At 49.2% G+C, this 70,838-nt stretch overlaps 1 protein-coding gene and 1 long non-coding RNA gene across 8 annotated transcripts; both read left to right on the top strand.

Annotated features, from left to right (window-relative positions):
- The first annotated feature begins 27,251 nt into the window (after positions 1 to 27,251).
- Positions 27,252 to 37,700, top strand: SNRPN (small nuclear ribonucleoprotein polypeptide N). 7 transcript variants are annotated; one of them, XM_080651489.1, is made up of 10 exons: positions 27,252 to 27,285; positions 31,112 to 31,204; positions 31,517 to 31,668; positions 34,631 to 34,695; positions 35,133 to 35,284; positions 36,053 to 36,164; positions 36,496 to 36,648; positions 36,952 to 37,090; positions 37,345 to 37,470; positions 37,547 to 37,700. In XM_080651489.1, exons 4-10 carry the CDS (start codon positions 34,693 to 34,695, stop codon positions 37,582 to 37,584), a joined length of 723 nt encoding a protein of 240 aa, XP_080507615.1. In that variant the 5' UTR covers positions 27,252 to 27,285; positions 31,112 to 31,204; positions 31,517 to 31,668; positions 34,631 to 34,692; the 3' UTR covers positions 37,585 to 37,700. The 7 variants fall into 7 exon arrangements, with proteins under 7 accessions (XP_080507615.1, XP_080507613.1, XP_080507618.1 ...); XM_080651487.1 differs by having other exon boundaries at positions 27,253 to 27,285; positions 34,559 to 34,695; XM_080651488.1 differs by lacking the exons at positions 27,252 to 27,285; positions 31,112 to 31,204 and having other exon boundaries at positions 31,645 to 31,687; positions 34,559 to 34,695.
- Positions 37,701 to 50,871: 13,171 nt separating this feature from the next.
- On the top strand, positions 50,872 to 60,247 carry LOC308239129. The gene is made up of 8 exons (XR_013959696.1): positions 50,872 to 52,481; positions 52,651 to 52,763; positions 52,927 to 53,021; positions 53,110 to 53,278; positions 54,602 to 54,757; positions 57,517 to 57,635; positions 58,438 to 58,477; positions 60,025 to 60,247. It is a non-coding gene; the product is annotated as an uncharacterized lncRNA (long non-coding RNA).
- The last annotated feature ends 10,591 nt before the right edge of the window (positions 60,248 to 70,838 follow it).

Here is a 70,838-nt window from a genome sequence, read left to right as displayed (position 1 = left end):
GCCCTCCGGTCCATTTTAAGAACCCACGGTGGCCCTCGAGTCAAAAAGTTTGCCCACCCCTGCCTAGGAGGACCACGGACAAAGAATGCGTGTAGGCGCCTGGGGTCTCGAGTGACCTTGGCTCCAGGGCAGCGGCAGAGTCCCCGTTGGGTGGTAACGGGACAACCCAGGGGTCCGGGCCGCCTGCCACCACTTGAGCCCCTTCAGCAGAGACAGGGCCGGATCCTAGATGAGCGTTGGTTCCAGTAATGCGGGCAGGATGGGGAGAGCCGCAGGGCATCCACAGACATCTGCTCTGCACCCCTACCATCCATCGTGCAGAAGGACAGGGAGTACGTGCGAAAGTCAGGATGACAGGCTCGGGAGAGTACGTGCAGAAGTCAGGATGACAGGCCTGGGAGGGTACGTGCAAAAGTCAGGGTTACAGGCTCAGGAAAGTACGTGCAGAAGTCAGGAGGACAGGCCTGGGAGGGTACGTGCAAGAGTCAGGGTTACAGGCTCAGGAAAGTACGTGCAGAAGTCAGGAGGACAGGCCTGGGAGGGTACGTGCAAAAGTCAGGGTTACAGGCTCAGGAAAGTACGTGCAGAAGTCAGGAGGACAGGCCTGGGAGGGTACGTGCAAAAAGTCAGCATGACAGGCACCGGGAAGTATGCAAGGGATAAAGGTTACAGGTTGCAGGCAATGCGGGCTGGGGGCGGGCGGGGGGACGGGTGCAGAGGGCGGGCGCCTCCAGGCCCAGATCACAGGCAGGAGGGGCTGGGGGTCGGGGGGTCAGGGTCGCAGGGGGCAGGAGCCTCTGGGATCCGGAGGCTGTAAACCTTTCCACGATGATGGCAGTTCTGGGGACAGGAGGGCGGGCCGCATTCCGACTGGGCCCCCGTGTCCCCGGGCGTGCCTCGTACAGCCAGGCTAGAACATGCTTTATCTAATCAGAACAGAGCCATCACCGTCTACAGAGCCGGATTCATGTTTCCCATCGTTGTAGCAGGTCCCCACTGCCTCTGTTTTCTGCTCCTAACAGTTGGGTGTCCCTTCACGGGGTGGGGGGGCAGCCTGCCTGCGGGGGTCCTGGGTGGGCCCGGCCCCCCCCTCCGTGGGGCCGCCACGCAGATCCTAGGAGAGGCCTCTGTCCATTTCCTTCAGAGCCAGGCCCCCTAAGTACCTTCCCGTTCGATCGTGGTGAGAGGTCAGGGTCAGGTGCTGCTCTCTCTGTCTACCCCCCGTCTCTGCCACCAGGGGAAAGTCCATATTTTTCTGTTTTTTTTTTTAAATGTTTATGAATTGATCTCAGAGAGGGAGCAAGACGTCCCTTTGTTCCACTTATTATTTTTTTAAATATGTATCTATTTTTATTTCAAAGAGGAAGAGACGGGGGAGATAAGAGAAACATCCATGATGAGAGAGAATCATGGATGGGCCGCCTCCTGCACGCCCCACACTGGGGATCGAGCCCGCGTGCAACCCGGCCATGTGCCCTGACCGGGAATCCAACCGTGACCTCTGGGTTCATAGGTTGATGTTCAGCCACTGAGCCACACCACTGGGATCCATGTTTTTCTTTCTTTTTTTAATCTTTGTTCATTGATTTGAGAAGGAGGGAGAGACATCAATCTGTCCCACTTACGATGCATTCACCGGTTGACTCTTGTGTGTGTCCTGACCGGGAACCAGACCCCCAGCCTTGGGGTCTCAGGACGATGCCCCGACCAGCTGAGCTCCCCGGCCAGGGACTTACGTATTTTCCCAAGTTGAAACGGAAGGAAGGGAGGCGGCGAGGCTGCCTGAAGATGCAAACATGTTTGTTCGGGGTTGGACTTTCACTGTGGCCGGGTCTCTGAGTCAACACCGAATGGGTGATCTATTAGGTGTTTCTTAGGTATTTGTTTTATAAATCTATATTCTCAGTGTTGACAGTGTGACGGAGGCCCTCCATCTTCTCCCCCTCAGCTCCCTCCCCTTCACCCAGCCCCTTACCCAGCTTCTTCTCCACAACCCAGGCCTTCACCAGCCTATGACCCACCAGTGGGGTGTGTGTGTGTGTGTGTGTGTGTGTGTGTGTGTGTGTGAATGATATTTTTAAAAAATATTTTTATTGATTTCAGAAAGGAAGAGAGAGATAGAAACATCAGTGATGAGAGAGAATCATTGATCGGTTGCCTCCTGCATGACCCCTACTGGGGGATCAAGCCCGCAACCCAGGCATATGCCCTGACCGGGAATCAAACTCGGGACCCTTCAGTCCATAGGCCGACGCTCTATCCACTGAGCCACACCAGCCAGGGCAATGATATATTTTTTTAATATTTTATTGATTTTTTTACAAAGAAGAAGGGAGATGGATAGAGAGTTAGAAACATCGATGAGAGAGAAACATCCATCAGCTGCCTCCTGCACACCCCCCACCGGGGATGTGCCCGCAACCAAGGTCCATGCCCTTGACCGGAATCGAACCTGGGACCCTTGAGTCCGCAGGCCGACGCTCTGTCCACTGAGCCACACCGGTTTCGGCCATATTTTTCTTTTTAAAAAAACAAAACAAAAAAACAACCTTTATTAATTGATTTTAGAGGGCAGGACGCTGCTACCAGCTCATTTCTTTTCTTTCTCTTTGTTGTGAGTCTAAGAAAAAGAAACCCTATGGCTTAGCCTCACGGGAAGGAAACGTCCGGACCCCACCAAGGATTGTAAAGGCCCCGAAGGGGCGGTTCATTCCTCACATTCCTTCTTGTTTGCTGGCCGGCCGGCCCGGCCTTTGTCTGAGGCCTCCACCGACAAGACTCCAGGCCTGCAAAGTCGGGGTAATCCCGTGTCAGGTTTCCCTGCAAATTCCTCCCTTCTCGCAGGCCTGCCTGTCCTGCTCCCCCTAAGAGGCCCCACACCCTCCTTCCTCCCCCTACGGGCGCCTCCCGAGTTCTCCGCCGGCCTTGGAAACTGCCTGCTCAGCTCTGGGGGTGGGGGTGGGGGTGGGGGTGCGGGTGGAGGGGGATCACTTATGTGGCTTCTGCTCTCACTGGGCAGAGTTCCCATCAGTCCTGGCTGGCTGGACCCGCCATTTCCAAGCAGCCCTCTGCTCTCCTCCATCTCTCTCTCTCTCTCTCTCTCTCTCTCTCTCTCTCTCTCTCTCTCTCTCGAGTCTGTCGGCACCGCTCTGCGCTATCAGGGGCTTCTCGGTCCCTTCTGCTGCTGCTGCTGCTGCTGCGTGGCTTTGTTGGTGAGAGGATGTAATGGATGGAAAAGTCACCGAGGATTCGTGAAATGCTCTGAACACCCACCCTTTTGTGGGTGGTATTGAGCAGAATCGATGGCAGCTTCATGTCCAGTATCGGGTTCATGGGTACAGAGAACACGCAGATGGCCCCGGAGGGGATGGGTTGGAGAGGGCTGCGGGGAGCAGGGGAAGGGACTGAGAAGTGCAGGTCGGTGGTTACAGAAGCATGCCGGGGCCGGGAAGGACAGTGCAGGGGGTGTTAGTCAACAGTGCCGTCCTAACTGTGCATGGTGTCGGGCGGGCGCTGGAAATATCGGGGTGGGGGGGGCCACTCGGGAAGGTGCAGGATTGTCTACCAGGGGTCCTCAAACTACGGCCCGCGGGCCACATGCGGCCCGCCGAGGACATGGATCCGGCCCGCCGGGTGCCGCTGCCTGTTCTGCTTAGCAGCCGACGCGTCCCGGCCACGCAGTGCGCATAGGAATTTGTTCATAGTTTTTTTTTTTTTAAACTATAGTCCAGCCCTCCAACGGTCTGAGGGACAGTGAACTGGCCCCCTGTTTAAAAAGTTTGAGGACCCCTGGTTAGGCCGCACACCTGGAACCAACACAAAACAATATTAAAAGTGAACTGTAACTGAGGAAAACATATGGAAAATAAAAATGCGTGTAGCCCTTGGCCTGGTAGTAGCTCAGCTGGGTAGAGGGTTGTCCCCATAGGCCAGCCGTGGGCAAACTACGGCCCGCGGGCCGGATCCGGCCCGTTCGGCTGTTCTATCCGGCCCACGGAGCCGAAAGAGCGGAGGGTTCTCTTGCTCTTCCCTCCGCTCCTTTACTTTGAATTTATATTAGTTCACACAAACACTCCATCCATGCTTTTGTTCCGGCCCTCCGGTCCAGTTTAAGAACCCATTGTGGCCCTCGAGTCAAACAGTTTGCCCACCCCTGCCATAGGCCAAGCTTGTGGGTTCGATCCCTGGTCAGGGCACAGACAAGCATCAACCAATGGATGCTCTCTCTCAAATCAATAAATAAAAAAAGAGTTTAATGTATGACACCACGTGGTCACCTAGTGTATAGTGCACTATAAAATACAGTCTTCATGCTCTTTTTAGCCATTCATCTTTTATGTTTAATTTTAAGACAAATCTAGTAAAGGCAATCTATGAGGAATAGATGTGCTAAATGTTTACAGATGCCTCTGCGTTTTTTTAAAAATATATTTTTATTGATTTTTTACAGAGAGGAAGGGAGAGGGATAGAGTCAGAAACATCGATGAGAGAGAAACATCAATCAGCCGCCTCCTGCACACCTCCCACTGGGGATGTGCCCGCAACCAAGGTACATGCCCTTGACCAGAATCGAACCCGGGACCTTTCAGTCCGCAGGCCGACGCTCTATTCACTGAGCCACACCGGTCAGGGCCGCCTCTGCCTTCTGCCTCAGATGCTGCCTCCATTTAGAACCATCTGCAAAGTCGATGCCGCTTCCATGATAATCCCCATGTATCAAGGGGTTGAGCACCCAGGGGAAGTCAGAATCCACGAAAGACACGGCCATACAATTTACGGGGGAAGTATTGTACGAGCAGTGTCATCAGTTAACAGAGAACCTCGCAAAGAACGTAGCAGAAAGGAAGGTGCGTCCCGTATTTTCACAATGTTAAATCCAGAATATATTTAAATACCTTTTTATAGATTTCAAAGAAGGAGAGAGAGAGAGAGGATGAGACGCCAGACACTGGGGGATCGAGCCCGCCACCCGGGCATGTGCCCTGACCAGGAAGGGAACTGCGGCCTCCCGGTCCATAGGTTAACGCTCTACCACTGAGCAACGCCGGCCGGGCAGGCCAGAATGTTTTTTGTTTTTTTTTAATATATTTTATTGATTTTTCAAAGAATGGAAGGGAGAGGGATAGAGAGTTAGAAACATCGATGAGAGAGAAACATCAATCAGCTGCCTCCCACACACCTCCTACTGGGGATGTACCCGCAACCAAGGTACATGCCCTTGACCGGAATCGAACCTGGGACCCTTCAGTCTGCAGGCCGACGCTCTATCCACTGAGCCAAACCAGTCAGGGCAGGCCAGAATGTTTTTGACTTGCCTTCTCATCGGTCACATTTCAAACGCTGAAGCACTGGGTGGGTGAGAGAGAACATTTGAAAATGAATTCTAGCCTGCAGCGTGTACCATCATACGGAGAGAATTAAGATGGACTAGGGCAGTGGTCGGCAAACTCATTAGTCAACAGAGCCAAATACCAACAGTACAACAATTGAAATTTCTTTGGAGAGCCCAATTTTTTAAACTTCTTCTAACGCCACTTCTTCAAAATAGACTCGCCCAGGCCGTGGTATTTTGTGGAAGAGCCACACTCAAGGGGCCAAAGAGCCACATGTGGCTCGCGAGCCGCGGTTTGCCGACCACTGGACTAGGGGCCCTAGCCATGTTGCTCAAGCGGCTAAAGTGTCAGCCCACGGACCGAAGGGTCCCGGGTTTGATACCTGTCGAGGGTACGGACCTGGGTTGCAGGCTCGATCCCGGGCCCTAGTCGGGGCATGTGTGGGAGGCAACCAGTTGAGATGTCTCTCTCTCATCGACGTCTCTCTTTCTCCCTCTTCTCTCCCTTTTATTCTCTCTAAAAATCAATGGATCATAGGTGGACGCTCAAAGCTGGAGGCAACCAACCCATGATTCTCTGTCATCATGGATGTTTTTCTCTTTTTAAAACTCTTTATTGTTTAAAGTATTACATATGTCTCCTTCCCCGCCGCATTGATCTCTCCCCAGCTGTTCCCCCACCGCCCCCCCATCATTGATGTTTCTATCTCACTCTCTCTCTCCCTCTCCCTTCCTCTCTGAAATCAATAAAAATTTTTACATCAATGGAAAAAAATACCTTTGAGTGAGGACTAAAGAGAAAAAAACGAGCGGGTCAGTGCTCACAACATCCATTGGGAGTAAGGAAAGGGTTATCGATCCAGAAGGTGCCAGCACCCACCCAGGAGATGGGAGAGACTGAGTAATGCCTCTGACCCAGGGGTGGGCAAACTTTCTGACTCGAGGGCCACCATGGGTTCTTCAACTGGTCCGGAGGGTCGGAACAAAAGCATGGATGGAGTGTTTGTGTGAACTAATATCAATTCAAAGTAAAGGAGCGGAGGGGAGAGCAAGAGAACCGGATAGAACAGCCGGATCCGGCCTGCGGGCCGTAGTTTGCCCAAGGCTGGGTTAGAGAATCAAGAAGCTTAGTTAGGTGAGCCCGGCCGGTGTGGCTCAGTGGTTGAGCATCGACCTAGGAACCAGGAGGTCACGGTTCGAGTCCCGGTCAGGGCACCTGCCCTGGTTGCGGGCTTGATCCCCAGTGGGGGGGGCTGTGCAGGAGGCAGCCGATCCATGATTCTCTCTCAGCATGGATGTTTCTCTCCCTCTCCGCTCTCCCCTCTCCCTTCCTCTCTCTGAAATCAATAAAAATATATTTTTTTAAAATACAAAGAACATAATCTCTGGCGAGGAAAAAAAAAAAATCATTGACCATTGAAGACCGATTCTGCCTGGAGCCCCTCTCCCTTCCCCCCAAGGACAGGGGGTGGGATCCAAAGTTCCATTCACAGCCACCTCATTAACGTAGCAAAGGACACCTCACCCACTCTGATCCCGGGAAGTCCCAGGGTACAGGAGTTCTGTGCCTGAAAGGGCCATGGTAACCAGCTAGCTATTGATTTTTGTGGGTTTTTTTTAAAATATATTTTTATTGACTTCGGAGAGGAAGGGAGAGGTAGAGATAGAAACACTCATGATGAGAGAGAATCATGCCTCGGCTGCCTCCTGCACGCCCCACGCTGGGCATGCGCCCTGATCGGGAATCGAACCATGACCCCCTGGTTCGTGGGTGGACACTCCACCACTGAGCCAGACCGGCCGGGCCCACTGTCTATGTTTTGTTATAAATGTCAGCACCCCAGGCGAGGGGGTTCCCAGCAGGGAAGTGTCTAGGCCTTGGGTCTGGAGCTCCATATCCCGGCCCATTTCAATCACGGTGGTGCCTCCCCAGCCCCAGCCCCAGCCCGTCTCTTACAGATACAGAACTGTTGATTCTTCCCTTTTTTTAAAAAAAAAAATATTTTAGAGAGAAAGAAACATTGTTTTCTTGTTCTGCTTATTGATGCATCATTGGTTGCTTCTTTTTTTTACTATATTTTATTGATTTTTTACAGAGAGGAAGGGAGAGGGATAGAGAGTTAGAAACATCGATGAGAGAGAAACATCCATCAGCTGCCTCCTGCACACCTTCTACTGGGGATGTGCCCGCAACCAAGGTACATGCCCTTGACCGGAATCGAACCCGGGACCCTTCAGTCCGCAGGCTGACGCTGCCGTGGGCAAACTACGGCCCGCGGGCCGGATCCGGCTGTTCTATCCGGTTCTCTTGCTCTCCCCTCCGCTCCTTTACTTTGAATTTATATTAGTTCACACAAACACTCCATCCATGCTTTTGTTCCGGCCCTCCGGTCCAGTTTAAGAACCCATTGTGGCCCTCGAGTCAAAAAGTTTGCCCACCCCTTCTATCCACTGAGCCAAACTGGTTAGGGCTCATTGGTTGCTTCTTGTGGGTGTGCCTTGACGGGGGATGGAACCCATAACCTTGGCCTATGGGGACGACACTCTAACCACTGAGTTACCCGGCCAGGGATATTGATTTTTCTTTCTTTCTTTCTTTCTTTTTTTTTTTAAGTTTCACCTGGTGGCATTCCTCTCCTACACCCGACTCTACCAGCAAAGGGTGCCGGGTCCACGCAGTGAGTTTCTGCGTCTCCACCCTCTTCTTTCTTCACTAGAATGTTTCCCCCCCACCCTGAGCCGCGCGCCATTGATTCGATGGCATGGACTGGCGGTTGGATTTTTGCTGGCCCGTGGATGGGTCTGACGGACCCGTCGGCCACACAGCTCTGGCGCGCTCGCTTGCGGGGTAGCAGACCCCTTGGTGTCAGGGAGGAGGTGATGAGCTAACTACGTAGAGTGTGTTGAGGAGTGTAGGGCAGGGGGGGCCTGGTGTAGGGATCCTTCGGGGAGATAAAACGATTGGATCGGGGCTCGAGGGGTGACCCCAGGGGAGGGCAGTGGAGGTGTAAGTGCCTGTCAGTGCTTGAGCCAATGCAGCAAGAGAGACAGGGTTGAATCCTAGGTGAGCGCCGATTCCCGTCGTGCCCGCAGGATGGGAGAGCAGCAGGTCACACACGAACATCTGCTCTGCGCCCCCCATCCCCTCCCACCCCCGTCAGCATCTGGGTAGAAGGACAAAGAGGACGTGGACAAGGAAGAAGTGGGAAGGCAGGCCCGGGGTGATGGTTAGGTTACAGGCAGCGCGGACTGGGGTAGGGGGCAGGCGGGCGGGCAGACGCCTCCAGGCACCTCCTGGACCAGGTTGTTTGGACAACAAGGTTCATCTTTTCCCTGACGACAGGCGTTTTCTCGGAAAAGGAGGATGGGCCGCATTCCGAGCTCCCGTGTCCCGGGGGCTCAGCCGCCCTCAGCCGGGTCAGAATGCGCTTCTCTGAGCAGAACGGACCCAGCGAGGTCAGCAGAGCACGATTCCTGTTCCCCATCTTCGTCGCGGCCCCCACGCTCCTCTCGCTGGCCCCTCGCAGCGGGGTTGGGTGGGGAGGTTCACAGACAAGGGACCCGAGTCCACGGGGTCCTTCCAAACGAGGGGACAGGTCGGCCTCACAAACCGGCGGGAGGCAGAGGGGGAGGCGAGGCCCGGGTCTTAGGGATGGGCGGGCGCCTCGGGGTGCAGGGCGCCTGGCGGGCACGCGGGGAAGGGCCTTCGTCGGGGTGGCCCTCTGGTAGGTACGGAGGAGAGCGCAGGTCGGCGGAAACCAGAGGACGGGCTCACAGCCCTGGCTCGTTGCTCAGTGGTTAGAGCAGCCGTGGGCAAACTACGCGGGCCCGTTCGGCTGTTCTATCCGGCCCGCGGAGCCGAAAGAGCGGAGGGTTCTCTTGCTCTCCCCTCCGCTCCTTTACTTTGAATTTATATTAGTTCACACAAACACTCCATCCATGCCTTTGTTCCGGCCCTCCGGTCCAGTTTAAGAACCCATGGTGGCCCACGAGTCAAAAAGTTTGCCCACCCCTGGGTTAGAGCGTCGGCTGGAGCCGCCCGCCCCCCGCCCCTTGCCACCCGGGTCTCGGTGTGATTTCCTGTCAAGGGCACGTTACTCCGTCTACATGTGCCTGGACCACCTGGGGATCCCACCGTGACCTCCTGGCTCATAGGTCAGCGTTCAACCACGGACCCCTGCCGGCCGGGCCAACGTCTTTTTCCTAATCGGGTTTCTTGTTGAGCTGTAACCGGTTCTCTGTGGACAGGGGTGGGCAAAGGGGGTTTCTAGTTATGGGACGCCAAGCACCCTTCATCCTTGTCTTACGATTTATGCGTCATTGCGTTGTCTGTCTCCCAACGGTAAACCGGCTCCGGCCACCTGCTCCACGTGGGGTGTTAACTGCTCACCAGACGTGTAATTGGCAGATATTTTCTCTCTGGTCGGGGGTTGGATTCGCAGACGTTTTTGATGGCGACGAGCCCCCAGAATCTTCTCTGCTTGGTCCCCTGGACTTCCGTTGTCGTAGCCAAGATGTCACCGCGAGGTGTCATGTTACGGCGTGCTCCCCATGGTTTCCTAAGACGTTTGTGATTTTATCCTAAGTTTAGGATTTTTTTTTAAATATATATTTTTTTAAATATATTTTATTGATATTTTACAGAGAGGAAGGGAGAGGAATAGAGAGTTAGAAACATCGATGAGAGAGAAACATCGATCAGCTGCCTCCTGCACACCTCCCACTGGGGATGTGCCCGCAACCAAGGTACATGCCCTTGACCAGAATCGAACCTGGGACCCTTCAGTCCGCAGGCCGACGCTCTATCCACTGAGCCACACTGGCTAGGCCTTCGGGAGAGGGAGAGAGATAGAAACATCAATGATGAGAGAGAATCACTGGGGATCGAGCCTGCAACCCAGGGTTGAGCCTGCAACCCAAGGGCATGTGCCCTTGACCAGGAATCGAACCTGGGACCCTTCAGTCCGCAGGCCGACGCTCTATCCCCTGAGCCAAACTGGCCAGGGCAGGGTCTACTGATTTCAGCTGTTCATGTCATCCAAAAAAAAAACACACACACACACAAAAACTGACACAGCCATATCCAGGTTGGTGTTTGACCACGTCGATGGGCCCTGAGGTCCAAACAAGTTGACCTCCCCCCCAAAAAGAAATTACCACCACTCGTCCACCCCTTGTCCACGTGGCCCCTGTAGGGAGCGGTTATAGGGTAAAGCCTCGGACTGACCTTCTGGCAAAGGTCACAAACAAGTCCCAGCTTGGAGGGCACAGTCCTCTAAGCATAATTACGCTTGATCTTGTGACTGCTCCCTAGATCTCTCCTGGGTAGCTAATGGGCTGTGGGAGGTGCAGCTAGTGTTGCCAAAACAAGTGAAACTCACAAGAACATTGTAAATTACGTTGTTTACCTCTGACTGTAAAATAAAGCATCAGCCTGCAGTCTGGATCTGTTCTGTGGTCTCAGTCACTCACAGAAGATCCACCTAGAACCAGGGGTGGGCAAACTTTTTGACTCGAGGGCCACAATGGGTTCTTAAACTGGACCGGAGGGCCGGAACAAAAGCATGGATGGAGTGTTTGTGTGAACTAATATAAATTCAAAGTAAACATCATTACATAAAATGGTACAGTCTTTTTTTTTATTTCAATAGTTTTATTCATTTCAAACATTTTAACAAGAATGTAAACACTAATTATTAGAATTTGAAACTTCAAAAAATGGAGGAATCATAGCACAATAACATACCTTCTATGGAAGATGGCAAAGGCAAAATAAAATTGCCTAACAAAGGAAAGGTACAAAAGCCTTTCAAATTAAACTTAAATATAATAAAATAATTTAAAACTAAAACAAATAGAAAAGAACAAAATGTGTAAACAGTAAATTAAACATTTTCTTTAGTGCAACTTCCAAATGATGCCCAGGACGTCGATGTAGATGGCAATGTAGACTCGACTGAAAGGTTTTTGGTCTTTAAAACATCCACTTCAGTGGGAACAGTGTTGTTGGTCTCCTTTTCAGCTAATGCTCTGATCCTGTGCTCTCCAGGGGCGTGTCTCCCTACATCACCACGATAACGTGACTACGCATTCCCAGGGTGATGTCGGGGGACCCGTCCTCGGGCATTCCAAGGAGCCTCTGGAAGATGGAGAGGTTGTTCCTTCTACTGAATGGGGGATATAAATCCGCCCCCTCAGAAGAAGGAGCTGCGGCCGTGTTTCCTGACGTTGCCATGTTAACACTGCTGCTGGGGAAGGAGCAGAGGGGAGAGCAAGAGAACCCTCCGCTCTTTCGGCTCCGCAGGCCGGATAGAACAGCCGAACGGGCCGGATAGAACAGCCGAACGGGCCGGATAGAACAGCCGAACGGGCTGGATCTGGCCCGCGGGCTGTAGTTTGCCCACGGCTGACCTAGACCCAGCTTATTCTCTTTGTCTGTCTTTTCTTCATCCTTGGCCGGCCCCGCCTCAGGCTCGCCGAACCCTTGGCTGTGCTGGCGCGGCACAGGCCCCCACCTGATGCGTCTCCTCAAACCATGCTTATTTCCAAGAGCTCTTCCACTCGGGGCCTCCCGACCTCACCCCAATTCCCGTCGTCCTGGCTGGCCACTGGCACCCTTGATGACCCCATCACGAGCGGGTGCAGGTCAGTCAGGATTTCCCAGACGCCTGTGAGCCGCTCTAGCAAATCCATCCAACCCAGCGCGGTAGGCGGTCCTGGGGGACCTCCCGTTAGTAGCCACGCCGGACCGAAGCTGGGGACAGCCTTGGGGCCCTCGGGCTTGGGATTGGCGTCTGAAGCGAAAGCCATCTGTCTGTTGGGACTGAGCCCTTCACCGGTGGGAGCGGACATTCCACCACGGTGGATGACAGGGTTGAGTTAAATTGTAGGTCACCTCGCTAGTGGCATGGCCAATTGTGTAGTGTAAAACACACACACACACACACGCACACGCACACACATGCACACGGTAACAGCAGTCTCAGGAGTGAATTATTTGGTTAGAGCAGCCTTGGGCAAACTATGGCCCGCGGGCCGGATCCGGCTGTTCTATCCGGTTCTCTTGCTCTCCCCTCCGCTCCTTTACTTTGAATTTATATGAGTTCACACAAACACTCCATCCATGCTTTTGTTCCGGCCCTCCGGTCCAGTTTAAGAACCCATGGTGGCCCTCGAGTCAGAAAGTTTGCCCACGCCAGGGTGAGAGGGTGGGGGTAGCTTGATAGTACACAGGAAGTGGAGATGTGGGGGTTTCTACTCAGCAAATCACACTGTCACTGTGGGACTGAAATTTACCCTTGGCGGGTCATTCTCAGGTGTCCCAAACTCGTCTTTCTTTGTGTTCCCCTCAAAACCATGTAACAGGTGTCTGGCCTGGCCGGTGTTGCTCAGTGGTTGAGCATCAACCCATGAACCAGGAGGTCACGGTTCGATGATTCCATCAGGGCACTTGCCCGGGTTGCGGGCTTGATCCCCAGTTAGGGGGGCGTGCAGGAGGCAGCGGTCCATGATTCTCTCTCATCATGGATGCTTCTCTCTCTCTCTCTCTCTCTCTCTCTCTCTCTCTCTCTTTCTCTCTCTCCCTTCTTCTCTAATTTCAATAAAAATATATTTAAGCCGAAACCGGTTTGGCTCAGTGGATAGAGCGTCGGCCTGCGGACTGAAGGGTCCCGGGTTCGATTCCGGTCAAGGGCATGTACCTTGGTGGCGGGCACATCCCCGGTGGGAGGTGTGCAGGAGGCAGCTGATCGATGTTTCTAACTCATCGATGTTTCTAACTCTCTCTCCCTCTCCCTTCCTCTCTGTAAAAATATCAATAAAATATATATTTAAAAAAATAAAAAACAAATATTTTAAAAAAACAAAACAAATAAAAGTAAAAGATGTCTAGACGGCCGGTGGAATGTGGCGTCGTTTGCTGTCCATCCTGGGTGTTCTTGCCCCAAGTCTGGACGTGGCGAGAAGACGTTGAAAAGCCAGAAAGAGAAGAATGTCTTTTGTGTTTTTTTTTCTTCTTCTCTCTCTCTCTCTTTTTTTTTTTTTTCCCTGAGGCCTGGGCTGCCTTTGAGCCTTCCTTTCTCCCCGCGCAGGGCCTCTTCCGGAGCTGGCCCAGGATTTTCGGAGCAGAGCCCCCCTCCCGCTGCTCCCAGATGGGGGAGGGAGCCCTCAGCAGAGACGTCTCTCCCCACTGGTCAGCTTTCCCGGGGATCCACTGTGGGTGCAGGGGACGGCTGCCCCCCAGCACCCCGGGAAAGGCTTTTGTGCTGAAAGCTTGCAACCCGTGTTGTCTTTTCACCGGTCTCTCTCCTGGAACTTGAGTTTTTTCCTTTCTTTTTTTTTTTTTAAATATATTTTATTGATTTTCTACAGAGAGGAAGGGAGAGAAATAGAGGGTTAGAAACATCGATGAGAGAGAAACATCGATCAGCTGCCTCCTGCACACCGCCCACTGGGGATGTGCCCGCAACCAAGGTACATGCCCTTGACTGGAATCGAACCCGGGACCCTTCAGTCTGCAGGCTGACACTCTGTCCACTGAGCCAAACCGGCCAGGGCTCTTTCTTTTTTTTAAAAAAAAAATATATTTTATTGATGTCAGAGAGGAAGAGAGAGAGAGAATCATTGAACGGCTGCCTCCTGCACATTGGACGGAGCTGGGTACGTGCCCTTGACAGGAACCGAACCCGGGACCCTTCGGTCCGTAGGCCGACGCTCTGTCCACTGAGCCAAACTGGCTAAGGGCTTGAATTTCATATACAAGGATGTGTCTCCCCCAAAATGTATACACACTTCGAATGATGATCCAGTCCCTGTGTGTAGTTACATACAGTCAATTCTCCACACTGAAGAGAAATCACAGAAATGAATAATTTGGGGCCGGGGGCGGGGGAAGTGTTCAAGGCCTGGCCCAGGCCCTGCTGATCAAGCAACCGGATCCCAAACACCAAGAACCCTTTCCTCCGGTATCCGTGGCCCCTCTGTGTACCCGCTCTTGCCGGTTTTGTGCGGTAAACGCTTATCTTGGATGCATCCCCATAAGAGAAAAAAAAAAATAAAGTCTGCTGGGTACATTGTCTTTGTTCCAAGCCGAGTCTGCCTTCCCCCATTCCTTCAAATCCGTGAAACCCGAGAAGGAGCGCACGTGAAGCGAGAGAGTTATCCGCCGTTCAAGTGCCTGTACGTGTTTTGGGATACCGGCTCCCCCCAACATGTGTCCCCCCACACATGTACACCCCTTTGGACTATAATGATAAGGACGGTGTTTGCACTTGGACTGCACGCGGTTGTATCTCTCCCACCGCCAGGAGCCTGTGGGGGTGGGTTTCCTTTGTTCAAAGCGTAGTCTGGATGCAAAGAAAGGGACCTCAGCTGCGTGATGGGCCAGTGTGTCGAAGTGCGTACGCGGGTTTGCACAAGCCCCTCGTGGGGTAGAGCTTGACGACGAAGAGCGTCCTCCCCGGTAGCAGACAGTCACGATGGCCCCAACGGCGAGGCCACGGGACCCAGGTGGCTGAGCTCAACCGTTGGGGGGCCCGTGTGACCTTGAGTGTGGTTACTGACCTCTCTGGACCTCCCTGTCCTCTCTGTGAAAATATAAACGGACAACCCAGGGGTCCAGGCCGCCTGTCACTGCTGGAGCCCATTCAGCAGAGACAGGGTCCAATCCTAGGTGAGCGTTGATTCCAATCCTGCCGGCAGGCTGGGGAGAGCCGCAGGGCATCCACGGAAATCTGTCCACCACCCCCCCCCCCCCCCGCCACCGCCTCCCATAAACTAGCTGCTTTATCCGGGTAGAAGGACAAAGAGTCCGTGCGTACGTGCAGCAGTCCGAGTGACAGGCCCGGGAAAGTATGCAAGGGATGAAGGTTACAGGTTGCAGGCAATGCGGGCTGGGGGAGGGGGGGGAGGTTTGCAGAGGGCGGTTGCCTCCGGGGCCAGATCACAGGCCATAGGGGCTGGGGTAGTAAAGGGCAGGGCGCCTCCGGGACCAGGAGGCTGTAAATCTCTCTGTGATGATGGCAGTTCTCGGGGGACAGGAGGGCGGGCCGCATTCCGACGTGGGCGCCCACGCCCCGGGGCCCACCTGGTCCGGGCCAGGCCAGAATGTGTGTGGTTAACAGGGCCAGGGCCACCTCTCTCAGCATTGTCGCCGGTCCCCACTAATTCTCTTTCTGCCCCTGACAAGAGGGGTGGGGGGCGGGAGATAACTCCAAGGGACGTGCCGAGGCGGGGGGTGGGGGCTCACGTTCACCTGCCCGGGAGGTTACCTGGTCGCCCAGGACGGAGAGGGGGTGTGTGTGTGACCTAAGCGAACGCACAGGAACACGAGGGGCTCCCACAACACGCAGGCGCCCAACCTCGCCGTCCCCGCAGCTGCACGGCCTTCCGTTTCCGCTTCTGACCTTTTCATTTTGTCCCAAAAAGGCCTGTGTGTCTCCGGGGTGTCATCTCCAATAGGGTTACCCACGTAGCACCGCGTCACAGAATTACCTGCTACATAACCTCCATACAAAATGGATGCTGCCCGTGACCCAAATCGTTGGCCATCTTGTTTTATATAATTTTTGATTCTCCTCTATGTGTTTGACTTCGGGTCCGTTGGAATGAGATGTTCAAAGGTATTGTCTTACAGAAACATTGCGTTGATTTTCGTATTAGCCTGGAATGCTTTTTTGTTGAAGACAAATACATTTTATTGTGTTTTTTTTTTCTTCTTACCTTTCTTTTTCATTTTTTAGTGTTTGTTTTTTTTTTTTTAGGACAAATATACTTCAAAGACGTGCACAAATGTCCTCCCAGTGGCATGTCGGGGGGCGGACCGAGGATTCCTGAGGGTTCGTTCTCCTGGCGTCACCAACACAAAACGCCACACCATCTTGGTTTGGGCGAACGTTAGCCGGATGTGCTTTGTGCCGTAAGAGAGTTGTGTTGCTTTTGTTTTTAAGGATTTCTCGCCCCCTCCAAAAGTCCTATCTTCCAAGAGCAGCACCTACACATATATATATATATATGTATGTGTATATATATATATATATATATATAATTTATTTATTTATTTATTTTTTTCACGATGGGGCAGGACTTTTTATATCTGCCATTTCCCAGTGCAAACGCCACACAGTTCATCGCTCGCCTTCCACCGAGGGTTTATGAACGCGGCCTCGGGTGTTTTCACGGTTTAAGAAAAAGCCTCAGGACAGAAGTCTGCCCTCGAAACCAAAGGGAAGGAAGACTTCCTCCTTCCTCCTTTCTTCCCCCGCCCCCAACCTTTCCCCCTAAGACCAACCCAGGTGTCTGGGCACACAGCACGCCGTCCCCGTGGCTTGGCATTGTTTCAGAAAAGCAGAAAAGGATTCGGCATCGCGGCCGATGTGGGGTCACCCTAGGCAGATGTTCCTGGGGGGTCTGGCGTGTGGGCTGAGACTCCGCAGAGCTGGTGGTCGGAATGTGACTGCTTTCTTCTCGTCTCCCGTCCTCCCCCGTCTGGCCCCACACTTCCGGTGGGGGGCTGGGGTGGGTCAGGGCGGTGGGGGGATGGGTTTGCTCTGCAGGGTCTGAGCCTGGGTTTCTTTGTTCTTTGCAGCCAGAGGAATGCGAGCCGTGAGTCCCCAGGCTGGGCCGGCTTCAGGGAGGTAGCAGCCGACGGTGGGAAGGCCCCACCGAGGGGCAGGGAGGGCAGGGTTCGGGGCAGGATGGAGAGAAGGGGGAGAGCAAACCCTCCTGCAGTACTGGGCACGCTTTTCTTTGAAACACCCTTCCTTTTTTTAAAAAACACATATATTTTTTTATTGATGTCAGAGAGGAAGGGAGGGAGAGAGAGAAACATCCATGATGAGAGAGAATCCTGGATCGGCTGCCTCCTGCTCACCCTGTTGCAGAAAACCGGAATAATCAAACAATGCAGCAGAGTTTGGAGTCACACACTTCATTCACTGCGGCGGGCTTAGAGAAAACGGATTCCAATTCTAAGCAAAGCTACAAGCAGGACTTCCCTTTGTATTAAGGAGCCAGCGCTCTGTGCAATTAGTGGTTCTCTCACTGCTGTCTTTGAAAACAAACACAGTTCTAAAAGGTATGGGCACATCTAAGTCTCTGGCCTACAAGGTCAGGCAGCTAAAATTATGGGCATATCTAGTTTCTGGCCTACCAGGTCAGACAGCTAAGCTTATGGTCCTCATTAGGCTCAAGCAGGCTAGAAAGCAAAGTTACCTTTTTAGAATAAGAAGAGGCCGTCTAAGAAAAACAGCAGAGAATTCCAAACAGCAGTTTTTACAAAATAGGGGTTTTCCTTCTCAACCCCACGCTGGGGATCCAGCCTGCAACCCCGGCGTGTGCCCTGACCGGGAATCGAACTGTGACCTCCTAGTTCCTAGGTCGAGGCTCAAGCACGGAGCCACGCCGGCCGGGCTGAAATACCCTTTTTTTTAGCAAAGACATCCTTCCTGGTTTCTATGAGCTTCTTGATGTCGTAGGTTCGTCATTCGTTAACGAAGAAAACCGCGAGTGGAGTCCCTTGTCCCCTTTCCTTGAACCTTCCACAGTGTGGCGTGGGGACGGGCGGAGTCTCTCCAGCCGCCTTTTCTTGAGCCACGTGCTCGTCCGCTTTTTCTTTGTTACAGGCTCTAAATTCAGAGGACTGGAAACGTCCTTTACAAAGAAGAATTGCAGGGATTCCTCAGTAGGATGTTGTATTCCTGCCATCCCTGTCCGCTCATCTTCCTTTCCTTTGGATGGTGACCTTAGGACATTTTTAAAAATCCTATTCTCATCATTTTGTCCCCCTTAATTAACTTTTTTATTTTAGGACAGTTTTATATTTACATAATTATTTCAGAGAGTTTCCCCCGTAACACACACACACACACACACACACACACACACACACACACACACTGAGTGGCCAGATGATGATGGTCTCTGAACGCATAATCATCTGGCCACTCCGTGTACTTACGTAGAAGGGAAAGCTTGCAACTCTTGATATGTCAAGGGACCAGGAGCTAGTGGCCCCCAGCCTGTGGCTAGAAAGTCCTCTGCTTCTTTCTAACTACCCACCATGCAGTTCTTATACATGGAAAAACCTTATTTTTAAAAAATATTTTTTATTGATTTTTTACAGAGAGGAAGGGAGAGGGAGAGAGAGTTAGAAACATCATCAATGAGAGAGCAACATCGATCAGCTGCCTCCTGCACACCTCCTACTGGGGATGTGCCCCCAACCAAGGTCCATGCCCTTGACCGGAATCGAACCTGGGACCCTTCAGTCTGCAGGCCGACGCTCTATCCACTGAGCCACACCGGTTTCGGCGGAAAAACCTTATTTTAAAATCCCAGCTCTGTGGTCAGTCTACACTGAGTCGCCAGACTATTACACATTCAGAGATCATCATAATCCGGCCACTCCGTGTATATATCTCAAACATCTTTTTTTTAAAATATATTTTATTGATTTTTTACAGAGAGGAAGGGAGAGGGAGAGAGAGTTAGAAACATCGATGAGAGAGAAACATAGATTAGCTGCCTCCTGCACACCTCCCACTGGGGATGTGCCCGCAACCAAGGTCCATGCCCTTGACCGGAATCGAACCCGGGACCCTTCAGTCCGCAGGCCGACGCTCTATCCACTGAACCACACCGGTTTCGGCGGAAAAACCTTATTTTAAAATCCCAGCTCTGTGGTCAGTCTACACTGAGTGGCCAGACTATTACGCGTTCAGAGATCATCATAATCCGGCCACTCCATGTATATATCTCCAACATGTTAACATTACTATGGTACCTTCGTTACAGTTACTAAACCGATATATCGGAACCTCATTATTAGCTGAACTTCCTCCTTCATCCCGACGTCCTTGGTTCTCCATCATGTCCTTTCCTTGTTCCAGAGTAACACGTTACCTTCAGCGCAGCTGCCTCTCGGGTCCCTCCTTGCTTGTGAGAAGACTCGGCGAGTTCCTCGGATCCCGTCTTTATGTTCTGTGGTCTTAATTTCACCTTTTTTTTCCCCCATGACCGTCTACCCTCAGTATTACCAGGTGTTGTTGTTGCCTTGACGGCTTTGGTAGTTACCAGGCAGGGATTTTTTTTTTATATATATATTTTATTGATTTTCTTTTTTTTTTTTTTAAATATATTTTATTGATTTTTTTTTTTTTTTTTACAGAGAGGAAGGGAGAGGGATAGAGAGTTAGAAACATTGATGAGAGAGAAACATCGATCAGCTGCCTCCTGCACACCTCCTACTGGGGATGTGCCCGCAACCAAGGTCCATGCCCTTGACCGGAATCGAACCTGGGACCTTTCAGTCCGCAGGCCGATGCTCTATCCACTGAGCCAAACCAGTTAGGGCTATTTTATTGATTTTCTACAGAGAGAAAGGAATAGGGAGAGAGAGTCAGAAACATCGATGAGAGAGAAACATCGATCAGCCGCCTCCTGCACACCCCCCACTGGGGATGTGCCCCCAACCAAGGTCCATGCCCTTGACCGGAATCGAACCCGGGACCCTTCAGTCCGCAGGCCGACGCTCTAGCCACTGAGCCACACCGGTTCTGGCAAGGCAGGGGTTTTTTGTAGAATGTCCCTCAAGTGGAATTTTGAAACTATGGCGTTTAGAATGCACATCTCAGAAAATCTGCTTCCTTAGGAATCGCGCCCTTCAGGGTGTTTAGGGTACTCACGGCGTCTTACAGCCACCCCTCCGTGCTTACCATCCCATAAAGAAAACCCATAGAGCCCTGAGCTGTCTGTGGTCCCCCACCCGTCCCTCCCCCCAGGACCCAGCGATCACGAATCCGCTCTCTGTCTCCAGGGGCTGGCCCATCGTGAACATCTCCTGTACGTGGATTCAATGCAAAGGTGGTCTTCTGTGTTTCTGGCCACTTAGCATGAACGTTCTTGGCGCTCCTTCATTCTGTAGCACGAATGTACGTCCGCTGTTCCTTTTTATAGCCCAACGAGACTTCATTTTACACGTAGGCACACACACCCCATCATTTGTTTCCCCACTCACCAATGGATATCTACTTGGGGTGTCTCGACTTGGTTGAGCATTGCGATAAGGCTGCTGTTAAGAAATCATAGGTATCTTTTTACTTGGGAAGGGGAAGGGGGTGGGTTATATACATAAAAATAGAATGGTGCCTCCTACGTCAAGTGTACGGTCCCATGATCCCGCTCTCCCAAACTCTTTTCCCAAGTGGCGGCACCGTCTCACACCCCTGTCAGCAGTGGAGGAGAGTTCCAGTTTGTCCACGTCCCTCACCACACTCGTCCCCATCTTTTCCGTGATCGATCCCCTAGGCAGCCGTGGGCAAACGACGGCCCGCGGGCCGGATCCGGCTGTTCTATCCAGTTCTCTTGCTCTCCCCTCCGCTCCTTTACTTTGAATTTATATTCGTTCACACAAACACTCCATCCATGCTTTTGTTCCGGCCCTCCGGTCCCGTTTAAGAACCCATGGTGGCCCTCGAGTCAAAAAGTTTGCCCACCCCTGCAGTGAGTGTCAACTGGCATCTCATCCATCTATTCACTGGCGCTTCCCTGAGGACTGATGATGGGGGCATCTTTTCTGTGTGCTGATCGGCCACCTGCTTCTCCGTGTGTGTGTGTGTGTGTGTGTGTGTGTGTGTGTGTGTGTGTGTGTGTGTGTGAATTGTCTATGCAAATCCTTTGCCCATTTTTAAAATTTATTCTGGATCTTTTTAAAAATATATTTTATTGATTTTTTACAGAGAGGAAGAGAGAGGGATAGAGAGTTAGAAACATCGATGAGAGAGAAACATTGATCAGCTGCCTCCTGCACACCTGCCACCAGGGATGTGCCCGCAACCAAGGTCCATGCCCTTGACCGGAATCGAACCTGGGACCCTTCAGTCCGCAGGCCAACGCTCCATCCACTGAGCCAAACCGGTCAGGGCTATTCTGGATTTTTAAAAAATATGTTTTATTGATTTTTTACAGAGAGAAAGAGAGAGGGTTAGAGTTAGAAACATCGATGAGAGAGAAACATCGATCAGCTGCCTCCTGCACACCTCCCACTGGGGATGTGCCCGCAACCAAGGTCCATGCCCTTCAGTCCGCAGGCCGACGCTCTATCCACTGAGCCAAACCGGCCAGGGCTATTCTGGATTTTTTTTTTGCGTGGTAAGATGCCTTTGACTTGCAAATAACCTCCTGCCACGTGGTGGGTGGTCTTCGCACTTTCTCAGTCGTGTGCTTCGCGGCAAATCTCTCCTGTAACTCTGACGGAGCCCGATCGATCCCTTGGGTTGGCTGGCTTTGTTTGGTTTGTGCTTTGGGTGTCGGTGTCTAAGAGACTCGACCTCAAGGCAGGGTCCCACAGACCCGCACCTGTGTTTCCTTCTAAGACACGGACATTGGAATCTCTCCCATTTAGGCCTCTCCTCCATTTTGAGTTCATTTTTTGCCTGTGATGGGAGGTAGGCGTTCCGATGGGTTTTGGTGTTGGCAGACTCTCCAACTTCGGTTGCGTCAAGAGTATACTTTTCTGCCCTGACCGTTTGGCTCAGTGGAGAGAGCGTCGGCCTGCGGACTCAAGGGTCCCGGGTTCGATTCCGGTCAGGGGCATGGACCTTGGTTGCGGGCACATCCCCAGTAGAAGTTGTGCAGGAGGCAGCTGATCGATGTTTCTCTCTCATCGATGTTTCTAATGCTCTATCCCTCTCCCTTTCTCTCTGTAAAAAATCAATAAAATATATTTAAAATATATATATATATATATACTTTTCTTCCAGATTCGAGGTGCTGTACACCCACATCCTTGAGGGTTGGACTCGGAGATGAATCTACACCAGGGGTGGGCAAACTTTTTGACTCGAGGGCCACCATGGGTTCTTAAACTGGACCGGAGGGCCGGAACCAAAGCATGGATGGAGTGTTTGTGTGAACGAATATAAATTCAAAGTAAAGGAGCGGAGGAGAGAGCAAGAGAACCGGATAGAACAGCCGGATCCGGCCCGCAGGGGCCGTCGTCTGCCCAAGGCTGATACACGGTGGGGCGAGGGGGGGTGGGATGGTTAGGAGACACCTGAGCGTCTAAGAGCCTCATCCTCATGGCAGCGTTTCCTAAGGAAGTCTCCTTTTCTGTATATTCGCCTCCTCGGTGTAGGACATGCCCCATCTGGCTCATAAAACGGACCCACATCTTCCTACTCGAGCACGTGAATGGGCCGTCGCGGCAGGCAGCGATGGTCCGAGGCTCCAAAGCCCGCGGCTCGCTGCTGCAGAGCAGCCGGGGAGGCAGGGGCAGAGGGTCAGAGTGACCCAAAGCAGCCGGCTGGAACGGGTGGGAGGTGACGGGGCGAGGAACTAGACGGCCAGGCGCCTCGGAGTGGACAGGAAGTGTGGTTTCGTCTCATCTTCATGGTCCTTGATGTTTCATTCTAAGAGCATGTCCTGGGCACTGCCCACAAAGGACACACATGGTGAAAAGTGAAAGAGAAGTCCCCCCTTCCTCCTCCCTCCCTCCCTCCCTCCCCCCAAAATATCCACATTGCCTCCACCAAGAGGAGCCTAAAGAGACCTGAGGACTGCCCTGGCTGGTGTGGCTCAGTGGATAGAGCATCCGCCTGTGGACTGAGGGGTCCTGGGTTCGGTTCCTGGCCAAGGGCACGTGCCTGGGTTGCGGGCTCCATCCCCAGTGGGGGGGGGGCGTGCAGGAGGCAGCCGATCAATGATTCTCTCTCATCACGGATGTTTCTTTCTTTTTTTTAAAATATATTTTATTGATTTTTTACAGAGAGGAAGGGAGAGGGATAGAGAGAAACATCGAATGAGAGAGAAACATCGATCAGCTGCCTCCTGCACACCTCCCACTGGGGATGTGCCCGCAACCCAAGGTACGTGCCCTTGACCGGAATCGAACCCGGGACCCTTCAGTCCACAGGCCGACGCTCTGTCCACTGAGCCACACCGGTTTCGGCTCATCATGGATGTTTCTATCTCTCTGTCCCTCTCTCTTCCTTTCTGAAGTCAATAAAAAAAAACATATTTTAAAAACAATAATAATAATAATAAAAAAGAAAGAGACCTGAGGACTGCCCTGGCTGGTGTGGCTCAGTGGATAGAGCATCCGCCTGCGGACTGAGGGGTCCTGGGTTCGGTTCCTGGCCAAGGGCACATGCCTGGGTTGCGGGCTCAATCCCCAGTGTGGTGGGGGGGGGGGTGTGCAGGAGGCAGCCGATCAATGATTCTCTCTCATCATGGATGTTTCTATCTCTCTGTCCCTCTCCCTCCCTTTCAGAAGTCAAAAAAATATATATATTTAAAAAAAAAAAAGAAACCTGAGGACTGACCGCGGTATTTGAGTCATTTCGCAACAGGGAGGGGACATTCGAGTGAAACGGAGGGGATCTAGGAAGGGATGGACTTCCGTTAATCACGAAAAATATACAGACACGATTTCCCCTCTCTGGGAAACCGCCATGTTCAGGGGGGAGACCACTGTCAGACCAGGTACAGTCCTCAGAGCCAGCCCTTCCGTGGAGTGTGTTTTTTTGTCTTAAATATAGTAATAGATGATAATATTACATGCAGTAAACATTAATATTTCAAGGAAAAAAAGGATTTTAAGTATAATGATGTCACCACAACTGTACTGACATCATAGCACAAAAGTTGTAGGAAATAATTAAGAATCTGCCAATAACGGGATTACTTCTATTATATTCTCAAATATTCCCCCCCCCCCCACACTCTGGCTCTATTTTTGTCCATCAGTTTACGTTGTTCATTATATCCCACAAATGAGGGAGATCGTGTGATATTTATCTTTCTCCGACTGGCTTATTTCGCTCAGCATAATGCTCTCCAGGTCCATCCATGCTGTTGCAAATGGTAAAATTCCTTCTTTTTTACATCAGCGTGGTATTCCACTGTGTAGATGGACCACAGTTTTTTCACCCCCTCCTCTGCTGATGGGCACTTGGGCTGTTTCCAAATCTTAGCTATGGTGAATGGTGCCGCTATGAACATAGGGGGGTGCATAGGTCCTCTCTGATGGGTGTTTCTGAGTTCTTGGGATATATTCCTAGACGTGGGACCCCTGGGTCAAATGGGAGTCCCATTTTTAGTTTTTTGAGGAGACTCCATACTGTTTTTCCCGGGGAGTGTGTTTAGTCTGTATCTAGACCAGCCTTGGGCAAACTACGGCCCCGCGGGCCGGATCCGGCTGTTCTATCCGGTTCTCTTGCTCTCCCCTCCGCTCCTTTACTTTGAATTTATATTCGTTCACACAAACACTCCATCCGTGCTTTTGTTCCGGCCCCCCGGTCCAGTTGAAGAACCCATGGTGGCCCTCGAGTCAAAAAGTTTGCCCACCCCTGATCTAGACCCTGCTCTGAATACGTGGTGTGTTAACTCAGTTAGTCGTCAGCCGTCACTGACCACCAGACATACACTTCTGTCCCGTTCATGTTACTTCCCATGAAATGTGAGAACGACTAGAAACGGCTTTTTTGTTGTTGTTGTCAAAAACTGTTCAGCATTGACCATTCCCGCGGTTCAGCCTAAACCTTCCTTCTTTACGTCGCCGGCTGTATGGTATTTTACGGTCTGTGTATCCATGAGGGGAGATGACCATTGGGTTGGGGCTCAGGGGTGAGCCCAGGGGATGGAAGCGGAGGTGTAAGCGGGCAAACCCAGGGGTCTAGGCTGCGGTCACTGCTTGAGGCCGTTGAGCAGAGACGGGGTTGAATCCTACCTAGGTGGGCGCCGGCTCACAAAGGCCTGCTCGGCACCCCCCCACCTCCCCCCCCCCACACACACCACCACCCGCCAGCTACTTATTTTGGGTAGAAGGACAAAGATTACGTGCGACCCGTAGGAATTGCAGGTATGGAAAAGCAGGCAAAAGATAAAGGTGACAGGTTACAGCATATGCGGGATGGGTGGAGGCGTTGTACAGGGGTTGGTGCGCCTCGGGGCGTCCCAGGACCAGATCACAGGGCACAGGGGCTGGGGGTTGCTAAGGGCGGGTGCCTCTGGCCCTGGTTTCAGCCACCAGGCTGTAAATTTTTCCCTGATGATAAGCAGTTCTCGGAACAGGAGGACGGGCTGCATTCCAACCTGAGCTCCCCACCCCATCCCCTGTCCAGGGTTAGAACGTGCTTCCTCTAACCAGGACAGAAGCACCCCAGTTCACAGAGCAGGGTTAATAATATTCCTTATGCTGGTAGCCTGGTCCCCCCCTCTCCCACTCCTGCCCCTCTCTCACAGCACCATCTCCCCTGAGGCCCAGAAGCCCCAACATCTCCCTGTGACTGGCCCCCTCTGCCAGGATCTCTCCAGTGTGCCATGCTTGGCAACGAGCTTTAGGGGGATGGGGAAGGGGCTCCAGCCACTGCATCACCAGTCATCAGGGGACCGTGGAGAAAGGGAAGGGTTTGCAAACACGATGCAGAGGCGCTGTGGCATCCGGTGCTTCCTTCCCCCCTGGGGCTTGGGGAAGGACTCCATGCCGTGCAAATGCAGAAGTTCTGGGGTTACCCCGGGCCCATGTCACCCGCAGAGGGCACAGGGGTTGGGGGGGGGCGGGGGTAATTCCTTGTTCATTAGTGCTGTAGCAAAGTGCTGTGTTCCCCCAGTCCAGGCATCAGGGGTTGCTGGTAGACATTCAAATGGATCCAAGCAAAGGCTGTTTGATAAGAGGAATCCAAGCGCCTTGTGTGTGCGCGCGCGCGCGCGTGGTGGTGGTTTTACAAGAAATGACTATCCCGATACCCATGCAATCATCCATTTATTCGTTGCTGGAGAGTTTGATCGAATTGGAGGGTCTTGGCATTCGTTTTCACCATTTAAAGTAGCAACTAGGGAAAGGGGGGGGGGACCTCACGGAATGCGAACAACGCAGGCTCTTGGGGTTCTGCCTGCTACGGGATAGGGGTTCGAAACAGCTCGCGTGTTTGCATCGATTAGCTGATCTGCCCGCCCCCCCCCCCCAAATGGGACTTGTTTTCAAAGCCGCAGCTCTCTGGGGGGGTCTCTGGGCGGACAGGGTGGGGGCGATGGCGCCTCAGGATCGATGGGCCGGTGGTGCCCGCAAGATGTTTTGTTTGTTGGGAAGCAAGAATGATGATTTCCTGAACGTTTGACAACGCATTTCAAAACAGGGAGCCATTGTCTTTCACCCCGGGGGGTGCCCCGCGGGCGGGTGGACCCCAGCCCCCCAGCCCCCCGTTATCGCAGGCGGGCACGGCGCAGGCGCCCCACACTGCGGCAAGAACGCGGCACTGCGGCGAGTTGCCGCGCATGCGTGGGGCTCGGGGGGGGAGTTCGGGGGTGCGGAGGGGGGCGCATGCGCAGACCGGACCGGCTGGCGCGTTCTGGGGGCGCTGCGGCGGCGAACCCCGCGCAGAGCGGAGCGGCCGCCGGAGATGCCTGACGTCTCCGTGTGAGCTGCGGCCAGCGGCGCGATGGACCGGGCCAGGTCAGCCTCGGATGCCCGGGGAACAGGCCCTTTCTAGGCCCCATCCTCCCAGGTTGCAGGACCCGGGGTGTGTTTGGTCTAAATGGGGGCGGCGGGGGGTGGAAATCCCGGACCGAAAAGGCCTTTGTTTTGGGGAGTCGCGGGGGTCCCCTTTGGACCAGAGGCGCGCGCCTCGGCCGTTCTGCGGCAAAGCGCGGCTTCGAGCGGGTCCTCTGCAGGGTGTCCCTTTGTCCTTGAGAGCGCAGGCCGGGGCGGGGGCGGGGGTAGGGGTGGGGGTGGGGGCGGGGGACCCTGCCACGGCTGCAAAGGGCGGGGTGGGGATGGGGGTAGGGGTGGGAGTGGGGGTGGGGGTAGGGGTGGGCGGGCGCGGGGAGGGGGATGCGGGTGGGCTGACCGCGGTGGCGTGAGGGGGCGGAGCGTGGGTGGTAATAATGGCCTCGGTGGCGAGGGGCGGCCACAGCAGCGGTTGGAGGGTCTGCGTGCCCCACGCCAGCTGCGGCCAAGGTGCGAGCAGGCGGCGGGGGAGCGCCCCGGGAGCGGATGCTTTGGGAGTGGTGGCGTGATGGTGGTGGACAGGGGGCTGGCGACGGGGCTCGGGGCTGCGGCGGAGAATGCGATGTGGTGGCGGCGGGGCTGGTGCAGCGGCGCCATGGCGGAGGCGCTCGCTCGGGGCCGGGGCCGCGATGGCGGAGGTGGAATTGCGGTGCCAGGGCCGTGATGGCGGTGGCGGAGGTGGAATTGCGGTGCAGGGGCCGCGGTGGCGGAGGTGGAATTGCGGTGCAGGGGCCGCGGTGGCGGTGGCGGTGGCGGAGGTGGAATTGCGGTGCAGGGGCCGCGGTGGCGGTGGCGGAGGTGGAATTGCGGTGCAGGGGCCGCGGTGGCGGAGGTGGAATTGCGGTGCAGCGGTTGCCAAGGCGGTGGCTGCGGCGCATGGATGGCCGCCCGCCTGGCGCTGACGTCACTTTGGAGAGAAGGTCCGATTGTGGGGGACCCCAGCGGGACATTCTGTTTTGTGTGGCGTGATGATCTATCTGGTGCCCCCACCTTGTGCAGAAGGGGTGGCCCGCGAACGTGGGAAAGGGTTCCCGTGCTTCTGTTTGGCTCCTGGGTCCTCCCGTCGCGTGGTACCCGCGGCCGGAAGGATAGCCAAGAGGGACTCGGTGTGCGATTGGGGGCTCGGTGTGCGGAGCTGACTTCTGGCATCGCCAGAACGTGCCAAGCGGCTCGGGGATGCGATGCGCTGGTTAGTCTTTGGCCGCTTCGGGGATACAGGCTTTTGGTATAAGTTGTCCGAAGGCGGCGGGGCCGGGTGCGCGGATTTGGGGTGGCGCATCTCAGCCTTTGTGCAGCGCCTCAAAGATGGCCGCCGCCGCAGTGGCGCGGGGCGTGCAGGGCGCAGGCGCCAAAGGCAGGGGGGGACCTCCGCCCACCCGTCCCTGTGCCGCAGTGGGGGAGGTGCGGTGCCCTGCGCCTGCGCAGAGCAGAGGGGGGTGGGCCCTCGGGGGCGGACGGATACCCCCCTCCCTCGCCAAAGTGCCGCAGTGGCAGAGGGTGGGGTCCTGCGCAGGCGCAGCGAGCTGCAGTGGGCGGGCTTCGGGGGGAGGGGTTCTGCGCAGGCTCCGCCCGGCGCGGCACGCAGCCACCCCCCTTCGCCGGTTTAAAGTCGCTGCCTCCGCCCCGCAGCGGCGCAGTGGCGGGAGGGAGGCGGAGGGTGGACGCGGGCCGCCGGCGCGGCCTGTGCCACGCGGCAGCCCCCCCCTCCCCGCAGGACAATGCGGAGGGCGAGGAGGCGGGCGCTTTGTGCTGCGGCGACGCCTGCGATGGCGGTCCGCCTGCTGCAAGAGCACCCAGAAGAGCGAGGGGAGGCCCGCAGGGCGAGAGAGAAAGGTAAGGCAGCCCCCCGCGTCGGGGGCGGACGGCTTTTTAAGACGGTGTTCTGACGCCACGAAGTTTTCTTTCTCTTTTTGCAGGTTTGCCCTTGGAGTGCATGCCGAGCAACCTAACTTTCACGTTCTCTCCTCAGGGCGGATCCGGCTACCTTTTCCCGCAGCGGCCCCTTCCTATAAGACCTCCCCCCTTCCCAGGTTCTGGAATGCCGCACGGTGTCACCCATAGGCGTCGGGAGCGGTCCTCAGCCTTCGGATCGTCCGTGCATGACGTCACCTTTATAGATGGGTGTATGAGGCGGGGTGGGGGGGGTCGGGGACGCAGGAGAATAGGCGAGGAGAGGATCGGAAAAGCGGGGAGCCGGGTCCAGGTCGCTGGGGGATTGGAAGTGGGTTTTTGTTGCTTCCATGGTTCCGCGGCACCGTTCTGGAAGTGGAGGGGCCGGGAGAGCGCGTGGTGAGAGGACCTTGGTGGGGGGCCTTTACGAAAGGGTTTTGTTTGTTTTTTACAGGATTTCGAAGTGTTTGTTCCCCCCTTCCCCCCCCCCATCGCTCGCACCCAGTACAGCTGGTTGTGCGGGTTGGGAAGTAATTGACCTTGGGAAAGGCGTCAGCCCGCACCCGGGCTTTGTTCTGGGCGCTCTGTCCCCGGGGAGGCCACGGCAGGGCCCGGTCTGCGCCCGGATCTCACTCGCGGCCGATCCCGCCGCCTCATTGGCTGGTGGCTTCGCGGCGGGAGACGTGGCGGTGCGCGTGGCGGCCCCCGGGGAGGACCCCGAGGACGGGGCTGGGCCGGTGGGAGGGGCCCCGGGGTGGCTGTGGGGCGAGGCTTATGGTTCTGTGCGGTTTTCTCATTATTTTGGCCGCCGTGGCGAGTCCCTTTTGTCCCCGCCGCGAGGGCCGAGCCGCGGGCCGTTCTTTGTCCTCGGGCCGGGCCCCCAGAAGCCCCCGCGCGCGTTCGTTCTGCGCGAACCGGTTTTCTCACGTTTGTGGGAAAAGCTGCAGGCGGGCGCGCTCCCGGGCCCTGGGGTTTCCGCTGTTAGGTTTCATTGAGATTTCAGTTGTGGGTTTTTTTTTGGGGGGGGGTGTGGATATAAAGGGAAAACGTTTCGTTAAATATTAAATTAGGAAAACCATTGTGGGATCTTAATCTGCTATTCTGTGTATCCGCATAGGTTTTTAAAGTTTATTTGGAAACAAAATTTGCATTGTGTATGTAGAACATTTCCCCCCTTAAATGCTTATGTGAAATGTTGGTGTCTGGGGGTGCGATGCAGTAAAGGAAGGTTCCAGAAGGCATTTCAGCATTTCCCAACGGGTGTTCCCACGGGCGGGGGCGAGGGTTGGCCGCTGCGAGCGCGGAGGGGCCATTCCATCCGTTTTCCTGTGCCAGGGCCGGGCTCGGTCCGCCGGGGAGCGCGTGTCCGCCCGGGGAGGACATTTTCAGGGTGTGCCCGAGGCCCCCCACATCTGCGCCCCAGGTGTGAGGGGCGGGAGGCTCTGCAGTTTCAGTGGGCGCTTTTCCAGTGACGGTGCTGCGCACCTTTATTTTTCGCGCTGACGGAAATTTGCATTTTTGGGAGAATAGCTTTCCACTGGGTTTGGTCCTTTCATTGCGGCGCAGGAAGTTCTGGACAATAGGTGGTCCCTGCAGGTTCCCGCAACGTGGTGGGTGAGGCAGAGGCCTTTACGGTGACGCGTTAAAAATTAATAAACCTGAGGGGAAGCGCCCCTAGTTTGTGAAAGGGCCTTGGTCAGAACACGGCTTTGAAGCCATAGGACGATGTGAGGGGTGGCTGGCGCCCCCTTTGTCCGCTTAGGCTGGGGCTAACGGGTGTGAACCAGCCGAGGGCGGGAGATGGGGCGCTGTCTTCCAGGCTCCGGCAGGGCCGTCCGTCCGTCCGTCCTTTGGGAAGGAGCGTTTTTGAAGTTCCATGGTGAGGAGGGGCTCCTGTGCCTTCCAACAGGAAGGGCCACGTGGCGGATTTGGCGCCTGTGGCGGCCATTTTGTGAGGCGGCCATTTTCCGAGGCGGCCATTTTGTGTGTCGGCCATTTTGTGGAGCTGCTCGGGCGGCCATTTTGGGAGCAGCGCTGCAGTCGAGGCCCTAAGATGGCGGCCGCTGCTCCCGCCTCCCTTTGTCCCGCCTCCGCCCTGCAGCTCTAGGAGCCCTGCGAGGGGGCGCCCCCGGGGACGTGTCACGGGAGCTGGCCGCCTGTTGTACCCGAAGAAGCGCCCCCTCTGACAGGGTCTCGGGGCGCTTTCCCGGCCCTGCCTGCGGGGAAGGGCTGTGTCTACACGGCGGCTCCCACGCGGCGATGAGGGTGTCCGTCCGCTTGGGCTTCGTTTCTGGCCCCCAGGGTCTCCGACGTGCGGCCTCCTGCGGGAGGAGGGTCCTCGGGGCGGACGGAGACCGGCCCGCAGCTAACGCCCTCCTGTCTGCAGGGACCGCCTGCCCCAGCGACGGCCCGAGCAGCAGGCGCCCGAGGCGGCGGTGCAGGTGAAGCGGCGCAGGACGGCCTCGCTGGGCGCGCGCGTGTGAGTCTCCCGCCCCCCTGCGCCCCTCCTTCCTCCCACTCCAACCCTCGGTCGCAGGGAGCCCAGGGCGTCGTCCCGGCCCGTGGGCCTCGCCCCAGACCTGCCCCAGACCCGATCGTGCGCCCTGCGCAGCTGGGCCGCCATTGCTGCGGGCCTGTGCCCCCCACCCCCCGCAGGCTGCCCGGCAGGAGGGAGGGTCCCCGGTGTCCTGTGGCCACATCTGGGTGGGACGGCAGAGCTGTCCAGGCATCAGCCCGGGGGGGGGGTGCGCTCCAGGGGGGTGCGGCCTCCTGACCCTGCTCTGCTCCCCAGGTGCCCGCTGAACCCGCGGCCTTCCCCGCGGCAGCCCGCGCCCCTCGTGGACTTCCTGGACTTCCAGGCCGAGCTGCGCCAGGCCTTCCTGGCCGAGACGCCCCGGGGCGGCTAGAGCCCTCGTCCCCGAGCCGACGCGGAGCGGAGACCAGGTTTGAAGCGCGAGGCACGGTCAGCAGCGAGCTGCAGGGCGGGGCGCGGGTGTCGGCCTCAGGAGCACTGGGGAGGGGTTCGCAGGAGGAGGACCCCGTCCCTCCGGCCGCCTGCACGCAGGTCGGGGCTCCACGCTCCACGGGACCATGACGCGAAAGCACACAGACGCCCGCTGAGTGTCTGGCTAAGGAATGTTCTAGAATCCTCCGCCGGTGAGATTGGAGCCTTGTGCTGGCAGTTTGCATAGAGCAGTGCTTTGCTTTGCGTTAAACGGTCACTGCGGGGGTGCGGGGGTGCACAGGGACCGGAAGCTGCGCAGTTGCTAAGGCACCTGCCCAGGGTACCCAGCCTCCTGGCCAGGCAGGCGCCGCCCCGCTTAGCGTAGCTCCGCCTCCGGGGGGCGCCCCGCCCCTTCGCAGTGGGGCCCCGCCTCCTGCCTTTTGATTTGCCCTTTCTTCCTTTCTGTTCGCACCCATGTATTTCCGTCAGGTGACGACGTAATAAAGACATTATCTATGATTTCCATGTGCTGTCCATTTATTTGCAGTTTGTCTGTTTATGTTGACTGCTTGCATTTTTAGGAAAAACCCATTCCATGTTTTAATTCTGATTTAATGCTTTGTTTTTCCTTTGTGACTTTTAAGATTGGAATGACCTCAGTGCAAAGGGTTTAATGTGCTTTTTAGAAACTGAGACAGATGAAGGGGGTTACAGGTGAGTTTCCTGCTAGAATTTCATTTTCTGTTTCTACATTTTATCCCTCCACCCCAGTTACGAAGCCTGTTTGTGGCTGTCTTTCCAGTGGTAAGGCAAAGGAGACAACATAGATGCCCACCCGCATGCTGCAGTGGTGCCCACACGCACTGCGACCACAGAACCCACCAGACAGTGGGCAGGTCCTGGCCTGCCGTCCCGGAGCACGGGGTCCGCCCACGGCAGGTACCAGGGGCTTCCTGCCTCCTGGTCAGGCAGACAGGGCAGAGCCCACGTAGATCATGGCAGTCAGACCCTGATGTCTGCAGGTGGCCATCACTCTGTGACTGCAGTGCTGGCTGCACCTACACTAGTTGTGGATGGAGCAGGTCCCAGACCAGCAGCTTGCCTGCCTGGCGATGCGCGCTCCTGACGGCCACACCCACAGGCTTGCTGCTGTCTGGTGGCCATGCAGGAGGAGGGGTGGCCAGGAGGCAAGGCTGGCGAGAAGCCTGCAGGGCCTGAATCCGCAGGGGGTGGGGTCAGCGTCAGGCCCAGGATCACCTTCCCGTCAGTTCTGCATGTGAATAGCGGTCCTACTTGCTTTTGCGTGATTAAAGCATGTGAGTGGCAGCCAGAAAATGGAAGTAAATCCCCAGCTTTATGCCCATCATCAGCCACAGCATGAGGCTGGGATTTGTTTTCCCCACTTTTGTGTGGAAGATGTAGGTAGGGGTGGGATCTTGCCCTTAAAACTAATTTATTTCCTATTTCACTGATGTGTATGTCATGAATGCTCATTTTCTTACACAGCCCTCATGATTATCATTCATAGAGTGAATGACAGTCCACTCTGATTTATGCTTTGTCTATTTTTTTCTAGTTTGCCCTGGTGAGAGCATTAGTTGTGTGTTGTTCAGATTCATTGGCCTCTTAAACGAGGGTGGGGTCTGTCAGGCACTGCAGGGTGAGTGAGGAGGTGCCATCAGAAGGAAAGGTGCTGATAGCAGGACCACGTCGGGGTCTTACTGTTCCTGATCAGTAAGTTTTGTAGTTGGACCTGGCATTTCATGGGAAAAGTTTGCGGTTCATTGTTAGCTTTTTTTGCACGTGCATGGTGAGTCTTTTTCTAGGTTCCAGTGAGTACTGAGGGGTGTGTCTTGGCAAACAGACCATGTTTGACGTGCAGAAGCTTTCGTTTTTCATGCAGTTCAGTCATTTGAAAGCCCGCACTTTTCCAAAAGGCCGAGAACTTGTTTCTGTGAGGATCCCCGGGGGTTAGTTAGCATCAGGGACCTGGGGGCATGGTGGGCGAGGTGCCTGGGACGGAAAGACAGCTGCCGCCGGCTGGTGCATCGCGAGGTGACGCCATGACCTCTGTCTGCTTGTTCCACAGACGTTTGTTCCCCTTCACCATTGGCATAAGTCCATCCTTGTGCAGTGATGTCTCCTCGTGAGGGTGTTAGGATTGGGGGACCTAAATTTAGGGTCGAGGGAACTAGGCTGAAAGTTCAAGGCCCTCCCATTAAGGAAGAGCGGGCCTAGCTGAGGATTCCCACAGAGAATCCTGTCACGAGCTGCCTAATTCACACGTGGGTTTGGCTCAGTAACGGCATTGATTGTGGGGCCTCACTGGCTGGTTAGACTTGTCAATATCACACATCAGACATGGGGACATAGTCATTCTTGTCTCTGAGGACGTACCTACCTGGGTGATGGGGAGATGCTAGATTAAAGGTGCTAGAGCCGCGTGGACTGGGGGTTTGGGGGCTGGTTTGAGGGATCGTGCCTAAGGAAGCACTGCAGGGGAGAAGCAAGGTTCTGGAGGAAGTAATTTTTGAGCGATCTGGTATCTGCTGAAGTTGAGATGACTTGTCATGAACTCGGGTCCAGAGTACGAAGCACTTGTGAGTAAGGGGAGCAAGACAGTCGCTGCAGAATGAGAGCTAAAGGCTCCCCTGGGGCCTGGAGAGCTGAAGGGTGAAGTTGGGTGGGGGGGGGTGAACAGATGGGGGCAGAGGCAGCAGGCAGTGCACAGGGACAGTCACGGGATGTGGGACGATGTAAAGTCATGCTGACAGCGTGCTGAAGGTGAGCAGGAAATCGGGGAGCCGGGGCTGTGGGGGGCTTGGTGCCTTTTTCAGTGATTTCCATGCTGAAAGGAGGGCAGCAGCTCAACCCTGCTTTCCTCTGCAGGCGCCCCCTCTGCCGGAGCTCCTGCCAGCTTGCTTGTTCGTAGCAGAGCCCGCGTCACCCCTTTGTCTGTAGCCTCTCCTTAGGTCTCGGATCCCACACTTTGCCGTGCACGGGCACGTGGTGGCACCGCAACCATGGTGAGCGGGGCATGGGGCATGGGGGTGTGGAGGGCCGGGGATTGTTAGCCAGAGCCTGGGGCAGCTGCTGTTGGAGGGCACATCCAGAGGGACAGGTCTCCCCAAAGGGCCGCAGGAGGTGTGGGCACATCAGTGAGACGTCAGAGGAGGGTGATGGAGAGAAACCTTGGGAAGGGGCTTGAGTCACATGCCACAAGCACAGCCTCCAAGGAACTGGAGGGATGGGGGTGCGGGCGGCAGCATGTGCTGACAGGAGGAGGGGTTTCCCGTCTGCAGGAGGAAGGGCCTGGGATGCAGAGCCCACTGGGGAGGTGAGTCAGGAGGGCAGGGCAGAGGCAGGGTCCGAGGAGGAGGGTCCTCAGCAGGGTGTCCACATGGGGGCGGGGAGGGAATGTGGGTGACAGGCGGGGTGACCTGTTTGGGACCTGTCCCCGCAGACGGTGGGCAAGAGCAGCAAGATGCTGCAGCACATCGACTACCGCATGCGCTGCATCCTGCAGGACGGCCGCACCTTCATCGGCACCTTCAAGGCCTTCGACAAGCACATGAACCTCATCCTCTGTGACTGCGACGAGTTCCGCAAGATCAAGTGAGCCCCCCCCCCGCCTCACACACACACAGGGCACGGGGATCCTCTCTATTTTCTTAGTTTCCTGTTGATGTCAGAGAGGAAGGGTGGGGGAGATACAGGCAGAAACTTCCCTGATCATCCTAGATCAGAGCCTCCCGCCCGCCCCTCCTGGGGACCAGGCCTGGGAATGAACCATGATCTCCAGGGTCAGGGGTGGCCCTCAGCCAGGGAGCCACACCAGCCAGACGGGAGGACACGGAGTCTGTGTGCACGCTGCTCAGCACAGGGACCGCCCCCCTAGCGACGTACACGTGGGCCGCCTTCTGTTTCCTGATGGGGGCGCTGTCACAGCTTTCCTGTGCTCCAAGAGGAGCCTGATGGCCGCCTCCCATAGGAACACGGGTCCTGCTTCCCCCACCCTGTCTTGTTGCTGACAGGAAACTGGAACCCATTCCCACAGCCATTTGTAGGGAAGTGGGGAGGCCGGGATGTCACCATTATTGTTCAAAACCTCTTTACCTGTTGACATCCCTTTTTGACGACTGTTCCATGCTTCCTGGTTGGTTACCCGTGAAGATTGTTCAGTTACAATGATTTTAAGACTTTCCTGTCGTAACATGAACGATGAGGCTTTAATTTGCCTGATGGTCGTAGCCAAGTCAATCGCATCTCTTCGCAAAGCAGCGTCTGCATGGGCTCCGGTGAATCCTCACCCAGGGTGTGTCCTCGTTTTGAGGGGGGCGCACAGCCCCAGACGCCCTCCTGAAGCTGACTTCCGGTTTGCAGGCCCAAGAACGCCAAGCAGCCCGAGCGAGAGGAGAAGCGGGTGCTGGGCCTCGTGCTGCTGCGCGGGGAGAACCTGGTGTCCATGACAGTGGAGGGCCCGCCCCCCAAGGATGTAAGCAGCACAGAGCGGGGCGAGCCAGCTGGGCAGCATGGTGGGCTGTGCAGGGCCCGGCAGCACGAGTCCCAGGCCCATGTGCCCTGCCTGACTTCACGTCTGGCGGTGACACAGCCTTTCCTTCCGTGCGGGGCACCCCGTAGAAAAGGGGGCTGCCGTGTGGGGTGTCGGCAGCCCTGTAAATAGCACTGTGTGACGCCGGTGTCCTTTAACACGCGGGAGACCAAGCTTGGGAAGTGGTGGCATACCTGCCCATCCGGGATGATGGAAGGAAGGAGGACATCACTGCGATGGTCCTTTGACTTAGAGCTATTCTTCCTGGTTTCAGACTGGCATCGCTCGCGTCCCCCTGGCCGGGGCTGCAGGAGGCCCTGGGGTTGGCAGGGCAGCTGGCAGAGGCGTACCAGCTGGCGTTCCTATTCCACAGGCTCCTGCGGGATTAGCAGGCCCTGTCCGAGGGGTAGGGGGACCCTCCCAGCAGGTGAGGAAACAGGGAAAGGTCTGGTGCTCTGGGGGACGCGTCCAGGGCCAGAGGAGTGGGCGTGGAGGGGCCCCGCCCCCACAGCAGCCTCTGGGAGCGCAGAGACCGCAGCCGCAGGGAGGAGCTGCACAAGCTGCACAGGCGCGAGAAAGGAGGTGCTGGCCCAGCACAGTGTTCTCAGACGGGCATGGGAGACGCACGCTGTGCCCTGGGTGCTGGCAGCTGATGCGCGTCACCCCATCGGTTTTCTGTTCCAATGAGGGAGGACGTGCCTGACCTGGGTGTTTCTGGCGTCCTTCCCAGGTGATGACTCCACAGGGACGAGGCACCGTCGCGGCTGCCGCGGTGGCGGCCACGGCCAGCATTGCTGGAGCCCCGACTCAGTACCCCCCAGGGCGGGGGACGCCCCCCACCCCTGTGGGCCGGGCAACCCCCCCTCCAGGTAAGGAATTGATGACAAGCAAAGTCTCTCGGCTCCTAGAGGGGTGGGCCTGACAGCAGAGCACCACGGACAGGGGTACAGAGGGAGGGCCCGGTGCAGGGTCTGGCCAGGGACAGACTCCCCCTCTCCTGGCCTCCAGTGCGAGGCTCCGGGAGCTTGAGTGGCAGGTCGCTCCTCAGCCAAGTTGGTTTCAGCTTTCTGTCGGTCCGGTGTTTTCCTATTCCTTGGTCATTCCTGCTGCTTTCCTGTCCCAGGCATTATGGCTCCACCGCCGGGAATGAGACCGCCCATGGGCCCACCCATTGGGCTTCCCCCTACTCGAGGGACCCCGATCGGTATGCCTCCTCCGGGAATGAGGCCCCCGCCCCCCGGGATCCGAGGTGAGTTGGCTCACAGGTCCCTGCATTTCGGGTGCGCCTCTGATGATTGTCTCATGCAGGCTTGTTTATCTTCCAGGTCCACCTCCCCCAGGAATGCGTCCACCAAGACCCTAGGATACTGTTGTCCTTAGTCTCTCTTCCTGCACTGTCTCGTGAAACTGTAGCGTGTTTGTGAGCTGTCCTCTCTGCTGCGTTAATATTCGCTAATAAATGCATAGAGTCACACTGAGGGACTGTGTTCTTGCTGTTGGTTTTGTTGAGGTCAGAGCGAGGCTGGGATCGTTCTCTTGTTGGGTTTATTCTGTGGGCGTGAGGTGAGCCTGCTGAGCAGTGCATTCTGGGCCTTTCTCTGAGGACGGACCAGCGTTCAACCTTCGTGCTGTGCCTTGGTGGTTGTAACAGCCTCCACACACGCATGCGTTTAGGTGGTGAGCTGAGAGGCACACGGTCTCTGTACCTGCTGGGCCTACATACCTGCAGGGCTGGGAGGGGCCGAGAGGGCTTGTGAGGCCACGTAGTGAGGAAGCTGGCAGGGATCACGCGTGTGGAACAGGAAGCCCGCCCTGGTATGCTTATCCAGGGCTCTGCCTGTGACCAGTGGCCACGATCTGGGAGTGACCATCGCTTCACGCCCGCAGGTAAGGACTTCCCTTCCACTTGGGGCCTGGCTGGGGGTGGGACGGGCTCCTCAGACCCTGAAGGACAGTTGGAACTATATCCACTGTGTCACTTGGGTTCGCTGAGGAGCCCAGAGGCGAGGCATCAGTTTGCAGCCAGGAAGGAAAGCTAAAAAGTAACACGTGTGTTAGACTATGTAGTCATGGACGTGTACCTCTGCACGTGTAAGAGCCTAAGAGACTCAACCAGGCACTAGGATGCACACTGACCGCCAGGGGGCAGACTACAGCCAGCCTCCCACAGCCCCAGGCACCGGCCAGGCCAAGGGACTGCACCTGTGGGTGCACTGGGCCTCTAGTTATTTACAAGGGGACGGAGGAATGTGGGCTTAGCCTGCAGGTAGGAAACCAGGGGCCCGCGGGGTGTAGGAGTTAGCGTGGGAACTGGTGGGTTGGGATTACCTGGGACTGGACTGACTGTCCGCTTTTTCCAGTGCAGGCTTGTTGGCCTCCATCTTGAACGCAGCGGAGCTGCAGGCCCGGGGGTGGACTGCCAGGTGAGCGCACAGAAGCCCGGGCGTCCTTCCACTAGCAGATGAGGGAGACCAGCTCTGATGCCACGTGGACCTGTGGGCAGGGCATGGAGACCCTGTTCAGTGTGGTCTGCTCTGGCACGAACCAGAGAGTTCCTTGTGCGGGTTATTGTGACTTTGGAAGACAGCTGATGGCGGGCTGATGGCGGGAGGTCTGAGGCAGGGCCATTAGGTTTTGGCCTCCGATCACACAGCTACTGGAGGCAGGCCTGCTGCTGGGCGGGTCTCCAGTCTGTAAAATCACGCAATGCTGTGAAGTACAGGCTGTTTCAATAGTTTCAAGTAGAAGTCCGCCTTAAGGTGGTTTTTTGGGTGTTGTGTTTAGTTGTTTGTTTGTTTTTTATATAAAAGCATATCACAGCCCAACAATGCTTCAATCTCTGGGCAAGGGTTTGTGTTCATTTTCAATAAAACTATCGCTTTCAACAAGTAGGTCGTTATAGTTCATTATAGTTGCTACTGAACCATGAGGTTTGTAAGGCTATCACCCAATGATAACACGTTGCCTGATTTTTTCTTAGTTACAGTTGCCTTCTACTGACCTTGGGCCTGGCACCCGAACCATAATGCTTAGTATTTGAATTGGATTAAGTCAGTGGACAAGGCTGACCAGTGGGTTTGGCACAGTACAATGTGTCCAGTCTCTCACTATCCTTTCTGCCACACAGGGACACCTGAAAAGGAGGACGCGAGCCCTGAGTCCTGCTCAGCCGGCCCTGCCACACGTGCCCGTGGGACAGACCCCTCCAGGTAAAGTGACCGCGCAGAAATGTCCGCGTGCATGGCAAAGGCCGTGGCTGGGTTCATGATGACACAGGACCTTGTCTGAACATCATGATCTCAAAACATGAGCTTGGAAATGTCGCTGAAATCTAGTCATGCGCCTCACCACACACCTAGCACACCTTGTCAACAGGAAGTGTTGGCTTGACATGACAACTTAGCATACTTCCAATGGCAGTTAACACATGTCATTCCTCAGACATCCTCCTGCAAAGCCTTCACACACATTTCAAGCGCGTCCTTTTCTCTTCTGTACATATTTGTGCTTTGGAGGCAACAGAGGAGGCCCGCCCTCGGACCCCGGCAGGCACACGTGCAGAGGGAGCGGACACATGGAGACCGACCGCCCGCCTGCGATGGACACCGACACCCGCGTTCTCAGGGTCTCGTGGTGGCTGAGGGGAGGCCTCACGTTGACCAACATGCCAGCTGGATGGGACATGCCTTCACGTGGACACAGCTCCTGTGGGAGGACAGTTAGCTTCTCTGTCACTAGGTCAGCGATTTTCAGCCCGTGAGCTGCAGAATTTTAAAGCATGTGGCGCACCCTCCCTTAACTGTCACATAAGAAATGACAAGAGTCAACAATGGCTGTTCAGTATGAATTAGTCAAAATTCACTTATTTTCTAGGTCAAATTGGCAAAAAAGGTCTATTTTGGTGCCCACAGAAGTTTACTAATTGGCTTATGTGCTATGACATGAGAAAGGTTGAAAATCTCTGACCTAGGTTTAGGTCTTACACAGTAAATGTTCAAGAAACGTGTGGCATTGACTAATGTTTACTGTTCACAGTACAGGCCCTTACATGCTTTAAAGTGACTCCCCTACAGTGGAAACCTGTGATGACAATCCAGGCCTTTCTCCCCCAACTCCATCCTTGATCTCCAAAGGAGCCGCTGCTCCCAGACAGGGCCGAGCTGTGGTGCCTGCAGGGACGCTCACTAGCCATCGTGGCCAAAAGTACTGCTTGAGGTCCCAGGGCAGGGAGAGGACCTGGCCTGCTTAGGGAGACGTGAGACCTGGCAGAGCAGCAGCATTTGACCGCAGTCCTAGGACGACGATTCTGGAGTGAGTGGGTGATTGCAGGAAGCCACACGCTGACAACAGGCTCTGGGCAGTCAGGAGGGCCGTCACCAGGTGTGGCTGCCGTTTAATTCCAAATTGTAGTTGAAGAAGCCTCACGTGACTTCATCCTTTAACTAAAGGGATGTAGCTGTGCCCCATGGCTCCTGCCTTCAGTAGCATCTTTGTCATGCAGCATCTTACTGAGCTGCTTTGTCTTACGTAGCATCTTCTCTTATTGAGCTTCTGTCTTACGTAGCATCTTCTCTTACTGAGCTGCTTTGTCTTACGTAGCATCTTCTCTTATTGAGCTTCTGTCTTACGTAGCATCTTCTCTTACTGAGCTGCTTTGTCTTACGTGGCATCTTGTCTTATTAAGCTGCTTTGTCTTATGTAGCATCTTGTCTTATTGAGCTGCTTTGTCTTACGTAGCATCTTCTCTTATTGAGCTGCTTTGTCTTACGTAGCATCTTATTGAGCTTCTGTCTTAACGTAGCATCTTATCTTGAGCTTCTCTACCTGGTTTCAGCATCTGTCTTCATGTAGGATCTTTATCTGATTGCAGCTTCTTTATCTCCCTGCAGCATCCTTGTCACTTAGCAAGAATTAAGGTAAAAAGGAGGGTTCCCACTATGAGTAATTGACGAAGAGACATCAGGAAAAGCATAGCCCGTGCTCGGTCTCAGTGGGGATGGTGTTCCCATAGCACGTGGCAAGACCCTCAGTGTCCAAGCAGCATCTTACAGACCTGCGGTCAGTGGGTTTCATCTGTTCAGTCTGACCTCCTTTTACCTCCTTTTACTTGGCCATTCTCGCTGACCTTTGCACCTTGATTTTTTCACGCTTTGGAATACTTCAGGTTTTTCCCACGTCCCCTGGGTTCTTCGATGGGGTTACAGCACGCTGCTGGAGGAGAGGGAGTTAGACTTCTTCCTCTGGTTACATTTGTCTGGTATTTGGTGTTCCACTTTCAGTTGGTTGGGCAGTTGGCTTGGGGGAGTGGATTCTAAGGTATTTTCTTGTAAGACACCAAAGGTCTCAACCTGATTCTGACAGATTTCTGGGTGTTTCATGGTCTTTGATCCCCACCCCTAGATTCTCACCTTAATTCTGTGTCACTTGAATGACATTGCTGTCCAAGATGATGGTCAGGCATGCACTCTTGTAGGCCAGGGCCTTCCCGGTAGTGGAAATGTACAGTCCACAGGCATTAACCTCCAACCAGGTGCACTTGCTGTTGGTAAGACGTGGGCTTGACTCATGATGAGCTATGTTGTCTGAGCTGAATGACGTGAAGGTCACCCGAATGAATACTCTGAAGTCCAGCCAAAGTGTCCATCCACGCACGTGGGCCGCACGCTTCTTTAACATCCGTTTGTAGGCTGTACATTTCACCAGGCTTCCATCAACACTGCAGGTTAGTGAGAGAGGAGGGCGCTGTGGGTCTGATCCCCACCACCACATGGTTTCTTGTGTCTAAGCATCTGCTGTCTCACCTTCAACTTTCCCATCATGCATTTCAAGTGACAACTCATGACAGCAGCCTCACTGGTTCCCACCTTGGACCAGAGCTTCCTGAGACCGTGGCCCCTAGCCCCTCCGAGCAGCTCCCGTTAGCACATGAGCCAGGACGTGCCAGTTGGTTGAGACCTTGCATTTGTCTGAGATGAGTTTACTTTTTTTCCACCTACACTCAGAGGGAGCACTCTCATTCTTTTCTTAGTAAGTCACCACCTTCTGCATCTTGGCAAGATGTAGATGGAGATTGGATGGTTGGCTCAGATTCAGGGGGTGAAGGGGCGATGGCAGTGGGTGAATCTGAGCGCAGGAGAGGGACAGTTTTGCCAAAATGCCATGCCTTCTTTGAATGGGGTCTTCACGTCGTTCTTCAACATCTGTCTTGGATGAGTGATGGGTTTTATTACCTGAGATTGACTTTCTATGACTAAGTGCTTGTGCTTTGCTTGTGGTAGCTCTTGTGAGGGATTGAATAGTAATTGAACAGGTATTTAGGAAAACCTGTATAAAAAAGTTACCATGGACAGTTGAATGTATTAAGACCTTATCCTTAAATAGTCACCTTAATTTGTTAATGCGTGTGTGTGTGTGTGTGTGTGTGTGTGTGTGTGTGTGTAAATACAGTGTGGGTGTGGCTGGTGTGGCGCGTGAACAGCTTTTAGTGGAAAGCTGTTGGGGTTCCAATTAATTACATTCTTTGTAAAGTAAGTTAGACAAGTGTTACCACAGTTTTTACCTTGTTTAGTTCCAGTTATCCTACCAGAATTTTTTTTATATTTACTACCTCAGAGACTTGTTTGGTTTCTCTTAGAGAATTGAGAGAAGTAAGATGCCCTTTCTACTAACTGAATTACAGTGGGAACATGCAGTTGAGTGAGAAAGGAGGGAGTTAGCGGTCTTTTGACCTTGGATGTTGGGTGCCAGCTAGGGTGGTACTGACTGCTGAGAGAAAGGACACTGTCTAGCTGGCTGAGAACCATCAGTACATCCAGTCCTGAGGCGCACGTGGCGGAGAGAGAATCCCTACACAATCCCTGCAAGTGATCAGGTGCTTGTTTGACGGACGGGGAGGGCTGACTTGATCAGACTCAGGAGAGGCTGAGAGGGAGAGAGAGTGGTGGTGGGCGAGGGAAGAAGGAAAAAGAAGGGCTTAAAGGGGTTCTATCAGGTGTGAAAGGAGCCGTGTAAATGGAGAGCAACATCAGTGACTTCATTTGTGAGTCTTTGAGCATCGGGAGGCTGTGGGGAGGTTAGGTGTTGGAGGTACCACTTACCCGCCACTGTGTCATTCAGCGCCTGGGTCCCAGCCAGCCTTGATGGGTTAGCTCCCGGGTCCTTTCTTGAGAGGACGGTTAGCTGGGTTAGTAGAATAGGGGGAGGGGTTTGCATTTGTAGCCAGCTAAGATGAGACCAAACTTGTCTCCAACCTTCGTGCACATGGGGATCAGTCTGCGGGCATGTACAGTTGGTCCGTTGCTGATTCAGTGGTTATAGGGCGGAGAAGGTGACATGCCCTGTTCAGGCACCACACAGAGAGCAGATAGCTGGGTTGGATTCAGAATTCAGGAGGCGTTATCTGACAGTACGTCACACAGCTGCTAACCTGTGTGGAACTCACTGTGGAATATTTAAAACGGACTGTGAGCATTTAATTTGGAGAGGAATTGTCTAAAAGTGAATGCAAAATGCCTTTTTCTTGAAATATAACCAATTAGGAACCAAATTTGTAATTGGCCAGAAACTGAAAATTTGAGAATGTGAATCCTTTTATCAGAACAAATTGCCAAAGTAAATTTAAATTATGTACCTGATTTGAGGAAGCAAATTAGTTTGGATAATGTCTCTAATAATGAATCAACTACCCAAATATTGACCTCAATTTGGATGAAACTGAACAGTAAAGTTTCCAGAAAACAGTAGTATTCTCAATAGCATGCTAATTTCATAGACATGGTAATTTTGCCAGATGCTTCCACTTTGGGGGAGTGTTTTAATCCAGTTTGTGTTCTGTGTTGGTTACTGAACTGTGCACAACTTTTATTATTTTGCATATGGTTGTTGTATTGTAAGCATCCACTCCTAAATCATTTAAAATGGCCATAACTGGCAATACCAATGAGTTAATGGGTGATGCTATTTTCTAGTGGCAAATTTCAATATGTATTTAATACCTTGGCTGTAAATATCATGGTGGCAATATTTGGTATTGAAATTGGACTTTTGTAAATATGCTTCTAAATGGGAATAGTGTTACAATGGACTGTTCACTGTTAGTGGCAAGCTTTGACATTTTGCCACTTTAGTCGGGGTTTCTCTGTATTGGGAGGTGCTGAGGAGTGTGGAGGTAGAGAGAGACTTTGCAGCGACTGAAGAAGGAACCCAGACTAGAAACAAAGAGACCTCTTCTGTGGCTTGGACCGAATACAAATGAGCAATCATGCTGTTGTAGAGAATTGTGACTTACGAAGGGACTCCGATGGAAGCAGGGGAGACCTCTCTTCTGTGGTTGGACTCAGTAAAATGAGCGGTCATGGAGGATTTTTTTAAACATTGTGACATGAAGGACCTCAACCTTGAAACAAGGACACCTCTCTTCTATGGTTTGGACTCAGTAAAATGAGCAGTCATGGAAGACTTAATTGTGACTTGTAAAAGGATGTAAATTTGAAACAAGGAGACCTCTCTTCTATGGTTTGGACTCAGTAAAATGAGCAATCATGGAAGACTTAAAAATGTGACCTATAAAGGAAAGGGACCTAAATTTCAAACAAGAAGACCTCTTTTCTGTGGTTTGGACTCAAAAAAATGAGAAATCATGGAAGACTTAAAGTTGTGACTTAAAAGGACCTGAATTTGAAACAAGGAGACCTCTTTTCTGTGGCTTGGACTGAAGATAGGGAGAAATCCCACAGGATTTTTAAAAAACTGATGGTTTCTATGAGAATAAGTTACTGCAGTGATACGGATTTTCTTATTTTTGTAGGATGGCAGAAAAATGTGTCATATTTTTCTAATTATCTTTTGCTTAATGTGTAACTCTCTGGTGAGCATGACTGAATGGACTGGGTGTTTTCTCAACCTTGTCAGTTAAGGTCCTAGGTGAGGCCAAAGGAATATTTGAAATTTCCCATCCCTCCAAAATAGGAACCACAATGAGAAAACTAAAACATTTAAACAACTCCCTAAATAATATTTTTGTCTTAGATTGCAAAGAAAACATAGACTAACTTTTCTGATACTGTTTTATGGAGAGAAATACTGATTCATTGGCCTTAAAAAGTCATTGCTGTTCTCTCTTCAAGACCTAGTGTAATTGGCATTTAGTATGGATTTGAAGGATAGATCGTATGTCATATTTGGTATGTTGTCAGTTATTGGGTAAAATCTATTCATAAAGGAACCAAAAGTATAAGAAATGAGACAAATATTAGGCAAAATTTAGCTTCCAGTTTAAATCTCAATTCTTAAAGGTTTAAGTTGGGACACAATGGCATTTGGTTGTGCCTCTGGGTGCAGAGAATTGGGTTGACACCATCTTAAATTCAACTTGCCTATCCATCAGAGGGATACTTCCCATTTCAATTTGGCTTCTGTGGAAAGGAAAAGGGTCATTTTTAAAGTCATCCATCTGTTTCAGTCTAGCTCACTAGAGAATAAAACTTACCTGTTAAAAAAAAACAAGCAGGTGAACGAATCTCTTGTGCAACCTCTTAGAGATCAAGAGTTCATTGTTATTGAGAGTATACAACTGTTTACTTATTAGTGGTAACCACGGACGTAGCCACATAAAATTATGTAAATACACCTATCATTGTTTAGCTTTTCTAATGTACATAAACATCTTCTACAACTTGCTGTTAAAGAAAACACTTGGAACAGTTGTTTTTAAAATGACAAGACCATGTCTGGATCGCTCCAAGAAGATACTGGCAAGTGACCATGTGAAATAACTCAATGCCATCATGAACATCGCTTCAAAACCATCGCATGACACCTTTGACTGAATCTCATAGAAATGTAAAAAGCTGCTGCCAACGAGGGGGTGACCAAGGGGCAGGCATTGGACACAGTTGGAGCCTGAGAACGATGGACAAGGGTTTCTTGCCAAAAGTAAGAACCTGCGTAGCCGGGTGATTGCTGTTTAGGCTCCTGTAGATGGCTGCTCGGCACCTACCTTTCCAATAGGCAGTTTGACCTCTTGTAACTTTTTTTAAACTTCCAGCCGTCGCCTTACTTCTGTCTTCAGATTCTCTCTTTCGTCTGTCTGCCAGAGAATCTGACAGATGACGAACCACATCATGTTCCAACAGTATTATGATAAGCAATAATCAGAAGAGGGGAAAGATTCCACAGACTGATACTTTCAGCATCTTTTGCCACTCTCAAAACCGGTAATCTTCCACTGTCATCTCTGAAGATTTGGATTCTCAAAATCTGGGATGTTCATTCACGCAAAACCTCTGGTCCCCTAACAACAATCTCCAGAAGTTTGTACAGCAAGAAACAACGTTACTGAAAGCCAAGATGATGTACAATGGATGAGCCCAAGATCCCTGCCTGAGGAACTGCCCTGCCTGAACTAGGGACCTCTGTGGGCATCTAAGCCTCATGCAAACTGAAGGGGTCTTTGGCCAGATCAAGAGCCATTATCCCAACCGAATAGGAATTGATGCCTGGGCCAAAAGCATAGGGACAGCATCTCATTCCGTATTCCTCCCCAAAAGGAGTGTGAAGGGCAACATCAAGTAGACAAAAGCCAACCCCGCAGGAATCTGGAGAGGAAGGACACACAGCACATTTTAATTGATCTAGAAGCTTTACCAGCCACAAGGACAAGAAAACACAGATTTATACTGTCTGGACCATCCGGTCTTACATTTCATTGGAAATCATTGGAGAAAAACAATATTTTGTGGGGAGTCTCAACTCACCTTCAGAAGGTCTACCATTGAAAGCTGTGTATCTGAGACATTTGTATAGATGCCTGATGCACAGGTCTCCAGTTTTTTCTCCAATTAGCATTTTAAAAACAACTCAGAATCTAACCCTGCTAAGTACTTTATTGCCCACATAAAGCTGAACAATGGATGGACATTGGTATGGACAATGTTGTTAAAATGTAAATATGAAATACTCAGTGACTAAAGAATGTTATGAACTGTTCTTGATGTGAGGAGACAAAGAGAATGAAATTCAACATATAATGGTTTCATTTTCTTGTATTTTATTCTTTGTTTACGTAAACTTCCTTGGAATATAAACTCAAGCACAGAGGCCTCCATTTGTAAACAAATCTGTTATTTTTGGATATTTTTGTAACGGTTGCTGTGATATTCAAGCTGGTTTCTAGGGAAGTTTCTAATAACACATTTGGTAAAACTGTCTTCTGGATAATACTTTAGAGTTTTTTAAAGCTATACACAATTCTGGACTCGTTTGTGTGCTCAGGGATAGCAGAAAAGGAAATAGCAAGGCATAAGATATCCATGTGTATAAAAAAGCCAAATATAATTGCTTTGCGCCATTTCCTAATGTATTGTAATTGTTAACAAGGAGTTTGGTTACGTGTATAGAAGTATTTTAATACATGATGATGAAAATAGAACTGTCAGAATACCTCTGAAAGATGTACATATATATAACCATTAGAATGGACGATCGCTGTGGGACGGGGGGCGAGGTGGTTTGTACACAGCTGTCACAGACATGAAAGGCTGCTCTGTGGGTGTAGATGTTCATGTGAATGGTCTTTATTTTGAAATGTATATGTTGCTCTATGCTTATTACCAAGTGCTATTGCTGTTTATATATATATTAGAACGGTTGCGCCATGTTACAAAGCCATCTTACGGAGATGGCTTACCTCCATGCTCACACGTCTACCTTTAGTTTGTAAATTTTCTTTTCATTATTAAATGGCCTCGTGATTAATTTATTTCTGATAACATTTTGTTATAAACAATGTTACTAATGCCTAACATGCAATTTTTAACATGTATATATACATCATTGTAAATTTGTTATAAATATGATCAACTTACTGGGATAGAAGCATTTTTGTTTACCAAAGAGATGTTAGATGTAGCCTCTCTGTTCCTTGCATCATTAGGCTCCATGTTTATGTTGTCCTCCGTGTAGAACATAGTATAATGCACTCCGTTTTATGACATCATGCTGGAAATGTGATTGCAACTGTAGGTCTGCTCTTATTGATGGTTTTCAAATATGTATACAAATAGGACAGGTTTTTGGCATAACTTGGAGAAATCTCTACATGTGGTATAAAATAGCTTAGGTTAGAAAAGTTCATTTGCCAGTGGAAATTGACATATTGATAATAGTGAATTGTTTTTAGTACTTATTCTTAGTTGTGTAGGTGATTTATGTTTGATGTGGGACGTTAGCAATGGAATATATTAAACCCAAGTTCATTATATGTGGGCTGACAAAAGAATGTTTTTGTATTATATGTATATAATATACAGCTATTACATGTTTTTTAAAGCAATAGGAACTTTTATATTTGCATGTCTTATTTTTAGATTATTGTATATATCTTTTTGCTTTAAACTTTTAGTCCTTTAACTATAATGATTGTTTACATATTCATATGTGTATATAAATATACACATATATACATGTACATATGTGTATATTAGTGTACAGAATATTTTTTAAAGTCATAGGACAAACAATGGAAGATACTGTGACGCTGCTAGTTATATGGTGGACAAATGTTTTGTTTTACAACATCTGCATTGATAGACAAAGGTGACTTTTGTTTTGGCAATTAAATTGCTATACTATGTCTAGTCGACATGTATTGTTTTGGGGGGGGTTATTGCCTTTGTGTTTTTTTTTTTCAGTAGACATTCTTTGTTAAAGTATAGAAATCATTGTCATTAATAAGTTAAACGTGTAAATTTTTTCTTCCAATTTAGTTTTTGAATGTTAAGTTCTGGAGCCGAGCAGGGAGGTATCTGACTGCTGTATGTATAATAGACAAGCTTCTTATCCATCTTCACTTCCTAGGTGTATAGGAGAAATACCCTCTCTCCATGCGCACATACGCGCACGCACACACACGCACACACACAGAGTACTATGTTAATGTTGAACTATGGTAAATGTTTGCTACCAATAGAAGTGTTACTTCACCCCCTAGTGTATGATATCACTTGGGGTGAATGGGGGTGATTAATCTGACCAGATCTTTGTTTTTCTACCATATACTCTTGTACATGTGCAGAGATTTCTGTCATTTAAAAATCTATTTCACCTGGAATTATAGCACATATGCTTCACATATGCTCTTTTCTTTTATTTTGCTTTTTGAAATGGTTCACCAGTCCTGCCTATTGTAATCTTCAAACTGTGTATTTATCTTTAAAACGCCTGTTCATTGCTGATATACTTTCTAATATCACAAACTATTCGTATAATAGATTTTTTTTCTCTGAATATTGAACAAGGTTAGTGGATGTTTTTTGACCTCATCTAATATTTTTTTCATATCTACTTTTGGTTTATGTCTGACACGTAATCTGTCTATGGCCTTGCATGTGGACCACCCAAAGTCAAATCCTCTTCCATCACCATGTATTTGGCCCCCTTTTCCTTGACTACCTCTCCACCCACTTCCCAACAACATGGATGGACCTTGAGAATAGTATGCTAAGTGAAAAGTATTTTTACCTCACGTTTTTATTTAGACATAAAAGTAGATAGTAACCATGAAATTGTCATTTTATAGGAAAATACCTCAATTTAAGGGCCATGTTGTTATATATTATTTTCCCAGATGTGCTGAGGTTCATGATGGAATTCCTTTTTCTAAAGAACATTTACAGAATTTCTAAAATATATAATCCTGTAAATATTATTGTATATTTGTTCCTACCATTGTCTTTCAATAATAACACGGCAATAAAATTAAATGTACAACATAATTCATTTACCCCAATATGGAAGAATAGTCTGGCCATCCTAACGAGTATGAATTTAAAACTTAAGATACAGTGTGAATTTGGTGTGTTTTGGGTATGCCAAGTTTCCCAGTAGGTTTCTGTTATTTTTTATTAAGATTTTTTGAAAAGCGGTTTTAAATTAATAGCAAATTGAGGGGAAGGTACAAAGATTTCCCATATACCTCAGTCCCCACTCACATGCAATAATCAACCCAACATGTAGGGTGATCATCATGCCTTTACATCCATAAGGTGACATTTTGACATTGGCATCTATCCATTATGATTGGTTATTTTCATTACCCTAAATCCTCTGTACTCTGCCTATTCACCCTTCTGTATTCTCTTTTTTTTTTAACATTGAAGGAATTAGTTGCTTTGTTAAACAGATTTTATACTACCTCTTGGAACTATACATAGCTGTGTATGTGTTCCCTTGGTCGCATGACAGTATTCAAGACAACTTTGTAAATAACAGGCAGATACACTTTTTAATTTCCAACATCTAGTCTTTCCAGATGTATATATTTTCTCAAAGTATACTCTTGTAAATAATTCATTGTACAATTCCATGCTTTTATATTCTTGGGATGTGTGGTGGTTTCTCGAGCTGTATATATCCTTGCTCTGTGGATTTGCTAGGGGGCGGGTAAGAGGGAGTGGCCCTACACTTTTTGAAATAAGGCATTGTGTCGTGTTGTATTCTACATCAAAGACCTCAGTCCTCGCTTTGTGGTTGTGTAGCTGATAGGGCATTATGTATTTTAATCACGGGAAATGTATTTTAAAAGAATTACACAGCCACAGTCAGGACAATTTTGTAAATAGGCATATATATATATATATATACACACAAACATCATTTTAAACATCTAGTTTTTCTAGATGTGCAGGGAGATTCGCAAAATTTTGTAAATATTTCTTTGCATACTAGTGTAAGTTGGCTTCTGGTGTGGTTGGCAATGTGCTAGGTGGTGGTTAGTGATCATTTGATTCCCAGGCTGTGCAAGCATTCTGGTGTGCAGAGAGTTCCTGGAAGTGGGATCCCGAGATGGCCCTCATATCTTCATCTCAGGCTCTCGTGTAGAAGGAAAGGCTACACTGGATGTGGACAACAGCAGTGACACACCAGACATGTATTGTGAAGCTTTAGGGAGAAAGGTCTGTCACTTTGTTACGTTCAGATATTCTCAGTGACAGAACCAGACACGGCAGCGACGCACATTGCTAAAGGAATTGCTATGTTGCTAGGCTAGATAAATATGAACATACGCACATAGGAAACTAGTTTTAGGGGTATAGATCTGATAATGCTTTTTTTCTCATTAGCTTTTTGATTTTCATTTTGCTATGAAAATTATTGATACCGTATTCTTACACTTCTAAAAGCCAGCCTCATGTTACATGTAAATGTGTTAATTTTTATAAGATAATTAAGCAACTCCATATCTATTAATGTTTTCCTTTATATGCCATCTATATGAGAGAATTTCACTAGTTATGAATATTTTAATTCTCTGAGACCTCTAAAATTTTTCTGAATTGTTATATTTGAATGTCATGATTTAATGTTGAAAGTGTATTGTATCTCAGTTGCCTGTAATATACATTATGAAAGTTTCTTAGAAAAAAGGTCCAATCCAGTGTTGATTAAAGTATAAATCTCTTTGAATAGCAGCTTGGCAATGACAATCAAAAGTGAATGCGTAAAACTGACTGCTGTGATTTTATCTATTCCAATTCAAATTTACAAAGTTGAAAGTACATTATAAATTGAAAGAAACTTTGAACAACTGAAATACATGTTAAAGATAATGATTATAGTTTACTTAAATGGATATAATTTAAACACTGATAAAACTTTCTTATGTGGATGTGTGTTTTAAATTGATACTTAAAATTGTCATTTTTGAACAAAGATCAACAAATGCCTATTGACAAGGAGGTGTGTCCATGTGCCTCTATGTCATCTACCAGAAAAGCTAAGGGCAATGATTCAACATCGGTGTTACTATCATGGTGGTGATTTCGACACTCTTTGGAATTTTTGTGCATGTGCTAGGTAAATAGTAAGCATCGCTCATCCATGTATTTGTATGTTGCTACATGACAATCTAAAGTGACTGAGTATGGAAGAGAAAGTTGTCTGGCAGACTATGGCAAAATCTCAGTGTACAGACAGAGGTGAATGGAAGGACTGCTTCTACTTTGTGCATTCGGATTTTTAAACAGTTTTCAAAGGAACGCTTAACCCAGGAGTGTGACAGGCACAGCTAGCGTGTGCCTTTCGTCCGTCTTGCCTGTCCACACCGTGGACATGTGCGGCTCATATTGCCGTTGGACCTGATCAGTGCTTTTAAGAGATGAAGACCACATGTGACTCGGAGACTAACGCAGCACAGAGCTGTGCCGTGTCAGGAGAGGAAGAGTGAGAATCGATGACCCAAGGAGACAAGAAGGGAGATTGCAGGTATGTTCTGAACAGTCGCATTTGTGTTGACAGACAGGCAGAAAACATTCATAGCAACTATTCAAGATTGGGAGGATGGTTTTATTTTTTTATTGCAGCTGAGTTTGTCAAAAGGATTTCAAGTAGGCCTTTATCTAATTTGTATCTAAACTTCTCTACACTATCTCAGGAGTGAAAACGAGGAAAGGAAACTGAATTTGCGATAATGTGAGGACAACTAACATCAGGAACATTCGTCTTTCGGTGGAGTTCCTTGTTCCCTGAGGCTCAACTGAACCACAAGTAAGAGGTTCCGGAACCAGAAGTACTGTTTTAGGACGAGGCTCTAGCTGGGCACCGCGGGATTTCCAGCTCTGCCTGAGAACTGGGAGCAGAGAACGTAAAGGCCCTTTTACTGACGGGGGTGTGAGCCTCGCCTTGCCTTACAGTGTTTCTCTCCCACCAGGAGATGACGGTTCTCAGGAGGGCTCCACCGCCGTGCCGTCCTCACTCCATGCCCCACTTCCATCCCCGGCCCAGGAGCGTCCTGGAGATACGCATGTAAGAGACATTGGTCGTGGTGGAGCTGCCCTGGGACCCGAGGCCATATGAGGCTCTCACCTGTTGTCCTTTCCTCCCGTGGCCCCAGGGGATGCCGGACAGACGCGTGCCCGTGCTCCTGCCGCCACCTGAAACGCCGGCCGTCTTCGGAGCCGCTCGGAGGTGCCTCTTGGGCGTGGCCATGGACACTCCCTGCCAGCTCCACAGGAGTGAGAACACGCGTGTCCAAGGGGACCTGGCGGGTGATGGCGAGAACTGTAAGCAGCATGTTGACTGTTGTCCTTGTTGCTGTGGGACTGGCACCAGGAGATGGAAAGCTGGAGACCTTAATACCGAAGCCCTGGACATGCCGTTGCGAGGCCTCCTCCAGGGCTCCCATATATTTTTATTTTACTTACTATAGCATAGATTTACAATGTATTCATTAAAGATAGCCTTTTTTTTTTTAGGTTTTAGGCAACATAGAAATTTGTTAAGTATGTAGTTACTACTTCATGTATCTTTGTTTTCCTTTTAATTTTTACCCTCCCCCATGTCATATAATGTCTTTTTATTTTTCAATTAGATTGCATTCAATACTATTTTGTATTAGTTTCAGGTATACTGAAAAGTAACGTGTCCCCTCAATGTTTCTGGTGCCCACCAGGCCCCATACACGGATCACAGTACGAAGGACTGTACTCCCTACGCTATCATCTACTAATAGTTAGTGCGCACCTCGTGGTGCAGCTCAAGTAGTGCTTTAGGCGCTTCCACTGACCACGCTTTTCTCTGCGTTAAACACGCTTTTCTATCATTCCTTTTGGATTTATTCAACTCCCTTGTGGAAGAATTCCAATGAATTGGAATTGCTCTGGCTAAAAATACTCAATTTATATATAGACTCAAGTTAGCTTTCCCCTCCTTCTAGGTCCTTCTCATTAATCTGCCTCCCGCTGTTCACAGCTGTGGCCTATTAGGTGTCAGTGTCTTTATTCTGCTCACTGACACTGCAGAGACGCTCTTCTCCATCCCTGCTCAGCAAAATCACATGCTCACTGCTTCATCGTCACCTGTACCTTTTCATTTTATTTTCCCAGTTCCCTTGCATTATTATAGTGTCACTGGTTTTTACGAGCTTGTTTATGACTAAAGATGTTAACCATTTCTCATGCATTGCAAATGAAATACCATGTTTTTGTTACTATTTTACTCTGGTGTTTTACTTTTTGGTTGTATCAAACTTGTGTATTAAATATAATCATATGCTATTTTATGCCTTTTGTGTTGGTGTTTTTCTTTTTAAAAACATGTTTACGATAGTATACATTTATGTCTGTATTTCCTTCTACTTTTCATCAGTTTTGTCATTTTATTTCTTTTTACACAAATCATTGCTAGTTTTAAAGCATTACATACTCAAATTACGCACCTTGACCTAAACAGTTAACCACTGGTTTTAAATTCTGCCCTGTCGTTGAAATCCCCAAATTCAGTCTGTTGACTCTGTTTCTGACCTCCTATGGATGCTTCAAAAAATACTGATGCCTGTGACTCCTATCGGGTCTATTGAGTTCTATCCCATTTCTTTTCTTTTTCAGAACATTCCCTGTCTGTACTCGCACTTTTTCTGTCACTTGATGCTTAAAATTATTTTGCAAGTTGGGAAAACATGCAGTTTTATTTCATTTGCACCAAACTAATTAGATTAACTAGGAGACAATATCTTTTAAGTGAGACTTCCTATACAACTACAGGTATGTCTTTCGATTTTTAATCCATTTGATATGTTGGCATACTGCTATTGTAGATCTTACTGTTGCCCATTTCCAAGCATTTCATAGTTACGTAGTGATGTGATGATGCAGCTCAGTTATTTTTTTACTGTGATATAAAAGCCATTTGTGTATGCTTTACTGGTGGCATGTCATTAATCCCAAAATTAGCATATTCTTTTTAAAATACCTATGTATGGGGGGTTTTTTTGAAATACATCCCAGATAGAATCTGCACGGGCACTTATACCTTCCAATCTCACACCCAAGAAATAACATCTAAGACCTAGTTGCGTATATTATAGATCAGTCTTTAGGGATGCCCATCTTCCAAGTTTAATCGTCAAGCAATCTGCTGAAAAGTAGAAACTATAGTAACTTGAGAGTATCACCTGTGAAATAAATCCTAGCATCTTCATTATTCCCTCTAAGAGTAAAGTCAGTATAAACTCAAAAGGATATATAGGATGAATGCTTTACCTTTAATAATTCTAGAATATTGAATTTCACATTACTGTCTATCCAAAGGTATTTTGCTAGTAAAACACTAGTATTACAATTATGAAATTACAGGATAAGTTTGAGGTTCGCTTACATAGTTTGTAGCATAAAGTTCATTTTTAATCCCATTTACATGTAAATATAGCCAATAGTATTTGGTTTTATTTACCTTTTATATTTTTTAAAATGTTTCATTACATTTTCACTTGTTACCTTTGCTCATTTGCACTACACTTTTTTTTTAGAAAGATGAACACTTATCTGTGCATTTAGATTTTGAACAAGTCATGAACGTTTATTATTTCCCTGTCTACCTAAATATCAAATGATAGGACTGTCGACATTGAGTTCCTAGTTCATGAATGTGGCCACTCTTCGTTTTATATCTTTATAATTTCCTTTTGCGATAACTACTTTTACTAGCAGTTTCCTTATCAGTCTTGTGAGGACAGAGTGCATTCATCTCAGAGTTCACTCAGTAGTAAATGATTTATTTACACACAAACAGCTAAAATGAGGGCCTGGCCTAGCTGACGACATTGCCTTTTTCTGGCCTTGGTAACATTTGGGGGATCCCTCCAAGACTGCAAGCAGGGTATTGAGGTGGGATGTAAGACTTGCATGCAGTAGGCGTGGAAGAGGTGTTGGCTATAGATACCAAGTGTTAAAAAATTGTATAGGACAGTAATACTTTACCAAACGCAGATGTGGATGATTGCATGAGAAAATAAAGACCATCATGGGGGGGAGGGGGAGGGGGGAGGCGGGTAGACAAATCGGGAAAGATTAATATATAGTCAAGATACAATGAACTCGGCTCTCAGATTTACAGTAATTTCAGAGGTTTTGATGGCTTGAGTCCACAAAATCGTGATGGTGGGAGTGTAACAGGTAAAGCTTGCATGCATAGGAATTTAGTATCCAGGGAGTTAACCTGCAGTAACTTCAGAGGACATCCTCTGATAGGCAGCCATAAAAGGGGTTGATGAATGTAATGGTGACGTTCGGAGGTAGGAATGGAAGCAGTGCCAAATGGGGACAGAGGAAGTGAAGCGAGCAAGGTGGCATCTACGGTGTGCTGGGATGTCTTTTGTGGTTGCTGAAACAGTACAGGACTTGAACCAGTTTTGTCAAACACAAGGAGGGGGATTAGTTGTGAGTTGAACGTGTGATGATTATGGAATCAGAAATAGGAGGGAGGAATTTAGCCAGGTGGTGGTCAAGGTACTGGGTATTCTTGAAAATTTGCGTAATTACAAAACCACCTTTTTAGGGGGGGGGATACTGGGAGGAGTGGTGAAGGGGTAAGCTGTCTCTGTCAGGCCTTTGACAATTTCTAAAGCGAATCTAGAGCTCCTCTATGCTTTTATTTTCCCTCCATGATTTTGGGTAGCGCTTTTTACGGTTATTTTAAAATACATATTGCAACGCATACGGGAGATGTGGGAGATTCCATGTAATTTTACAGTCGTGTGTCAAGAAGGGTCATTGAAGTTAGCCCAGTAGCCAGGCTGAAAGTTGTTAAGGAAAGTCTGATTGGATCAAAGGCTAGAAAACGGATGCACAATTGGGTGGATGTAAACATGAAGGAAACTATCCATCAGGGGGGCCATTGGGTGCAATGAAGGAATGTTTTGAAAAGCAATGGGAGGCGTGGATGAATGCACAGATTGAGAGATTCAATATCAAGTGAAGGCGGAGATGGTTAATGGTGTGCAGAAGGGTATGTTGGATGGGTGAATCTTGTCCACGTATGGATTTATGTGTGATTGCTAGATGTCTGGGTATTCATGGGTGAACATGGGAATCAGTGCCTAGTTCATCTAATTACACGAGTGATCGCATCATGGATGGATGGTTTTCAGGGTCGTCTGACAGGAGGTTTGATGAATGGATTGATTTATGGGTGGTATAAGAATTTCAACATTGAAAATAGATACAATAAAGTCACATGTAAAGTGGAATGAAAAGTGGGTGGGCTATTGAGGCATACCAGCTCGTTTTTTATTTATAAAATAAGTTTAGTGATGGGGGTTCTCAAAATATGATGATAAGAAAAAAAGAAGCCAAAACCCTCAGTAGCAAGATCACAAGAATAGTTTTCTCCTACAATGATTTTTTTAAAAATATTTTAATATGAAAGTATTGTCATATCTTCCAGGGGAGGATCCAGAAGTGAACTTTACCTTGTATGTGACGTTGGTGTATGCATATATCACATTTTCCCATATCTTCCACAGTTATAACTGAGGTGTTCCCAGTGTAAGAAGTGAGACATCTTAGATGCTGACATTCCTAGATCAATCCCAATTGTAGTTCTTGTTGATCAGTTCTGTGGATTTGATCTTCGAACGTGCCGGTAAGAATCAGTTATCGGTGGTGTACCGTGTCTGTGTTGTCCGGTGTGATGTGGAAACCCAGTTTTTTTTTGTTTGTTTGTTTGCAGTCGTTTAAAACCTAAAACTGTACATGAGACACGGTGGGTGGGGTGGGATGAGGGCCTGTGCCAGGTGGTAGGGGAGGCTGGGGGGAAGGTCAATGGGGAAAAAAAGGAGACACATGTTACTGCTATATGTAATACTTTAAACAATAAAATAACATTTTTAAAAAAATAAATATAAAACTGTATGTGAATTCCATAAAGCATACGATTGTCACATTGTAGAGGGCTTGCCAATCAGATACCTTAGAAGGTATAAGAAGCCTCTTACCTCCTCACCATAGAATGTGATACTCTAGGCAGAGACCATCACCTACCTCTGTATGCTCGGTCAATTTTAAATTCATTCAAGTGTTAAGATATTTTGGGTTAAACCCGTGCATGGTGGATGGGTCGAGGAAGAGAAGGAAGGATGTCAGGCAGCTGGGGGGGGGGAAAGGTAAAAGGGGGTGTAAAAAGATACCAGAAAGCAAATCGACGAGGAAGTAGAATTGGATGCAGTTCGTATGGGCCTTAGTGGCAGAAGTTGAGTTTTAGTTCTCGGTGCATTGAGTTAAGCTATGGCCAGGAGTGGGTAGGCAGACGTTGAGGAATGTTCCGGAATATTGCCTTGGTGGGAGTTGGTTCTGACCCTTTTCGTTTGATGAGTGCACGAAGATTGTCCAAACATTGTCAAGCATTCCTTTTTTCTTTTTCTTTTTTTCTTTTTTTGTCTCACAAGCATCTTCCATAAGCGAGGACCAAAGAGATTTTGACTGCAGGTAAGAGCATGAAGACTTATATTCTCATGTTGAGATACCCTCTTGGCTGTTGGTGATGGGTTCGATTCTTTGCTGAGTTATTTGACATTACATTTGTGTTTTGCTCCAACCTATTGTGTGGCCTATGTGATTATGTTGAGGTTATAGTCTAACCCCGGGTTTTAGTTAGTAAACATTACTGAGTAAGACTACAAATCAAAATACAAGGAGCGGTTTGTCTTTTTTTCAAGTGAAAACCATCAAATTGTACAAGAGGCATTCAGGAAAGCAGGGAAAATAGATACTGTGGGTATTGCCCTAATGGTGTTAGATTTTTTTTTTTGAAAGTTTTCCATGAAATGGTATATACTTTGCAGCGGATATTATTAATATTTTCTTGGTACAATGGTACATCATCATTCTAAAAAACATATATTTTATTGATGTCAGAGAGAAAGGGAGAGGGCAGAGAGAGAGAAACATCAATAATGAGAGAGAATCGTGGATCGGCTGCCTCCCGCATGCCCCCTACTGTAGATGGAGCCCACAACCCGGGCATGTGCCCTGATGGGGAATAGAACTGTCACCTCCTGGTTCATGGGGCAAAGCTCAACCACTGAGCTACACACACCAGCCAGCTGTTCCATCATCATTATTTTATTTTATTTTCTAAATATATGTTTTTACTGATTTCAGAGAGGAAGAGAGAGAGAGAAACATCAATGATGAGAATCATTGATCGGCTGCCTCCTGCAGGCCCCCTACTGGGGATCAAGCCCGCAACCCGGGCATGCGACCTGACCGGAATCAAACCGTGACCTCCTGGTTCATGGGTCGGTCGACATCTAACCGCTGAAGCATGCCAGCTGGGCCATTTTACTTTATGTTTAACCCTAAATTGAAATACAAATTATGAATAAGGAACACAGAAAATGGTGGTTTTTCAGCCATGCATTTGTGGTGGAATGACCTGGAAATAATTAGGAACGGGAAGGTGGGTACTCAAATCACAGGCGGGGGGTTGGGGGGGGGAGGGAGGACCCAAAAATCATGTTTCATCATTTTTGTGCATTGAAGCAAGCTTAAGTTTTTGCAGCTTGGAGAGACTTAGTACCAGACCCTGGGTGTTGTTTTCCAGGGACTAGCAGTAACATCCTGGACTGCCAGGTGACCCCCCTGTGGTAGGAGGCATGGCTAGCTATATATATAAAAGCCTACGCAACCATTCGACCAGTCGCTATGACGTGCACTGACCACCAGGGGGCAGAACCGATGAATCTCAGAGGGAAGGGGAGAGGGGTGAGGGTGGGAAGATTAACCAAAGATCTCATATGCATACTAGAGGCCCGGTGCACAGATTCGTCCACCGTTGGGGTTCCCTGGGCCTGGCCTGCGGAGATCGGGCCAAAACCGGCTCTCCGACATCCCCCGAGGGTTCCCGAATTGCAAGAGGGGGCGCAGGCCAGGCCGAGGGACCCCACCGGTGCACGAATCCATGCACCAGGCCTCTAGTCTTAAGAGAACGCTGTTTGTTTTCATTCACGATATCTCCCTCTGTCCTCTCCCAGGTGGTGGACATTTGGACAACGGGACCCTAGGCACCTTCTGAAGTGGACCCGACCCTCAGCATCACCCAGATGCTGTCTCGTTTCCCCCTCCGAGAAGAAGCTCGCTGCGTCTCTGTTTCTCAAAGGGCACGGCTTTCCTAGAACTGACCTGCTGGCCGGCAAGTAATTGCCTGGACTATGGCGCGCTTCTCTGTGCTCCGAATATATGTCATGTGATTTCTTCTATTGTCTTCTTGACCCTGTTGCATTTTGGGGGGTGGGGGGGGTGGAAAAAAATTCGTGTTTTACCTTAGAAATGGGGGTGGGAAATGTAATTGTGTAACCCGTAGACACCACCTTGGTGACCCCCCACACCTCCCACCCCCACCCCACAATAGTCAGGCTTTCTCACAAGCTACGTGTCTCCCCCCGGGCCATTTTGGTACCCTTTGGAATACCCTTTGTTCCGAATTGGAGCCCACAGTTTCTTTTTTTTTGTTTTTTTGGTTTCTTTTTTTTTTTTTAAGAGGTGGCCCAAACGAGATCCCCTTCATATTTGTGTTCCTGCGATACGCAATTGGTTCTTTTCCCTGTTGAGTGAGCCTGGTACATTGCATTTTTTTTAGACCAGGTGTTGACATTGACCAACTCTTCCCCAATGCCCCACCCGTAGACGTGAGTGCCACCACCACTTGGGTTGTGTTCAGGGGGAGCCAAGACCATTGCCCTGGCATTTTGGACCGTGGTGATACCATCTTGTAGATGACCGGTTCCTTGGTCTCCCCGGAATGGTCGTCTTTGGGGATCCATGTGAACACCGCAGGGTACCGCAGCGATTTCAAGGTCAGATCTCCGCGGCCCTGGATTTTCACTGGTTTGTCCGCGTCACCTCCGCGGGTTGAACGGAGATGGCGGAGTTTATTAGTCTGTTTTCATTGTCTTGTTTCTGGAACATAAACTCCCCTCGTCTCAAGGGGACACCTAACGGCAACGCCCGACTTACCTCAGTAACAGCTTTACGCCTCGTACATTCAAACGGGGGCCGCCAAGAATGAGTGGGTTAAAACGAAACAAACAAACGAAAAGAACGAATGGGTTATTACCCGAGTTAAAGTCGCCTGTGGCCATTCGTCGTCCACCTTCTGTTTCTAGTTCCAAGGGGTGGACAGTAGTTCATCATTTGTGGCGTAGTGGTCAGTCACTGCTCTCGGCTTATATATACGTTGATGTTGGGTTTATTTCACAAATACGCCATCGTGTGATGGCTTGTGTGTGGCCACTGTTCATGTTTTTTTTTAAGTATATTGTGGACATATTCTCAAACCGGTAAATCTCCTTTCCCTATAGACATTTTATTGGGTGTCGTGCATATCATAATGGGTTCATCCGTTCCTCTACTTTGGGACACGTCGGTTAACTGTGTTTCTTTGTTTTTGCCGCTGCATATAATGTTGTAATGTATATAATTATAGATCTATATTAATGCGCTCGTGCTCCTGATTCTCGTAAAACAGACTTCTAGACGTGGCATTGTTGTACCCTTCGTTCTGCATGCTTTTGATTTCAGTAGATATTGTGAAATTGCCCTTGAAATGTTTTCCAGGCCCGCACCCAGCTCTGGTGCGATGGCTGTGCTAATTTCCATAAGGAATTGGACACGATGGGTATTAATGACCATTAGCCGATCTAATAGGTGAAAAATGTTACGCCCACTTTTTAAACAGTAAATGGCCATACATCAAATAGACCCAATGGTGACAGGTGATTCATTAACCAACTAAAAAAAAATAGCCCATCTTTTTCCTCTAGTCCCAAGTCTCATCCTGGTTGTCAGAGGTAAAATCCATTGCCCTTTTCAAAATAGGATGCTTCTTGGAAGTTCATAAACTTCCTGCGTATACCTTATGCCAGTGTTTATTTCTCTGACTTTTTAGTTTGGAAATCTAGATTTAGAGTTTCAAGAATCATACAGAAGAACCCCCCCCTCCCACCTTGATTTTTTTCTACTGTGTTGTGTTCTCTTTCTCTTACTTTCCCTCCAACTTCTATATATATATATTTTTTAATCCTCACCCGGGGATATTTTCCCATTGATTTTTAGAGAGAGTGGAAGAGAGAGGGAAAGACAGAGAGAAATATCGATGTGAGAGAAACACATTGATTGGTTGCCTCCTGCACGCGCCTCAACCAGGGCCCGGGCCGGGGAGAAGCCTGCAATCAAGGTATGTGCTCTTGACCGGAATCGAACCCGGGACCCTTCCGTCCACAGGCCGACACTCTATCCACTGAGTCAAACTGGCTGAGGGCCCAACCTACTTTCTAGCATTTTCTTTTGATGTGCATTCTCTACCTAGAAAACACTTCTTTTCTCTGTCTCATGCACCCCTCTGTTTTTAGATTTACCTTGTAACAAGAGTAGAGGTGCGATGGTAGCCCATTCTTGATAAGGCATTCCGTTGCAAAAATACAGTCATTGGCTCGTGGCTTTCAATCATGAGAAGGGATTACAAAATCGTACAATCTATGTGGCTCACTTCAGTGAGACCCCCCCCCCTCCGTACCCCCAGAATACTGTGTTGATATTACTATCTTCAAACTCTCCCAACTTTTAAGAATTCTCCCATTGTGTATCTGTAGGCTAAGTACAATGAGTGTTTCCCAGAGGGATGGTAGTTCTCTTGTCTATAAGAACCAGCTTCCGTCCTAGTGTTGATAGTCAAGGAAGACCAGTCTACGGATGAGTGGTAGATGGGAGAGCATACGCTTTTCACCAAGAGAGATGACAGGAAAAGGAGTCGGGATTGTACATGAGCCTTTCCCGTCGCGCTCAGGTTCGGAACGGCGAGAAGAGTAAGAAGACTTGATTTTGTGGAGGTTGGGAAAGAGGTTAAAAATGACCCTAATCAGCAAGGGGGCTTTGGTGAATAGGTGATGTGCCCCCCTCTTGCTTTCCTTCTGCCTCTTTATCCCTTGTTGGGACTTCTTCTGACTTGATCACCTTTAAAAAAAAATACCACTGCTGGTTCTATGTGGAGTAGGGATAGATTCAACCAGAGCCTTGTAAAAAATAAATAAATAAATAGGGATTCATGGTTATCGCCATTCATAAAGACTGTAGGTCAGTGGTTCCCAACCTTTTTTTTTTTTTTTTTTTTTTTGCCATGCCCCACTTAAGCATCTCTAAAATCCTGATCCCTCCTTGCCCCCGTGACACAGAATTCTCATTATTCAAAAAATGAACTCCCGTTCACATGGTGGAAGCCTAAAAGGCCATGAACTTGGTCTACACAAGCTTCCTAAGAACATGGCATCCATGAGAGAGAAAAACAAAAGAACGAAAGGACAGTGGACGTCCTGAGGAAGAAATCACTAAGGAATTGTTAAAAAAAAAAAAGAGGGATAGGACAAAATAGCAAATAAAGTTTCAAAACACATCATCGAGAACTCAAATGCCTAAATGCGTCACCATGTATATTTATAGACTGTCTATGAGGCCCCTAGAACCATAAGACATGCAAAACATTCACTGTGAATAACTCATTCTCAAATTGACCCCCCCCTTAAAAGTCAAACTGCCCCCCCTGTGAGGCATGTGCCCCACGTTGGGAACCACGGCTCTAAGTTACCTTCATTCATTCGTAAGACTCAGAGACATTCCCACCCAGACCCCATTCTCTTAGTGGAGAGAGGGCTGATGGGCAGAGGGCATCAGAATGGATCCAGGATGAGACTGTTGTTGATTGGCATTGAGGTCTGAAGTGTCTCGGGATTGGTCACTTGGGGATTAGTGGGCAGAGCTGATGCAATGGGGGGCCGTGGCTTTGTCTGCCCACATCAATGTTGTCTTTATATCCTTATCAGTAACACATTTCCCCGTTTTGATTCCTTTTTTTTTCCCCCTATGGTGTGTTCTGCCTCCTTTTCCCAAAATATATATCTAAGAGCTCCTCATTGACAGGGACATTTCCCCCCCCCGCCCATTGTCGTATTTGATGCTGGAATGTCAGAAAGTAAGCAGTTTGTGACCATGGGTTCAAAGAAATCGGTGTAGGAGTGAATGAGAGGGGTCAGAAGTAATCAGAGACTACATAGCAATAAAGAAGCAATATTATCATTCACATAGATACATGAGGTGTGTGGTTTTTTTTTATTGGTTTGACTTTTAAAAAATATATATATATGTATATATTTCATATGTCAGTGACACCAGGCTGTGTTTGTCCTCCTTCTGTCTGGCTTATTCCTGGGCCAGCCATTTCATCTTCTCCCCAATGAATTCCTATACCTTTTCCTATACCTTGGCTGTTGTAAATAATGTGTATATGAACATAGTAGTCGTACAGATAACTCTTGGAGATCTTTCCTTTCCTGTGGCTGTCCGCCCAGGGTGATTGCTGCATGGTATGGTAGTTCCATTTTAATCTCTTGAGGAATCTTCGTGTTGTTCCCCACAGTGGTCGTACCCATGTATATTCCCACCAATCTTGTACAAGGGTTTTCTCTTACATACTCGTGAGTATGTACCTCCTGCCTTTCTGATAATAGACATCCTAACAAGGGTGACATGGAACCTCATTGTGCCCTTGAATTGTCCTCTCGATTAATGATGTTGAGCAACTTTTTAAGTCCCTGGGGGCCATATGTATGTCTTTGGGGAAAAAAGTGTCTGCTTAGGTCCTGCGTCCTTGTCCATTTTTAAACCGGGGTCCGTTTTTATTGTTTGTTGGTTTTGCCTATGGCGTTGAGTTCCTTGTATATGTTGGATGTGAACCCTTTTTATCAGATTTGTGGTTAACAGATTATTTCCTTCCATTCTATAGGTTGCCTTTTCCATGTGGTTATGCTCTTCTTTTCTGAGCAGATGTTTTTCAGTTTGATAGTGTCTTCCTTGTTTAGTTTTTCTTTTCTTTTTTTTTGTTTTTGTTTTTGTTTTTGTTTTGTATTTTTGCTTTTGGTGTCAAATCCGAAAGATGATGGCTGAGATCAATGTCAGGGAATTTACTCCCTGTGCTTTCTCCTATGAGTCTTAAATATTAGGATCTCCAGTTGCTTGTTGTCGTTGGTGCAAGATCAGAGTCCAGTCTCGTTCTTTTTATTTATTTATTTATTTATTTATTTATTTATTTATTTATTTATTTATTTATTTTCACTCTTTTTAAATGTGGCTGTCGAGGTTTCCCAACATCATTGATTGAAGAGACTACCCTTCCCCTATTATGAATTTTCGGCTCCGTAGCTGAAAAATTACCTGGCCATATGCGCAGAGCATTTATTTCTGGTCTCTCCGTGCTGCTGTGTTGCATTGATCTCTGTGTCTGTGTTCACGTGCAAACCATACCGTTTTGATTGGTGTAGCTTTATCCTATCGTTTGAAATTAGGAAGTGTGATGCCTCTGTCCGTTGAGGTCTCATACAAATTTCAGGATTGCTTTTTCTATTTCTGTGAAAAGTGCCATGGGGATTTTGATAGATTGCATCGACAATGTAGGTCACATTGGGTAGTATGGATATTTTAACAATATTTATTCTCCCAGTCCACGAACACAGAGTGTCTTCCCATTTATGTGCATTCTTTTCAAATGGTTGGTGTATAGAAACAGAACTGGTTTATGTATATTAATTTTGTATTCTGGAACTAAACAGATTATTCTAAAAAAAATTTTTTTGGGGGGTGGCATCTTGGAAGTTTTCTATATATGGTCATGTGCCACATAACAACAGTTCACTTAACAACTGACCACCCATATGTTGGGGGTCCCATAAGATTAGAATGGAGCTGAACAACTCCTCACTTAGTGATGTCATCGTTGTCACGTCATAGTACAAATCATTACTCATGTGTTTGTGGTGATCCTCATGTAAATAAACCCACTGCACTGCAGTTACATAAAAGTAAAGCAATACTATTCCTGTAATAGGCCGTGCCATTTAGGTTTTCAGATTTTTGCCGAGTGTCATGTTAGCTGTGGCCTTGTCTTATAGGACCTTCGTTATGTTGACATACATTCCTTTATACCCACTTTGCCGAGAATTTTTGTCATAAATGGATGTTGTGTTTGGTCAAGTGCTTTTTCTGTGTCTATGAAGACGATTTTACGGTGGTTTTTTAATCTTCATTTTGTTAATGCGGTGTGTCACATGGATTGATTTGTGGATGTCAAAACATCCATGATCCATCCCTTTAAGGAAATGTCACTTTGTAGTGGTGTATGGCCCTTTCAGTGTATTGTTGAATTTGGTTTGCTAATATATTGCTGAGGTTTTTGCACCTATGTTCACTTAGGGATATTGGCATGTAATTTTATTTTCTTGTATTGTTCTTGTCTGATTTTTGTATCAGAATAATGCTGGTGGAAGTGTTCCATTCTCTTCCTTTTTTTTTTTTTTTTGGAAGAGTTTGAGAAGGATTGCTATGAATTCTTCTTTAATCGTTTAATAGAATTTACCAGTGAAACCCTCTATTTCTAGACTTTGTTGGGCAGTTTTTTGATTGCTGCCTCCGTCTCCTGTTATAGTAATCAATCTATTTAGATTTTCTGTTTTTTCGTGGTTCAGTTTTGGTAGGTTGTATGTTTCTAGGGATTTATCTATGTCTTCTAGATTGCTGAATTTGTGTGGCGTATAATTGTTCGTAGTGTAGTCATGTACCTCGTAACGATCTTTTGGTCAACAATGGACCCTCCTATACAGGGTGGTCCCCTAAGAATATAGGAGAGCTGAAAATTCCTATTGCCTTGTGACCTGGTAGCCTTCCTAAAATTGTAGCATAACACATTAATGTTTTCTGGCAGTCTCGGCCTACAGATAGTAGTACTTTCAGCTAGAAATGCCTTGAGGGTACTTCACTGGGGACCCGTTGAGCTTCCCACAGGTATCTTCCCCTTGTAAACCAACGGTCGGACCCTTGTGGTTCTTGTGCAAGATGCTTTTCTGCGGTAACGCGTCAGAACACGTGAAGGAAAAAGGAGTTTGTTACTTAACAGGCCCCAGAGCATAGAAGTCCCACGAGAGGGCCCACAGTAAGTCCTAGGGTAGCGAGAGAGAAGCATGAGTCTGGGCTTCAGTTCTTTCCTGCGGGCGTAGGGTTTTGCAGGCTCACTCACTCTTTCATGGTGTATCTACAAGGTCAGAGTGAGAAGTTTAACGCATGGAAAGAGAAAAAAGCAAGGAGCCCAAATGGTCAGTTATCAGAATCAAGGAAGACCTAAACCAAAGGAACCTCCATTGGGAGAGGTGGTCTGGGTCTTTATCTAGTGTGTGGTCAGCAATGTCTTTTAAAAATAAGTTAACACGCAGAAAAGAAACAGATTCCTAGATACAAGGACCGTTTTGATGGTTGTCAGATGGGAGGGGGCGTTGGGGAGATGGGTGAAAAAGGGAGTTAACAGCATAGTCATGGGGATGGTCAAGGACAGCATAGGGAATCCAGATAGTCACATTCTGATAACTGGGTCCAGTATCAGATGGTGAGGAGTTTTATCCAGATGGTCACTTAGTAAGTTATGTAATGTCTATAATCTTTGGGGTGTACAACCTGAAACTCATAATATTGTATGTCACCTGTAACTGAAAGTTTCTTAAAAAAGGATTTAAAAAGAGGATTATGTCAGGCACTTACATTACCCAAACAAATGCCAACTGTTGGGGCTCACACTACATGTTGGTGGTGACGTTGACAAAGAAGCCTGCTGGGCTGCCAGTCCATAAAAGTATATAGCGCATACATTCATAGTAGTAGACCATATCATGATGTCCGCGCAATAATATAGTCTCCTAAGGACACATGTCTCAGAACATATCCTCCTCGTTAAGTGGCACATGACCGTGGTCTCTTGTGATCCTCCGTGCTATCAGTTGTCGTGTCTCCTCTTTTCATTTATAATTTTATTTGCGTCTTCTCTCTTATTTTCTTGGTAAGTATATGTAAACCTTTTTCTATTTTGGTTATCTTTTTAAAAAAAAAACAAACAACCAGCTCTTCATTTCATTGATCTTTTCTATTATCTTTTTTTTCTTAATTCTCTCCCAAGAATATGTTTCCATTGATTTTTAGAGAGAGTGGAAGAGCGGGGGAAAGACACAGAGAAATATTGATGTGAGAGAAACACATCGATTGATTGGTTGCCTCCTGCACGAGCCTCGACCAGGGCCCGGGCCGGGGAGGAGCCTGAAACCGAGGTACATGCCCTTGACCGGAATCGAACCCAGGACCCTTTGGTCCTCAGGCCAATGCTCTATCCACTGAGCCAAACTGGCTAGGGCTTTATTATCTTTTTAGTCTCTCTTTTTTTTCTGCTCTAATCTTTGTTACTTTTTCTTTTTTATTATTTAAATTCTTTATTGTTTAAAGTATTACATAAGTCTCCTTTTTCCCCCATTGACCTCTCCCTGGCCACCCCCACCCCCTTTGTTACTTTCTTCTGCTAACTTTGCGATTCATTTGTTTTTATTTTTTGTAGTTTCTTGATGTGAACTTAGTTTGAGATATTTTCCTTAATGTAGGAGTTTATTACAATAAATTTTTTTTTTTTACAACTAACTTCTTGCTTAGAGCTATGTTTGCCGCGTACCGTACATTTTGGTACATTATGTTTTTGCTTGCCTCAAGATATTTTTTATGTCTTGGTTTCTTCTTTGATCCATTGGTTGTTCCCTCTCTTTTAATTATGAAAATTGACTTTGTGGGCTAGAGTGATCTTGGTTGGCAGTGTTTTCTTTCAGCACTTTGTCTACATCATCCCGCTGCCTTCCTGTTCTGCAATGCTTTTGCTGAAAATCGTGCTGCTGGTCTTAACAAGTTGCTTTCTCTTGCTGCTTTTAAGATTCTCTGCTACTCTTTCGCTTGTGACTGATTGTAATACGTCTTGGTGTTGGGTCTCTTTGGAGTCCTCTTTTTCAGTGCCTTCGGGATTCCTGAATGGGAATGCCTATTTCTTATGTGAGTTGTGGTCTGTAGCCAATATTAATGTAAATAGCCCTAATGCCCCTTTCTGTATCTCTTCCTCCTGGACTACTGTTACATGTGCATGAGTCCATTGGTTGGTGTCCCATACAATCCCTTAAGCTGTCCTCACTTTTCATTCTTTTTTTTTTTCCTTTGGGCCTCTCCGATTGGATGAATTCCACAGCCCTGTCTTTCGCCCATCCTTTCTTCCACGTTGTCTACTCTGCTGTTGAACCCCTCTCACGAACATCTCAGTTTAGTCATCGTGTTCTTTTGTTCTGGGATTTCTGTCTGATACTTAAAAACTTCTATCCCCGTTGGGCCACTCTCGTGTCTCTGTATTGCTCTTCTGACCTTAGTGAGCCTCTTCATGAATCTTACTTTTCAACTCTTAACCAGAGAAGTCCCTTCCCGCCATCTTATTAAGATCTGTGTCTGGAGGTTCTTTTTGTTTGGAACATACAGCCATTGGTTTCTTAATATTCCTCGAGTCTCTTGTGTTGTTTCTGTGGGTTAGGTAATGAAGACACCCTCCCGGTCCTGACAGAAGAATGGTCTGATGTAGGAGAGGAGCCTTGGCCTTCAGCCCTGTCTCAAGTTCCTGGTTATCTCTCCACCCTTGGTGATGGTCCAAGCCTTTTGTTCTCCATGGCCCCCGGTATTTGTGGGTGTGTCAAGGCTCCTCAGTGTTCCCAAGGGGAGATTCCCAGTCACCACCTGTGTGCAGACCGAAGAGAAACTGTCCCAGGTGTCACGGGCCCACCCCGTAGCCTTCTCTTGGAACGTAGCCAATGGACAGATGCCATCTTGAGCCCAATGAAGCTGTGTTTTTCCAAGTTGACTCTTGTTTGCTTGTTATCTACATTGGAGGGTTTCGGGGAGAGAAAGAGAACCAACAACCTGCTCAACATAAAATGAAATGGGGCTACTTATCGGACAGTCAATTAAACTATAGCTGTATGGTTCCTTGAAACGTATATGACCAAGTTAGGGTTAACCTTCTATGAAAAACTACCCCAAATTAATTCTAAAAAAAAGGCAAGCATCCCGGTATCAGTGTGGCCACGCCCGTAAGTGATCAACTCCTTAAAAGAAAAAGTATTGTGAATGGCCAAGAGCGTATAAAACAATGCCCAACCACATCCACCTTGATGAAATAATTACAGATATCGAATAACAATTACAAGTGATTATGAAGTAAATACATGTGTGTACACACAGATACACGCACACACAATGAAACAAATCTACCATTGGTTGTCTTTTTTCACCTATTAGATTAAGAGGTACAAAGTGTGGAGAAATTTGGACTCCTGGTATGTTACCATGGGAAAATAGGTATTGGATGGAAATTAGCACATTTTGACTCACAATTTTAGTCTTAGAAATTTACCTATAGGATGTAATAGGTATTGTTCAAAAATGTGTGTAAACTCAAGGGTACTCCCTGCAACCTTAGTTATACTTGTGAACTTGTGAGTAACCTGTTTAATCCAGTCGCCATGCTTGGTGACCTAGTGATGATTCATTTATCCAATTGGCTTGTATTCAGTTACTTAATAGTAATATGTGTTCTAAGTAATTGATATGAAAATCCAGGTGGTTGTTTTTTTTTTTCCAAATGTTTCTTTTCCCACCAGTGATTGAGTTACTGTGTTTCAGGCTTCCACATTGTGTTTTGTTCATGTGAAATGATATATGTATGCGCTTCTTCGGATATGGTCAATAAACTAACTTTATAGGAAGAATAGTCAAAAATGGTGATAGTTTGAGTTCTGTTCATTTTTTACTGTTTTATTTGTGGGAGTGTTGTGCGCCATTTCAAATATATGTATTTCAGTTATATAGATAGCACTTAATTGAGTTCTTAGTAGATGTACCACATGCTGAG

The sequence above is a fragment of the Plecotus auritus genome, assembly GCF_963455305.1.
Source record: "Plecotus auritus genome assembly, chromosome: 15".
NCBI lineage: Eukaryota > Metazoa > Chordata > Mammalia > Chiroptera > Vespertilionidae > Plecotus > Plecotus auritus.
Note: the sequence above shows the minus strand (reverse complement) of the source record. Positions and strands in the feature narration are given on the sequence as shown.

Excerpts from the sequence above, each read along its gene's own strand:
- SNRPN (XM_080651489.1), top strand. Across the intron at positions 36,649-36,951 it reads TAGGGGGACCCTCCCAGCAG|GTGATGACTCCACAGGGACG; the intron begins GTGAGGAAACAG and ends CGTCCTTCCCAG. Across the intron at positions 37,471-37,546 it reads CCCGCCCCCCGGGATCCGAG|GTCCACCTCCCCCAGGAATG; the intron begins GTGAGTTGGCTC and ends TTTATCTTCCAG.